Raw genomic sequence first — 60,948 nt, forward strand, 5'->3', positions numbered from 1 at the left:
CCTCATATGAAGACCCACAATGGAATGCAGGTTCCTTCAACAGAAAGGTTTCGGTTCAAACTCCTCCCTTCTGCAAGAGCCATGTCATATACTTGAAGTGAAAGTAAGACTTTCAGACAGACAAAGTGGCTGCAGCAGGAGGACTCTCTCCATCTCAGGCTGAAGAACAGAAAACCATCCAGTTCTCATCCTCAAGTCAAACCCAGGTGAGTCCAGCTGCAAGGACTTTCTCTGTCTCTACATCACTAAGAATACAAATGATGCCACAGGAAGTTCCTGTACTTCTGTCTTGGTTTTGACCTTCGTCAGAGGAACCGAGGTAAACTCTGGTCAACTTAAATATTAGGATTTGCCCAAAGTTTACAAAAGCCAAGATGTGATTGGTAAAAAGGTAATGATTCTTGTGAAACAGTTTGACTACACTGTGGGTAAGTGGAGGTGAAACAGCCACCTGCACTGTTTCCATCCCTGCATCTGCTGTCAAAATGCTGCCATGATCTTCAAATAAACAAATATACTGGAATGTAGAACCCTTCAACAGTAAAGCTTCAGGGCAAACTCCTCCCTTCTGCGGAAGCCACGTCATATACTTAAGCGTGAAAGTGAAAGAATTTTAGGCAGAGAGAGTGGCTGCAGCAGGAGGATTCTCTGACGAAAACCCAACCATCCAGTTCTCATCTGCGCGTCAAACTCAAGTAAGACCACCTGCTAAGACTTTATTTTACTCGATTGTTTCAAAAGACAAGATTTATGTGTTTAATTTAAGTTTTAAACTCGATGTTCTCACTTCAGGCCTCTTTGATAACCCACCTTTCTGCTGTTACTGTCAACAACATTCTCGTCAATGGGTTTCTTTTTAAGCCCAGAAACAAGGAAGTTTTCCATACCAATCTGGTGGTTCTCAGTCATTCAGGTCATTGTGAATTCGACAAGAATATATCATACCAGATTGACACACGGCTGAAGGATTGTATTGGACACAGAGTCAGGAAAACATGTTGCAATAAAAAAAAAAATGCCGCAGTTTCACTTTCAGTCTTCCAGGCAGTGGGTCTGAAGAGTGAGATCTGCAGAGTTCAGCTGCTAACGTCATGTTTAGCACCTCAGCCACTCCAAAGAAAACAAGACATTTTCATGGTGTTACGTTGGAAAAGTTGTCAGACCAAATGGATCAAACCAGGAGGGCTAAAGGATCATTTCATGGGTTGAGAGTCTCAGGAAGCATTTTCCTGTGTTTAGCAGCTGCTTCTCTCCCCGTTTTTATCTGGGGCTCCAATTTTTAAGGACCTAGGTCATGTGACCAACCGCCAACTTGCCATTCCTTTGTTAAGACATAGATCCGTTAGCATTAAGCTTCACCAAACTCTCCTTGGCTTCATTGTTGACTTTTTTATCTTCAGGGTCGAGATATGTCTGCAACCAGTGTCCTGATGCATGAAGATCAGTACATGTGCCCGATCTGTTTGGACGTCTTCACTGATCCAGTCACCACACCATGTGGACACAACTTCTGCAGAACAGGCATCAATCAACTCTGGGATGGAAACAGCCGTCATCGCTGTCCTTTGTGCAACAAGCATTTCTTTATAAAACCTGAGTTGCAGGTCAACACTCTGATCCGTGAGATGGTCGCTGAGTTCAAACTTCAGAAAGCCAGCAGCAGCAGCAGCTCAGAGAAACCAGTTGCCAAAGAAGGAGAAGTTTCTTGTGACGTCTGTTCTGGAACCAAACTGAAGGCCCTGAAGTCCTGCCTGGTGTGTCTGGCTTCTTACTGTGAGACTCACCTGGAGCCTCATCTGACAGCTGCACCCCTGAGAAAACACCAGCTGGTCCACCCTGTGGAGAACCTCGAAGGCAGGATGTGTGAGAAGCACCAAAAACTTCTAGAGCTCTTCTGCCAGTCTGATCAGACTTGTATCTGCGTCCACTGCACCTACTCAGACCACCGGGCTCATCTTGTTGTTCCTCTGAATGAAGAAAGTGAAGCAAAGAAAGCTGAGCTGGTGAAGACCAATGAAGACATCCAGCTGATGATCCGGGGGAGACAACAGAAGGTTCTACAGATGAAACAAACAATCAGCCTTAGTGAGGAAGACGCTGCCAGAAAGAAAGAAGAAGGGATTCAGGTCTTCACTGCTCTGAAACAGTCTGTTAAGAGGAGTCTGAAGGAGTTCCTCCAGACCACTGAAGAAGACCTGAGAAGGAAGAGGAGACACACAGATGACTTGATCCACCAGCTGGAAGATGAAATCTCTCAGCTGATGGACAGAAGCACTGAGGTGAAGCAGCTTTCATGCTCTGAAGACCACCTGCACCTCCTGCAGAGCTTCTTGGAGCTGAAAGAGGCTCCACACACCAGAGACTGGACAGAGGTCAGTGTTCATCCAGCATCTTTTGAAGGGTCTTTGGGGAGAGCAGTGTCTCAGCTGGAGGAAACACTTGGAGAAGACATGAGGATGGTGATTGATGTCTATGTGAAGAGTCTTCAGCAGTTTGAGGTGGATGTGACTCTGGATCCTGATACAGCTCATCCTAAACTCATCCTGTCTGAAGATGGGAAACAAGTCCAATATACTGCTGTGGAGAGGAATCTTCCTGATAACCCAGAGAGGTTTTCCATACATGGTTGTGTCTTGGGAAAGCAGAGTTTCTCCTCAGGCAGATTTTACTTCGAGGTTGATGTAGGAACAAAACCTGAATGGATTATCGGAGTTGCTAGAGATTCCATCAAGAGGAAGGAGATGCTCAAACTCAGACCATACAGCGGTTCCTGGACTTTATGTTTGCGATTCAAATATCATTATTACGCTTGTGATCATCCTCGAGTCCATCTCTCTCTCAGGTCTCGCCCTCGGAAAGTGGGGGTGTTTGTGGATCACGACCAGGGTCTGGTCTCCTTCTATGACGTGGATGATGCAGTTCTCATCTACACCTTCACTGGATGCAACTTCACTGACAAACTCAAACCCTTCTTCTGTCCTGGGTATTGTGGTGGAAGTGGTAACTCTTCCCCTCTGATCATCTGTCCTGTCAGTCAAACTTCTTCATCCTGAATGATCACAAGCTAATGATCAATAGCTCACAGTACACCTGGGAAAATCATCCATTTCAAAAATCACTGAAGGGATATCCTATCATTGATTGCTTAAGTAGGAAATGTTGATACCTTTACCATCTACATTCATACATGGATCTTCACTTGTATTATTGTTCCCCCCTGATATATTTTATCATTGATCAGTGAGGCAAAGTAAAGAATTAGGAAAATGATCCGAGATCACCGCAGAAATACAGGAACATCAGCAGGACTTTTCCTCAAAGACCTGAGGGATATCTGCCAAATATCAGAAACATGACAGAAATCACTTGCGCAACTGAAATATTTGTGTGCTCAGTTAGACCTTACAGAAACTTGGTAAAAAAGCCTTGTTGCTATTTCAGCTCAGCTAACAAAACTATGACGTCTGAGTCCAGTCAGCATCACTAAGATTTTTGTATTTCTCTGCATGTTTCATCTGGTAATGACGTTTTAAGTTGTACTCCTTCAACACTGCAATCTGCTTCCCAAACATTAAACTCAAGGCTTTACATCTGTCCGCAAAACTTTGAAGACAGGTTTTGTTCAAAGTTCTACATTCTGAACCGAACTTTCTTTTAGCATGAACGGAAATCTCTTAGGGCTAATAGTTGCTACATGCCAGACAGCTAGTCTGACCAGACTTGTATCTGCGTCCACTGCACCTACTCAGACCACGGGACTCACCATGTTGTTCCTCTGAATGAAGAAAGTGAAGCAAAGAAAGCTGAGCTGGTGAAGAACAATGCACGGAACCAGCTGATGATCCAGGAGAGACAACAGAAGGTTCTACAGATGAAACAATCAGCCTTAGTGAGGAAGACGCTGCCAGAGTAGTAGTAGTAGTAGTAACTCCACCCCCCTGATCATTTGTCCTGTTAATATTAATGATCATAATAATCAATAGATTACTGTACAGCTGTGATTACTGTCACAATCAAACATCATAAAAGCCATATCTTGTCTTTGATTATTCAAATCAAAAATGCTGATACATTTACTCTCCACATCCAGATGTGGATCTTCACCTGTATGATTGTTTTTCCTTGAATATATTTTAACATTAATCCATGGGGTAAGTTGAAAATGAGATAAAAGATCTAAATTCACTGCAGAAATACAGGGACCTCAGCAGGACTTCCCCTTGAAGATCTGTGAAAAATCACCAAATATCAGAAAAATCACAAAGTGACTGCCGGAGCTCAAATAGCTAAAAAAAATCAGCTTGTGAATACATTCAAATAAAAACAAATACAAATGAGGTAACAACCAGTGAGTGCAGCTGATTTATTTTTGGTGAGGTGTAAATGTGTATGTGTGCGTGTGTGTGTTTGTGACGTTGTTGCTTAGTCCACCAATGCAAGGTTGGCATACCTTATCAAACTCACAGTTTCTCATCCGGAAGGGATTGAGGCCGCCTTCCAGCACAAGAAGACCAAATTTGCCAAGTTGGCTGCCAAGTGTCGGGGAGTGGCTGGAAGACCAACATCTACCCTGTTGAGGTGGGATGCAGGTCCTTTGTGGGGCTCTAAACCATGTGTCTTGAGGGACCTAGAAGTGACTGGGGGAAGCTGAAAAAACGCAATTCAAGAGGTGGCAGAGGAGGTAGAGAAAGGCACCGTTTGGCTCTGGCTCAGGAGGAAAGACGGATGCTGGGGAAAGAGGAACTAACCCCGACAATAGTGGGTAACGCCTGTCAGCTGCAAGGAGTGACGAGGAGACGTCCCTTTCACCGCCCCATCACAAGTAGATATCCAGGATTAAAGGGGCGAAACGGTGATGAACGGTGGCCCCTGGCTGATAACCCTGCAGCTGTTGACCCTGCAGCTCACCCATGGCCACTGGAGGAGATTCAACAGGCTGTAGTTTCATCTACCTATACGTTTACTGAAGTTCTGGTAACACAGTGACTACTGTGTACAGAGCAGTTGGCAACAAGGGAAGACTGGAGTTCAGCCAGGAAAGACTGGATGGCAGCAGGGAGTGGAGGGGTAGTTAACCAAACCACTTGACCCACTAACAAGTGATACCCGAAATTATGATAAAGAGCAAAAAGAGAAAAAAAACCCGCAGGCCATCCAAGAGGTGAGATGAAGATGGACCTAATATAGGACAGCACTGCAGTAAGCACAGCAACAAAAATGGACAATGAGAACACCAAATCTCCCAATTGAACGAGGAGAAGATCCTCCAAAAGTGTGCATGTGGATGGGAAAGACACTTGGAGAAGACATGAGGAAGGTGATCGATGCCTATATGAAGAGTCTTCGGCAGTTTGAGGTGGATGTGACTCTGGATCCTGATGCAACTCATCCTCAACTCATCTTGTCTGAAGATGGGAAACAAGTCCATTATACTGCTTTGAAGAGGAATATTCCTTATAAACCAGAGAGGTTTTCCAGAATCTGTTGTGTCTTGGGAAAGCAGAGTTTCTCCTCAGGCAGATTTTACTTCAAGGTTGATGTTGGAAGAAAACCTGAATGGATTATAGGAGGTGCTGGAGATTCCATCAAGAGGAAGGAGGCGCTCAAACTCAGACCTCAGGAGGGTTCCTGGACTTTACAATTTAAGATTAAAAATCATTTTTACGCTCTTACTGATTTTCCAGTCCGTCACTCTCTCTCAGATCTTGCCCTCAGAAAGTGGGGGTGTTTGTGGATCACGACCAGGGTCTGGTCTCCTTCTATGACGTAGATAATGCAGCTCTCATCTACACCTTCACTGGATGCAACTTCACTGACAAACTCAAACCCTTCTTCTGTCCTGTGTATTATGGTGGAACTCATAACTCCTCCCCTCTGATCATCTGTCCTGTCAATCAAATTGCTTCATCCTGAATGATCACAAGGTAGATCAATAGCTCACGGTACACTTGGGAAAATCATCCATTTCAAATATTACCGAAGGGATATCCTATCAATTCTTCACATAGAAAATTTTGATACCTTTACCATCTACATTCATACATGGATCTTCACTTGTATTATTGTTCTTCCTGTCATATATTTTATCGTTAATCTGTGATGCAAAGTAGAAAATGGGGAAAGTGATCCAAGATCACCGCAGAAATTCAGGAACCTCAACAGGACTTTGCCATGCGTGCTCTGTTAGACATTAGGGAAGTTGGTAAAAAAAAAAAAAAAGCCTTGCCGCTATTTCAGCTCAGCTAGCAAAGTTCTGATATCCGTGTCCAGTCAGGATCACCAAGAGTTTTGTATTTCTCTGTGTGATACATCTGGTAATGATGTTTTAAGTTGCACTCCTTCAACACTGCAATCTGCTCCCAAAAAAACTAAACTCATGGCTTGACATCTGTCTTCAATACTTTGTAGGGGTTTTTGGTTAAAAACTCTACATTCTGAATTGAACTGTCTTTTAGCACAAGTGGACAGAGGGCTAACTGTGGCTATGTTCTCAATGTGCACACGAAATTTGTGGAAAAAAAAGAAGCTTTATTATGTAAGAAAATAAAATCGTTCAAAAAAAGAAACCTTCGAAAAAAGCTTAAAAATAAAAGCAATTCAGTTTCAGTTGCGGTTAATGTCTATGAATGAAAACATTTAGAGCACTACTTTCTCATTTCGGGCATACCTCACACGGGTCGGTCAGAGACAGCCAAAGGACCGGATGTGGTCGAAAAGAAGAAGTCGGCAATGATTCTTATGTCAAAAGAAATCGAGAGGATCAATGGGGAAATTTCTTGTGAAACAGTTTGACTACACTGTGGGTAAGTGGAGGTGAAACAGCCACCTGCACTGTTTCCATCCCTGCATCTGCTGTCAAAATGCTGCCATGATCTTCAAATAAACAAATATACTGGAATGTAGAATCCTTCAAAGGTAAAGCTTCAGGGAAACTCCTCCCTTCTGCTGAAGCCACGTGATACACTTAAGAGTGAAAGTGAAAGTATTTCAGACAGAGAGAGTGGCTGCAGCAGGAGGATTCTCTGACGAAAACCCAACCATCCAGTTCTCATCTGCGCGTCAAACTCAAGTAAGACCACCTGCTAAGACTTTATTTTACTCGATTGTTTCAAAAGACAAGATTTATGTGTTTAATTTAAGTTTTAAACTCGATGTTCTCACTTCAGGCCTCTTTGATAACCCACCTTTCTGCTGTTACTGTCAACAACATTCTCGTCAATGGGTTTCTTTTTAAGCCCAGAGACAAGGAAGTTTTCCATACCAATCTGGTGGTTCTCAGTCATTCAGGTCATTGTGAATTCAACAAGAATATATCATACCAGATTGACACACGGCTGTAGGATTGTATTGGACACAGAGTCAGGAAATCATGTTGCAATAAAAAAAACTGCCGCAGTTTCACTTTCAGTCTTCCAGGCAGTGGGTCTGAAGAGTGAGATCCGCAGAGTTCAGCTGCTAACGTCATGTTTAGCACCTCAGCCACTCCAAAGAAAACAAGACATTTTCATGGTGTTACGTTGGAAAAGTTGTCAGACCAAATGGATCAAACCGGGAGGGCTAAAGGATCATTTCATGGGTTGTGAGTCTCAGGAAGCATTTTCCTGTGTTTAGCAGCTGCTTCTCTCCCCGTTTTTATCTGGGGCTCCAATTTTTTAGGACCTAGATCATGTGACCAACCGCCAACTTACCATTCCTTTGTTAAAACATAGATCAGTTAGCATTAAGCTTCACCAAACTCTCCTTGGCTTCATTGTTGACTTTTTTTATCCTCAGGGTCGGGATATGTCTGCAACCAGTGTCCTGATGCATGAAGATCGGTATATGTGCCCGATCTGTTTGGACGTCTTCACTGATCCAGTCACCACACCATGTGGACACAACTTCTGCAGAACATGCATCGATCAACTCAGGGATGGAAACAGCCGTCATCGCTGTCCTTTGTGCAACAAGCATTTCCACACAAAGCCTGAGTTTCAGGTCAACACTCTGATCCGTGAGATGGTCGCTGAGTTCAAACTACAGAAAGCCAGCAGCAGCAGCAGCTCAGAGAAACCAGTTACCAAAGAAGGAGAAGTTTCTTGTGACGTCTGTTCTGGAACCAAACTGAAGGCCCTGAGGTCCTGCCTGGTGTGTCTGGCTTCTTACTGTGAGACTCACCTGGAGCCTCATATGACAGCTGCACCCCTGAGAAGACACCAGCTGGTCCACCCTGTGGAGAACCTGGAAGGCAGGATGTGTGAGAAGCACCAAAAACCTCTAGAGCTCTTCTGCCAGTCTGATCAGACTTGTATCTGCGTCCACTGCACCTCCTCAGACCACCGGGCTCACCATGTTGTTCCTCTGAATGAAGAAGGTCAAGCAAAGAAAGCTGAGCTGGTGAAGACCAATGCAGACATCCAGCTGATGATCCAGGAGAGACAACAGAAGGTTCTACAGATGAAACAAACAATCAGCCTCAGTGAGGAAGACGCTGCCAGAAAGAAAGAAGAAGGGATTCAGGTCTTCACTGCTCTGAAAGAGTCTGTTGAGAGGAGTCTGAAGGAGTTCCTCCAGACTATTGAAGAAGACTTGAGAAGGAAGAGGAGACAGAGAGAGGATTTGATCCACCAGCTGGAAGATGAAATCTCTCAGCTGATGGACAGAAGCACTGAGGTGAAGCAGCTTTCATGCTCTGAAGACCACCTGCACCTCCTGCAGAGCTTCCTGGAGCTGAAAGAGGCTCCACACACCAGAGACTGGACAGAGGTCAGTGTTTGTCCAGCACCTTTTGAGGGGTCTGTGGGGAGAGCAGTGTCTCAGCTGGAGGAAACACTTGGAGAAGACATGAGGATGGTGATTGAAGTCTATGTGAAGAGTCTTCACCAGTTTGAGGTGGATGTGACTCTGGATCCTGATACAGCTCATCCTAAACTCTTCCTGTCTGAAGATGGGAAACAAGTCCAATATACTGCTGTGAAGAGGAATCTTCCTGATAACCCAGAGAGGTTTTCCAGAAACGGTTGTGTCTTGGGAAAGCAGAGTTTCTCCTCAGGCAGATTTTACTTCACGGTCGATGTAGGAACAAAACCTGAATGGATTATCGGAGTTGCTGGAGATTCCATCAAGAGAAAGGAGAAGCTCACACTCAGACCTCAGGAGGGTTTCTGGACTTTAGGTTTGACATTCAAATATCATTGTCATGCCAATGATGATCCTCCAGTTCTTCTCTCCCTCAGGTCTCGCCCTCAGAAAGTGGGGGTGTTTGTGGATCACGACCAGGGTCTGGTCTCCTTCTATGACATCAATAATGCAGTTCTCATCTACACATTCACTAGATGCAACTTCACTGACAAACTCAAACCCTTCTTCTATCTTGGGTACTATGGTGGAAGTCATAATGCCATCCCTCTGATCGTCTGTCCTGTCAATCAAACTTCTTCATCCTGAATGATCACAAGCTAATGATCAATAGCTCACACTACACTTGGGCAAATCATCCATTTCAAAAATCACTGAAGGGATATCCTATCATTGATTGCTTAAGTAGGAAATGTTGGTACCTTTACCATCAACATCCTAAAAGGATCTTCACTTGCATTATTGTTCCCCCCTAATATATCTTATCATTGATCAGAAATCACTGGCGCAACTGAAATATTTGTGTGCTCAGTTAGACCTTACAGAAGCTTGGTAAAAAAGCCTTGTTGCTATTTCAGCTCAGCTAACAAAACTATGACGTCTGAGTCCAGTCAGCATCACTAAGATTTTTGAATTTCTCTGCATGTTTCATCTGGTAATGACATTTTAAGTTTTACTCCTTCAACACTGCAATCTGCTTCCCAAACACTAAACTCAAGGCTTCACATCTGTCCGCAAAACTTTGAAGGCAGGTTTTGTTCAAAGTTCTACATTCTGAACGGAACTTTCTTTTAGCATGAACGGAAATCTCTTAGGGCTAATAGTTGCTACATACCAGACTGCCAGTCTGACCAGACTTGTATCTGCGTCCACTGCACCTACTCAGACCACGAGACTTACTATGTTGTTCCCCTGAATGAAGAAAGTGAAGCAAAGAAAGCTGAGCTGGTGAAGACCAATGCACGGATCCAGCTGATGATCCAGGAGAGACAGCAGAACGTTCTACAGATGAAACAATCATGCCTGAGTGAGGAAGACACTGCCAGAGTAGTAGTAGTAGTAGTAACTCCACCCCCCTGACCATTTGTCCTGTTAATATTAATGATCATAATAATCAATAGATTACTGCACAGCTGTGATTACTGTCACAATCAAATATCAGAAAAGCCATATCTTGTCTTTGATTATTCAAATCAAAAATGCTGATACATTTACTCTCCACATCCAGATGTGGATCTTCACCCGTATGATTGTTTTTCCTTGAATACATTTTATCATTAATCCTTGGGGTAAGTTGAAAATGAGATAAAAGATCTAAATTCACTGCAGAAATACAGGGACCTCAGCAGGACTTCCCCTTGAAGATCTGTAAAAAATCACGAAATATCAGAAAAATCACAGAGTGACTGCCGGAGCTCAAATAGCTAAAAAAATTCAGCTTGTGAATACATTCAAATAAAAACAAATACAAATGAGGTAACAACCAGTGAGTGCAGCTGATTTATTTTTGGTGATGTGTAAATGTGTACGTGTGCGTGTGTGTGTTTGTGACGTTGTTGCTTAGTCCACCAATGCAAGGTTGGCATACTTTATCAAACTCACAGTTTCTCATCCGGAAGGGATTGAGGCCGCCTTCCAGCACAAGAAGACCAAATTTGCCAAGTTGGCTGCCAAGTGTCGGGGAGTGGCTGGAAGACCAACATCTACCCTGTTGAGGTGGGATGCAGGTCCTTTGTGGGGCTCTAAACCATGTGTCTTGAGGGACCTAGAAGTGACTGGGGGAAGCTGAAAAAACGCAATTCAAGAGGTGGCAGAGGAGGTAGAGAAAGGCACCGTTTGGCTCTGGCTCAGGAGGAAACACGGATGCTGGGGAAAGAGGAACTAACCCCAACAACAGTGGGTAACGCCTGTCAGCTGCAAGGAGTGACAAGGAGACGTCCCTTTCACTGCCCCATCACAAGTAGATGTCCAGGATTAAAGGGGCGAAACGTTGATGAACGGTGGCCCCTGGCTGATAACCCTGCAGCTGTTGACCCTGCAGCTCACCCATGGCCACTGGAGGAGATGCAACAGGCAAAGATGCCCGGCACAAAGTTTCATCTACCTATACGTTTACTGAAGTTCTGGTAACACAGTGACTACTGTGTACAGAGCAGTTGGCAACCAGGGAAGACTGGAGTTCAGCCAGGAAAGACTGGATGGCAGCAGGGAGTGGAGGGGTAGTTAACCAAACCACTTGACCCACTAACAAGTGATACCCGAAATTATTATAAAGAGCAAAAAGAGAAAAAAAAACCCGCAGGCCATCCAAGAGGTGAGATGAAGATGGACCTAATATAGGACAACACTGCAGTAAGCACAGCAACAAAAATGGACAATGAGAACACCAAATCTCCCAATTGAACGAGGAGAAGATCCTCCAAAAGTGTGCATGTGGATGGGAAAGACACTTGGAGAAGACATGAGGAAGGTGATCGATGCCTATATGAAGAGTCTTCGGCAGTTTGAGGTGGATGTGACTCTGGATCCTGATGCAACTCATCCTCAACTCATCTTGTCTTAAGATGGGAAAAAGTCTATTATACTGATGGGAAGAGGAATCTTCCTGATAACCCAAAGAGGTTTTCCAGAATCTGTTGTGTTTTGGGAAAGCAGAGTTTCTCCTCAGGCAGATTTTACTTCAAGGTTGATGTTGGAAGAAAACCTGAATGGATTATAGGAGTTGCTGGAGATTCCATCAAGAGGAAGGAGGGGCTCAAACTCAGACCTCAGGAGGGTTCCTGGACTTTACGTTTGCTATTCAAATATAATTATTATGCTTATGATGATCCGCCAGTCCGTCTCTCTCTCAGATCTTGCCCTCAGAAAGTGGGGGTGTTTGTGGATCACGACCAGGGTCTGGTCTCCTTCTATGACGTAGATAATGCAGTTCTCATCTACACCTTCACGTGATGCAACTTCACTGACAAACTCAAACCCTTCTTCTGTCCTGTGTATTATGGTGGAACTCATAACTCCTCCCCTCTGATCATCTGTCCTGTCAATCAAATTGCTTCATCCTGAATGATCACAAGGTAGATCAATAGCTCACGGTACACTTGGGAAAATCATCCATTTCAAATATTACCGAAGGGATATCCTATCAATTCTTCACATAGAAAATTTTGATACCTTTACCATCTACATCCATACATGGATCTTCACTTGTATTATTGTTTTTCCTGTCATATATTTTATCGTTGATCTGTGATGCAAAGTAGAAAATGGGGAAAATGATCCAAGATCACCGCAGAAATTCAGGAACCTCAACAGGACTTTGCCATGCGTGCTCTGTTAGACATTAGGGAAGTTGGTAAAAAAGAAAAAAGCCTCGCTGCTATTTCAGCTCAGCTAGCAAAGTTCTGATATCCGTGTCCAGTCAGCATCACCAAGAGTTTTTATTTGTCTGTGTGATACATCTGGTCATGATGTTTTAAGTTGCACTCCTTCAACACTGCAATCTGCTCCCAAAAAACTAAACTCATGGCTTGACATCTGTCTTCAATACTTTGTAGGGGGTTTTTGGTTAAAAACTCTACATTCTGAATTGAACTGTCTTTTAGCACAAGTGGACAGAGGGCTAACTGTGGCTATGTTCTCAATGTGCACACTAAATTTGTGGGGAAAAAAAGAAGCTTTATTATGTAAGAAAATAAATTTGTTCAAAAAAAGAAACCTTCAAAAAAGCTTAAAAATAAAAGCAATTCAGTTTTAGTTGCGGTTAATGTCTATGAATGAAAACATTTAGATCGATACTTTCTCATTTCGGGCATACCTCACACGGGTCGGTCAGGGACAGCCAAAGGACCGGATGTGGTCGAAAAGAAGAAGTCGGCAATGATTCTTATGTCAAAAGAAATCGAGAGGATCGATGGGGAAATTTCTTGTGAAACAGTTTGACTACACTGTGGGTAAGTGGAGGTGAAACAGCCACCTGCACTGTTTCCATCCCTGCATCTGCTGTCAAAATGCTGCCATGATCTTCAAATAAACAAATATACTGGAATGTAGAATCCCAAGGCCGAATAAATGCAGAGGGTTGAGTCAGGAAGGGCATCTGGCGTAAAACGTTTGCCAAAACCAAACATGCGAGTCAACCAAAACTATACCATACCGGATCGGTCGCGGACCAGGTTAACAACGACCGCCATTGGTACTGATGACCTACAGGGTACTAATGGAAATTGGGCTACTGTGGGTCGAAGAACAAGAACAAGAAGAGGAGGAGGAGTGGGTGTTCGGAAGCAGAGAGAGAGGAGGAAAGGAAAGAGCCTGGGACTGAGAGTAGGGACTTTGAATATTGGGACTATGACAGGAAAAGGTAGAGAGTTGGTCGACATGATGCAGAGAAGGAAGGTGGATATACTGTGTTTCCAGGAGACCAAGTGGAAAGGTAGTAAGGCTAGAAGCTTAGGAGCAGGCTTTAAGTTGTACTATTATGGTACTGACAAGAGAAATGGAGTAGGAGTTATCTTGAAGGAGGAGTTTGTTAGGAACGTCCTAGAAGTGAAAAGAATGTCAGATAGACTTATGAGTCTGACATTGGAAATTGAAGGTGTGATACTCAGTGTTGTTAGTGGCTATGCCCCGCACGTGGGATGTGAATCTGATGAGAAGGAGAAGTTCTGGAATGAGTTGGATAAAGTGATGCAGAATATTCCCAGAAAAGAGAAAGTGATAATTGGTGCAGACTTCAATGGACATGTTGGTGAAGGCACTAGAGGGGATGAAGAAGTAATGGGCAGATTTGGCATCAAGGATAGGAATGCAGAGGGACAGATGGTGGTAGATTTTGCAAAAAGGATTGAAATTGCTGTAGTGAATACTTTTTTCCAGAAAAAACAGGAACATAGGGTAACTTATAAGAGCGGCGGTAGGAGCACGCAGGTAGACTACATCTTGTATAGACGAGGTAACCTGAAAGAGATCAGTGACTGCAAAGTAGTGGTAGGTGAGAGTGTAGCCAGACAGCATAGGATGGTGGTTTGTAGGATGACTCTGGTGACAAGGAAGATGAAGAGGACAGAGGCAGAGCAGAGGACAAAGTGGTGGAAGCTGAAAAGGGAGGAGTGTTGCATGGTTTTCAGGGAGGAGTTGAGAAAGGGTCTGGGTGGTCAGGGTGAGCTTCCAGATGATTGAACAACAACAGCTAGTGTTATCAGGGAGACACGTAGGAGAGTACTTGGTGTGTCATCTGGAGGAAAAGTAGATAAGGAGACTTGGTGGTGGAATGAGGAAGTGCAGGAGTGTTTACAGAGAAAGTGGTTAGCGAAGAAGAAGTGGGATACTGAGAGGGCTGAAGAGAACAGACAGGAGTTCAGGGAGATAGAGGTAGCAAAGAAAAAACAAAGGGCGTATGATGACTTGTCTGCTCGGTTGGACAGTAAGGAGGGTGAGAATGAGCTATACAGGTTGGCGAAACAGAGAGATAAAGATGAAAAGGATGTACAACAGGTCCGGGTGATTAAGGACAGAGAGGGGAATGTATTGACAGATGCTAGAAGAGTGATGGGAAGATGGAAAGAGTATTTTGAAGAGCTGATGAATGTGGAAAATGAAAGAGAGGCAAGGTAGAAGAGGGGACTATTGTAGACCACAAAGTAGCACAAATTAGTAAAAGTGAAGTAAGGGAGGCATTGAAGGGGATGAAGAGTGGAAAAGCAGTTGGTCCTGATGATATACCTGTGGAGGTGTGGAAGTGTCTAGGAGAGGCAGCGGTAGATTTTCTGACTACATTATTCAACAGGATCTTAGAGAGTGAGAAGATGCCTGAAGAATGGAGACGAACTGTGATGGTGCCTATTTTTAGAATAAAGGGGATGTGCAGAATTGTGGCAACTATAAAGGGATAAAGTTGATGAGCCATACAATGAAGCTATGGGAAAGAGTAGTGGAAACTAGACTGAGAGCAGAAGTCTGCATTTGTGAACAGCAGCATGGCTTCATGCCTAGGAAGAGTACTACAGATGCAGTATTTGCGTTGAGAATGCTAATAGAAAGCCAGAGGGAGTTGCATTGTGTTTTTGTAGACCTAGAAAAGGCATATGACAGGGTGCCAAGAGAGGAGCTCTGGTATTGCTTGAGGAAGTCTGGAGTGGCAGAGAAGTATTTAAGACTGGTGCAGGACATGTATGCTAGCTGAGAGACACTGGTACGGTGTGCTGTAGGGGTAACAGAGAAGTTCAAGGTGGAGGTGGGACTCCATCAGGGATCAGCTCTGAGCCCCTTCTTGTTTGCAATGGTGATGGATAGGCTGACAGATGAGGTTAGACAGGAATCCCCATGGACCATGATGTTTGCGGATGACATTGTGATCTGTAGTGAGAGCAGACAACAGGTAGAGGAAAAGGTGGAGGTATGCTCTGGAAAGGAGAGGAATGAAAGTTAGTCGCAGCAAGACAGAATATATGTGTGTGAACGAGAGGAACTCGGGTGGAACGGTGAGGCTACAGGGAGTGGAGATCAAGAAGTTGGAGGATTTCACGTACTTAGGGTCAACAGTCCAGAGCAACGGAGAGTGTGGAAAAGAGGTGAAGAGACGGATCCAAGCAGGTTGGAATGGGTGGAGAAAAGTTTCAGGAGTACTATGTGATAGAAGACTATCAGCCAGAATAAAAGGAAAGGTGGTAAGAGACAGTGGTGAGACCAGCGATGCTGTATGGACTAGAAACTGTTACAATGACCAAAAAACAGCAGGCAGAACTACAGGTTGCAGAGATGAAGATGTTGAGGTTCTCTTTGGGAGTGACCAGGATGGATGGGATCAGGAAGGAGTCAGGAACAGCACATGTTAGATGTTTTGGAGAGAAGGTCAGAGAAGCCAGACTGAGATGGTTCGGCCATGTACAGAGGAGGGATAGTGAATATATTGGTAGACGGATGCTGGAATTGGAGCTGCCAGGCAAGAGGTCTCCAGGAAGACCAAAGAGAAGATTTATGGATGTAGTGAGAAAGGATATGAAGATAGTTGGTGTGAGAGAGGAGGATGCGGAGAATAGGGTTAGATGAAGAAAGTTGACTCGCTGCGGCGACTCCTGACGGGAAAAGTCGAAAGAAGAAGAAGAATTGGAATGTAGAACCCTTCAACAGTAAAGCTTCAGGGCAAACTCCTCCCTTCTGCGGAAGCCACGTGATACACTTAAAGTGAAAGTGAAAGTATTTTAGGCAGAGAGAGTTGCTGCAGCAGGAGGATTCTCTGACGAAACCCCAACCATCCAGTTCTCATCTGCGAGTCAAACTCAAGTAAGACCACCTGCTAAGACTTTATTTTACTCGATTGTTTCAAAAGACAAGATTTATGTGTTTAATTTAAGTTTTAAACTCAATGTTCTCACTTCAGGCCTCTTTGATAACCCACCTTTCTGCTGTTACTGTCAACAACATTATCGTCAATGTTTTTTTTTAAGCCCAGAGACAAGGAAGTATTCCATACCAATCTGGTGGTTCTCAGTCATTCAGGTCATTGTGAATTCTTGTCGAAATCTTCTTGCTGACAACAAGAAGATTTCGACAAGAATATATCATACCAGATTGACACACGGCTGTAGGATTGAATTGGACACAGAGTCAGGAAATCATGTTGCAATAAAAAAAAAACTGCCGCAGTTTCACTTTCAGTCTTCCAGGAAGTGGGTCTGAAGAGTGAGATCCGCAGAGTTCAGCTGCTAACGTCATGTTTAGCACCTCAGCCACTCCAAAGAAAACAAGACATTTTCATGGTGTTACGTTGGAAAAGTTGTCAGACCAAATGGATCAAACCGGGAGGGCTAAAGGATCATTTCATGGGTTGAGAGTCTCAGGAAGCATTTTCCTGTGTTTAGCAGCTGCTTCTCTCCCCGTTTTTATCTGGGGCTCCAATTTTTGAGGACCTAGGTCATGTGACCAACCGCCAACTTACCATTCCTTTCTTAAGACATAGATCAGTTAGCATTAAGCTTCACCAATCTCTCCTAGACTTCATTGTTGACATTTTTATCCTCAGGGTCGGGATATGTCTGCAACCAGTGTCCTGATGCATGAAGATCAGTATATGTGCCCGATCTGTTTGGACATCTTCACTGATCCAGTCACCACACCATGTGGACACAACTTCTGCAGAACATGCATCAATCAACTCTGGGATGGAAACAGCCCTCATCGCTGTCCTTTGTGCAACAAGCATTTCTTTATAAAACCTGAGTTGCAGGTCAACACTCTGATCCGTGAGATGGTCGCTGAGTTCAAACTACAGAAAGCCAGCAGCAGCTCAGAGAAACCAGTTGCCAAAGAAGGAGAAGTTTCTTGTGACGTCTGTTCTGGAACCAAACTGAAGGCCCTGAAGTCCTGCCTGGTGTGTCTGGCTTCTTACTGTGAGACTCACCTGGAGCCTCATATGACAGTTCCAGCCCTGAGAAGACACCAGCTGATCCACCCTGTGTAGAACCTGGAAGGCAGGATGTGTGAGAAGCACCATAAACCTCTAGAGCTCTTCTGCCAGTCCGACCAGACTTGTGTCTGCGTCCACTGCACCTGCTCAGACCACCGGGCTCACCATGTTGTTCCTCTGAATGAAGAAAGTGAAGCAAAGAAAGCTGAGCTGGTGAAGACCAATGAAGACATCCAGCTGATGATCCAGGAGAGACAACAGAAGGTTCTACAGATGAAACAAACAATCAGCCTCAGTGAGGAAGACGCTGCCAGAAAGAAAGAAGAAGGGATTCAGGTCTTCACTGCTCTGAAAGAGTCTGTTGAGAGGAGTCTGAAGGAGTTCCTCCAGACCATTGAAGAAGACCTGAGAAGGAAGAGGAGACAGAAACAGGACTTGATCCACCAGCTGGAAGATGAAATCTCTCAGCTGATGGACAGAAGCACTGAGGTGAAGCAGCTTTCATGCTCTGAAGACCACCTGCACCTCCTGCAGAGCTTCCTGGAGCTGAAAGAGGCTCCACACACCAGAGACTGGACAGAGGTCAGTGTTCATCCAGCATCTTTTGAGGGGTCTGTGGGGAGAGCAGTGTCTCAGCTGGAGAAGACACTCAGAGAAGACATGAGGAAGGTGATTGATGCTGAGATGAAGCGTCTTCAGCAGTTTGAGGTGGATGTGACTCTGGATCCTGATACAGCTCATCCTCAACTCCTCCTGTCTGAAGATGGGAAACAAGTCCAATATACTGCTGTGAAGAGAAATCTTCCTGATAACCCAGAGAGGTTTTCCAGAAACGGTTGTGTCTTGGGAAAGCAGAGTTTCTCCTCAGGTAGATTTTACTTCAAGGTTGATGTTGGAACAACACCTGAATGGATTATCGGAGTTGCTGGAGATTCCATCAAGAGGAAGGAGGTGCTCAAACTCAGACCTTGGGACAGCTCCTGGACTTTACGTTTCCATGTTAAAAATTATTATTACGCTTGTGCTTGTCCACCAGTCCGTCTCTCCCTCAGGTCTCGCCCTCAGAAAGTGGGGGTGTTTGTGGATCACGACCAGGGTCTGGTCTCCTTCTATGATGTTAATAATGCACTTCTCATCTACACCTTCAATGGATGCAACTTCACTGACAAACTCAAACCCTTCTTCTGTCCTGGGTATTATGGTGGAAGTGGTAACTCCACCCCTCTGATCATCTGTCCTGTCAATCAAACTTCTTCATCCTGAATGATCACAAGCTAATGATCAATAGCTCACAGTACAACTGGGAAAATCAACTATTTCTCAGACTGGACAGAGGTCAGTGTTTTCCAGCATCTTTTGAGGAGTCTGAGGGGAGACCAGACACTCAGAGAAGACATCTTTGACATCTGAAAAATCACAGAATGACTGCCGGAGCTTAAATAGCTAAAAAAAATCAGCTTGTGAATACATTCAAATAAAAGAAAATACAAATGAGCTAACAACCAGTGAGTGCAGTTGATCTATTTTTGGTGATGTGTAAATGTCTATGTGTTTGTGTGTGTTTGTGACGTTGTTGCTTAGTCCACCAATGCAAGGTTGGCATACCTTATCAAACTCTGTTTCTCATGCGGAAGGGATTGAGGCCGCCTTCCAGCTCAAGAAGACCAAATTTGCCAAGTTGGCTGCCAAGTGTCGGGGAGTGGCTGGAAGACCAACATCTACCCTGTTGAGGTGGGATGCAGGTCCTTTGTGGGGCTCTAAACCATGTGCCTTTTGAGGGACCTCGAAGTGACTGGGGGAAGCTGAAAGAACGCAATTAAAGAGGTGGCAGAGGAGGTAGAGAAAGGCACCGTTTGGCTCTGGCTCAGGAGGAAAGACGGATGCTGGGGAAAGAGGAACTAACCCCAACAACAGTGGGTAACGCCTGTCAGCTGCAAAGAGTGACAAGGAGACGTCCCTTTCACTGCCCCATCACAAGTAGATATCCAGGATTAAAGGGGCGAAACGTTGATGAACGGTGGCCCCTGGCTGATAACCCTGCAGCTGTTGACCCTGCAGCTCACCCATGGCCACTGGAGGAGATGCAACAGGCAAAGATGCCCGGCACAAAGTTTCATCTACCTATACGTTTACTGAAGTTCTGGTAACACAGTGACTACTGTGTACAGAGCAGTTGGCAACCAGGGAAGACTGGAGTTCAGCCAGGAAAGACTGGATGGCAGCAGGGAGTGGAGGGGTAGTTAACCAAACCACTTGACCCACTAACAAGTGATACCCGAAATTATTATAAAGAGCAAAAAGAGAAAAAAAAACCCGCAGGCCATCCAAGAGGTGAGATGAAGATGGACCTAATATAGGACAACACCGGAGTAAGCACAGCAACAAAAATGGACAATGAGAACACCAAATCTCCCAATTGAACGAGGAGAAGAGCCTCCAAAAGTGTGCATGTGGATGGGAAAAAGGGAGCACATTAATGAGGTTGTGAAGACAACAGGGGAAATCAAGGTGCGGTCAGAAAGGCCAGCAGTAAACTTCCACAGCTCCAATGGGTATGACACGAGGAACCAAAAGCCTGATTGTAAACCACATCGCTGATGGACTCAATGTTGCAGAAGGTTTGAAGGGCACAGAAGAAGGAAGCCCCCGGGCGGAGGGTGTGATCAACAAAACCCAGTCCCCACCACCGCACACAGAGGAGAGCCATGTGCAGAGACCAAGAGGCCAATGAGAAAAAGGACTACTGGCCAAAATCAAACATTGCAGAGGCAAGGCATACGTTTGATTCACACCTTACAAAGACACTGGAGGAAGCGTTGCCTGGAGGTGATGAAGCCCAGCTTAACCTTTTGGGTACATAATATACCGGACCTGTAAGGACAGGTTCGGTGAACATATCCTCAAACGGAGAACTCCCGCAATCAAAGAAGGAAGGAGGGAAAAGGACATCACCCAGCTTGTGCAAAGGCACCAACAACAAAGACTAGCCAGGCTTCGCAGAGTTGAAAGAAGTAAAAAGAGCAAACCAGCTTCTACAAAGACCATTTTATGCATTTCAGACAGCTGCTGGAGGAGAAGAGTGGGAAGCTTGAAACAAGAAGGGAGTAGATGGAACAGCATACCAGAAGGCAATACAGTGACCCATTAAGAAACATCCCCTTAGCAACACCAGGGTATGTGCCTTGGTCCTTTTCACTAACAGCTGAATTCAACACCATTCCTCCCAAGGTCAGTGATTTAAACCAGTCATTAAGAAAGCAAGCTCCCCTTCCACCCCTGGCCCCTAAAACTCTACAAGAACTGCCCCAAAGTGCTAGAGCTGTTGTGGCACCTAAAGAGAACTACCTGGAAGAAATTGCTTATTCCATCAGAATAGCAAAGGGGGGTAAGGGTCCCTTGCATAAAGAACCTGATTACATCCACCTCTAACAACCCACAGATGTGCTTTGCCCTCCAAGACTTAACACCAGGGTGGTAGCTAGTACAGGTGGGGATTGCAATGGGATGTGCCATTTTTCCAGTCTTGTTCGTGGTAACATTTGAGGTCATTCCCGGTGAGCAAGACAAATGGTTGAGGGGATCCAACTACCACCTGATCAGAGGCTATCCTCATTGAGGAGCGCCATGGACGACATCACTAGCTTCCTCCAGACAGCACCATGTACAACCCAATTGCTGAAAAGGAAGAATGAGTTGATGGCTTGGGCAAGAATGAAGATCAAGCTCTCCAAGTCATGTAGCCTGTCACTCAGAAGGAGCATCAGAAACAACTCCACCACCTTTGTCGTTGGGGAAGAGAAAACCCCCCTTCAGTCGGAACAACCCATCAAATTACCTCCCATTTGCGTGTGTGTGTGTGTGTGTGAGAGAGAGAGAGAGAAACCCCTGAGAGAATGAATTGCTATGTATTGTTATTTTGGAGGTAACCTCAAAGATGGTCTTGGTCGCTGCCTCCTTGGATGCTTGAAGCTTGGTTGAAAAGCTTTACTGCTCTTGCAGCCAAGCAAGCAAAGCTTCTGATCTCACTGACCAGTCAACATCACAAAGGTTTTTGTTTTCCTCTCTATGTTTCATCTGGTAATGAAAATTTAACTTGTGTTCCCTGCATCTGCTGTCAAAAGGCTACCGGTATCTGCATATGAAGACACATATTGGAATGGAGATTACTTCAACAGAAATACTTCAGGGCATTTCCTCCCATCTACAGGAGCCATGTCATATACTTGAAGTGAAAGTGAAAGTTTTTCTGGTAGAGGGAGTGGCTGAAAAAATGGATGTCTGGATGTCACTGCTCTGCTCCCCATCTCTCAGGATAAGCCACTCCCTCTCCACAAATCAGGTTAGATATCCAGTGCGTTATTTGGAGAGTCCTGACTGTTTCAAGCTGGTACATCTCCATCACTAGCTCCCTCCCCAACAGAGGTGACATTCAATCTACATAAAGTCTTTTCACAATGCTGAGAGCAAGTAGTCTCCACCTTTGTCTGCTGTCTGAAATATATTGCACCCAAGCCTGATGTCTAATGTCTATCCCTACCCATGTTGAACCTTCACACTGTGAGCTCCACAGTGTCTTCTAGGGCTGTGCCCACCCAAGCACCATAGGCCAAGGCCTGGCAAACAGGAATTTCCCATCAATCACCATCTGCTGGATGGGAACAAGTCTCTATCATCCAGACAAGGGTTCCTTTTTGCCTGCTGTCATCATCCATCATCAGGCTTCTACAAATTATTCTCATTTTGGACCTTCACCGATAACCACTTTTACATGAGAAACCCTTCAAGAGGTTGATCCTCCTGACAATGTTGATCTGTATATCATGCGGACAATGGGGTCAATGATCTGATGCTAAAAAATCCAAGCGATAAACAGATGACTTCTTTTGTATCAGTGTACTTACAGAAACATTGGACTGTTGAATTCTTCACCGGTCAACCTTCAGTGCAAACTCCTCCCTTCTGCAGGAGTCAAGTAAAAGCCCAAAAGTGAAAGGAAGACTGCCAGACAGACAAAGTGGCTGCAGCAGGACGGTTCTCTCCATCTCAGGCTGAACAACAAAGAGCTAAAACCAGGTGAGTCCAACCGCAAAGACTTTCTCCGTCTCTACGTGAGCAAGAATACAAATGATGCCATAGGAATTTCCCGTCCTTCCGTCTTGGTTTTGATCCACAGCATAGGAACTGAGGTAAACTCCGGTCAAATTAAATTATTAGGATTTGCTCAAAGTTTACAAAAGCTAAGATGTAATGAGTAACAATGTAATTACAGTACATTCTTTTATAATTTTGAGTGGCTCTCACTTCAAGTGTAAGGGTTGAAGTTCTGTTCTAAACTGTATCTTTTACATCAGGCTTGTTGGACAACCTGTTTTCCTGCTGTTGCCATAAACAACATTCCTGAAAGAGCTGGCACCTTTTTTTTTAGCCCAGAGACAAGGAAGTACTTTATACCGGTTTACACTCAGATGTAGAATACAACTGGACACAGAGTAGGGGAAATGTCATACAATTTAAACGGCTGAATTTTACATTTTTAGTTTTCTAGACAGTGGATCCACTCAGTGATATCGAGTTCAGCTGCTAAAAAAATAAAAGAATGATTAGCACCTCAGCCACTCCAAAGGTGAGATGGTGTTTGCATGGTGTAACTCTCGAATAGTTATTGGATCAAATTGATCAAACCGGGAAGGCTATGAGAATTATTTCATGGGTTGAGATTCTCAGAGAGTATATCCACTGTTAATAGATGCTCCTTTCTCAGTTTAGCTCTGAGGCTCAAAGTCTTTTAAGACCTCTCTACAGTCTACGTGACCAATGGACAACTGGCCGTTCCTCCTTTAGTCATTGAACAATTAGCATTAAGCTTCACCAATCCCTCCTCAGCTTCATCTTTGACATTCTTATCCTCAGGGTCGGAATATGTCTACATCCAGGGTGCTGACGCATGAAGATCAGTACATGTGCCCAATCTGTTTGGACGTCTTCACTGATCCAGTCACCACACCATGTGGACACAACTTCTGCAGAACATGCATCAATCAACTCTGGGATGGAAACAGCCGTCATCGCTGTCCTTTGTGCAACAAGCATTTCCACACAAAGCCTGAGTTGCAGGTCAACACTCTGATTCGTGAGATGGTCGCTGAGTTCAAACTACAGAAAGCCAGCAGCAGCTCAGAGAAACCAGTTGCCAAAGCAGGAGAAGTTTCTTGTGACGTCTGTTCTGGAACCAAACTGAAGGCCCTGAAGTCCTGCCTGGTGTGTCTGGCTTCTTACTGTGAGACTCACCTGGAGCCTCATCTGACAGCTGCACCCCTGAGAAGACACCAGCTGGTCCACCCTGTGGAGAACCTGGAAGGCAGGATGTGTGAGAAGCACCACAAACCTCTAGAGCTCTTCTGCCAGTCTGATCAGACTTGTATCTGCGTCCACTGCACCTACTCAGACCACCGGGCTCACCATGTTGTTCCTCTGAATGAAGAAAGTGAAGCAAAGAAAGCTGAGCTGGTGAAGACCAATGCAGACATCCAGCTGATGATCCAGGAGAGACAACAGAAGGTTCTACAGATGAAACAAACAATCAGCCTCAGTGAGGAAGACGCTGCCAGAAAGAAAGAAGAAGGAATTCAGGTCTTCACTGCTCTGAAAGAGTCTGTTGAGAGGAGTCTGAAGGAGTTCCTCCAGACCATTGAAGAAGACCTGAGAAGGAAGAGGAGACAGACAGATGACTTGATCCACCAGCTGGAAGATGAAATCTCTCAGCTGATGGACAGAAGCACTGAGGTGAAGCAGCTTTCATGCTCTGAAGACCACCTGCACCTCCTGCAGAGCTTCCTGGAGCTGAAAGAGGCTCCATACACCAGAGACTGGACAGAGGTCAGTGTTCATCCAGCATCTGTTGAGGGGTCTGTGGGGAGAGCAGTGTCTCAGCTGGAGAAGACACTTGGAGAAGACATGAGGAAGGTGATTGATGCTGAGATGAAGAGTCCTCAGCAGTTTGAGGTGGATGTGACTCTGGATCCTGATACAGCTCATCCTCAACTCCTCCTGTCTGAAGATGGGAAACAAGTCCAATATACTGCTGTGGAGAGGAATCTTCCCGATAACCCAGAGAGGTTTTCCATATATGGTTGTGTCTTGGGAAAGCAGAGTTTCTCCTCAGGCAGATTTTACTTCAAGGTTGATGTAGGAACAAAACCTGAATGGATGATAGGAGTTGCTAGAGATTCCATCAAGAGGAAGGAGGGGCTCAAACTCAGACCTCAGGAGGGTTCCTGGACTTTATATTTGACATTCAAATATCAATGTCAAGCCAATGATGATCCTCCAGTTCTTCTCTCCCTCAGGTCTCGCCCTCAGAAAGTGGGGGTGTTTGTGGATCACGACCAGGGTCTGGTCTCCTTCTATGACGTAGATAATGCAGCTCTCATCTATACTTTCACTGGATGCAACTTCACTGACAAACTCAAACCCTTCTTCTCTCTTGGGTATTATGATGGACAGAACAACACCACCCCTCTGATCATCTGTCCTGTCAATCAAACTTCTTCATCATGAATGATCACAAGGTAGATCAATAGCTCACAGTACACCTGGGAAAATCATCCATTTCAAAAATCACTGAAGGGATATCCTATCATTGATTGCTTAAGTAGGAAATGTTGATCCCTTTACCATCTACATCCTAAAAGGATCTTCACTTGTATTATTGTTCCCCCCTAATATATCTTATCATTGATCAGTGAGGCAAAGTAAAAAATTAGAAAAATGATCCGAGATCACCGCAGAAATACAGGAACATCAGCAGGACTTTTCCTCAAAGACCTGAGGGATATCTGCCAAATATCAGAAACATGACAGAAATCACTTGCGCAACTGAAATATTTGTGTGCTCAGTTAGACCTTACAGAAGCTTGGTAAAAAAGCCTTGTTGCTATTTCAGCTCAGCAAACAAAACTATGACGTCTGAGTCCAGTCAGCATCACTAAGATTTTTGAATTTCTCTGCATGTTTCATCTGGTAATGACGTTTTAAGTTGTACTCCTTCAACACTGCAATCTGCTTCCCAAACACTAAACTCAAGGCTTTACATCTGTCCGCAAAACTTTGAAGGCAGGTTTTGTTCAAAGATCTACGTTCTGAACCGAACTTTCTTAAAGCATGAACGGAAATCTCTTAGGGCTAATAGTTGCTACGTGCAAACCTGCAAATGTAACCTGTGGATAGAAGAGACCTTCGTAATAAAAGCAATGCCGCTTTAAATGATGTTTATGTGTATGTGTGACATCATTTTGTTTACCTTTATTTTCTAATTTCCAATACACTGTACGCAGAACGATCAGGGACAGCCAAAGTACCAGATGTGGGTGGAAAAAAAAAAAAAAAAAACAAGACGGGGAAATAGCTCTTTTGCAAAAAAAAAAAAAAAAAAAAAAAAAAAAATCAGTGGGATCAATTACTCTTTTTCTTGTGAAACTGTGGCTACACTGTTGGTGACTGGAGGTGAGAAGGCTTCCATCCCTGCATCTGGTGTCAAAACTATACCAATATCCTCATATGAAGACACATAATGGAATGTAGGTTCCTTCAACAGAAAGGTTTCGGTTCAAACTCCTCCCTTCTGCAGGAGCCACCTCAAAACTCTGAAGTGAAAGTAAGACTCTCAGACAGACAAAGTGGCTGCAGCAGGAGGACTCTCTCCATCTCAGGCTGAAGAACAGAAAACCATCCAGTTCTCATCCTCAAGTCAAACCCAGGTGAGTCCAGCTGCAAGGATTTTCTCTGTCTCTACATGACAAAGAATACAAATGATGCCACAGGAAGTTCCTGTACTTCTGTCTTGGTTTTGACCTTCGTCAGAGGAACTGAGGTAAACTCTGGTCAAATTAAATATTAAGATTTGCTTAAAGGTTACAAAAGCCAAGATGTAATGAATAACAATGTAATCATGGCAGGTTATTTTGTTATTATAACGGGCTCTCACTTCAAGTGTAAGGATTTCAGTCCTGTTCTGAACTGCACCTTCTCACTTCAGGCTTGTTAGACAACCTGTTATCCTGCTGTTGCCGTAACAAGATTCCTGTCCCCTTTTTTTAGCCCAGAGACAAGGAAGTACTTTATACCGGTTTTATACTCAGATGTAGAATACAACAGAAAACAAACTCGGGGAAACATCATGCAATTGAAACGGCTGATATTTCTCTTTCAGTTTTATAGACAGTCGATCTACAAAGTGATATCCATAGAGTGCAGCTTCTAAAATCCTGATTAGCACCTCAGCTAACCCAAAGGTGAGAAGAGGTTTGCATAGGCTCAAAGCCTTTTAGGACCTTTTTAGATTCTACGTGACCAATGGACAACTTCCTTTGGCCATCGAACAGTTGGCATCATGGTTCACCATCTCTCCTGAGCTTTATCTTTGATATTTCTATTCCTAGAGTAAAGACATGTCTATATCCAGTGTCCTGATGCATGAAGATCAGTATAAGTGCCCGATCTGTTTGGACGTCTTCACTGATCCAGTCACCACACCATGTGGACACAACTTCTGCAGAACATGCATCGATCAACTCAGGGATGGAAACAGCCGTCATCGCTGTCCTTTGTGCAACAAGCGTTTCCACACAAAGCCTGAGTTTCAGGTCAACACTCTGATCCGTGAGATGGTCACTGAGTTCGAACTACAGAAAGCCAGCAGCAGCAGCAGCTCAGAGAAACCAGTTACCAAAGAAGGAGAAGTTTCTTGTGACGTCTGTTCTGGAACCAAACGGAAGGCCCTGAAGTCCTGCCTGGTGTGTCTGGCTTCTTACTGTGAGACTCACCTGGAGCCTCATCTGACAGCTGCACCCCTGAGAAGACACCAGCTGGTCCACCCTGTGGAGAACCTGGAAGGCAGGATGTGTGAGAAGCACCAAAAACCTCTAGAGCTCTTCTGCCAGTCTGATCAGACTTGTATCTGCGTCCACTGCACCTCCTCAGACCACCGGGCTCACCATGTTCTTCCTCTGAATGAAGAAGGTCAAGCAAAGAAAGCTGAGCTGGTGAAGACCAATGCAGACATCCAGCTGATGATCCAGGAGAGACAACAGAAGGTTCTACAGATGAAACAAACAATCAGCCTCAGTGAGGAAGACGCTGCCAGAAAGAAAGAAGAAGGGATTCAGGTCTTCACTGCTCTGAAAGAGTCTGTTGAGAGGAGTCTGAAGGAGTTCCTCCAGACTATTGAAGAAGACTTGAGAAGGAAGAGGAGACAGACAGAGGATTTGATCCACCAGCTGGAAGATGAAATCTCTCAGCTGATGGACAGAAGCACTGAGGTGAAGCAGCTTTCATGCTCTGAAGACCACCTGCACCTCCTGCAGAGCTTCCTGGAGCTGAAAGAGGCTCCACACACCAGAGACTGGACAGAGGTCAGTGTTTGTCCAGCACCTTTTGAGGGGTCTGTGGGGAGAGCAGTGTCTCAGCTGGAGGAAACACTTGGAGAAGACATGAGGAAGGTGATTGATGTCTATGTGAAGAGTCTTCACCAGTTTGAGGTGGATGTGACTCTGGATCCTGATACAGCTCATCCTAAACTCTTCCTGTCTGAAGATGGGAAACAAGTCCAATATACTGCTGTGAAGAGGAATCTTCCTGATAACCCAGAGAGGTTTTCCAGAAACGGTTGTGTCTTGGGAAAGCAGAGTTTCTCCTCAGGCAGATTTTACTTCAAGGTTGATGTTGGAACAAAACCTGAATGGATGATAGGAGTTGCTGAAGATTCCATCAAGAGAAAGGAGAAGCTCACACTCAGACCTCAGGAGGGTTTCTGGACTTTAGGTTTGACATTCAAATATCATTGTCATGCCAATGATGATCCTCCAGTTCTTCTCTCCCTCAGGTCTCGCCCTCAGAAAGTGGGGGTGTTTGTGGATCACGACCAGGGTCTGGTCTCCTTCTATGACATCAATAATGCAGTTCTCATCTACACATTCACTGGATGCAACTTCACTGACAAACTCAAACCCTTCTTCTATCTTGGGTACTATGGTGGAAGTCATAATGCCATCCCTCTGATCATCTGTCCTCTCAATCAAACTTCTTCATCCTGAATGATCACAAGCTAATGATCAATAGCTCACACTACACTTGGGCAAATCATCCATTTCAAAAATCACTGAAGGGATATCCTATCATTGATTGCTTAAGTAGGAAATGTTGGTACCTTTACCATCAACATCCTAAAAGGATCTTCACTTGCATTATTGTTCCCCCCTAATATATCTTATCATTGATCAGAAATCACTGGCGCAACTGAAATATTTGTGTGCTCAGTTAGACCTTACAGAAGCTTGGTAAAAAAGCCTTGTTGTTATTTCAGCTCAGCGAACAAAACTATGACGTCTGAGTCCAGTCAGCATCACTAAGATTTTTGAATTTCTCTGCATGTTTCATCTGGTAATGACATTTTAAGTTTTACTCCTTCAACACTGCAATCTGCTTCCCAAACACTAAACTCAAGGCTTCACATCTGTCCGCAAAACTTTGAAGGCAGGTTTTGTTCAAAGTTCTACATTCTGAACGGAACTTTCTTTTAGCATGAACGGAAATCTCTTAGGGCTAACAGTTGCTACATGCCAGACTGCCAGTCCGACTAGACTTGTATCTGCGTCCACTGCACCTACTCAGACCACGAGACTTACCATGTTGTTCCCCTGAATGAAGAAAGTGAAGCAAAGAAAGCTGAGCTGGTGAAGACCAATGCACGGATCCAGCTGATGATCCAGGAGAGACAACAGAACGTTCTACAGATGAAACAATCATGCCTGAGTGAGGAAGACACTGCCAGAGTAGTAGTAGTAGTAGTAACTCCACCCCCCTGACCATTTGTCCTGTTAATATTAATGATCATAATAATCAATAGATTACTGCACAGCTGTGATTACTGTCACAATCAAATATCAGAAAAGCCATATCTTGTCTTTGATTATTCAAATCAAAAATGCTGATACATTTACTCTCCACATCCAGATGTGGATCTTCACCCGTATGATTGTTTTTCCTTGAATACATTTTATCATTAATCCTTGGGGTAAGTTGAAAATGAGATAAAAGATCTAAATTCACTGCAGAAATACAGGGACCTCAGCAGGACTTCCCCTTGAAGATCTGTAAAAAATCACCAAATATCAGAAAAATCACAAAGTGACTGCCGGAGCTCAAATACCTAAAAAAAAATCAGCTTGTGAATACATTCAAATAAAAGAAAATACAAATGAGGTAACAACCAGTGAGTGCAGTTGATCTATTTTTGGTGATGTGTAAATGTGTATGTGTGCGTGTGTGTGTTTGTGACGTTGTTGCTTAGTCCACCAATGCAAGGTTGGCATACCTTATCAAACTCACAGTTTCTCATGCGGAAGGGATTGAGGCTGCCTTCCAGCACAAGAAGACCAAATTTGCCAAGTTGGCTGCCAAGTGTCGGGGAGTGGCTGGAAGACCAACATCTACCCTGTTGAGGTGGGATGCAGGTCCTTTGTGGGGCTCTAAACCATGTGTCTTTTGAGGGACCTAGAAGTGACTGGGGGAAGCTGAAAAAACGCAATTCAAGAGGTGGAAGAGGAGGTAGAGAAAGGCACCGTTTGGCTCTGGCTCAGGAGGAAAGACGGATGCTGGGGAAAGAGGAACTAACCCCAACAACAGTGGGTAACGCCTGTCAGCTGCAAGGAGTGACAAGGAGACGTCCCTTTCACCGCCCCATCACAAGTAGATGTCCAGGATTAAAGGGGCGAAACGTTGATGAACGGTGGCCCCTGGCTGATAACCCTGCAGCTGTTGACCCTGCAGCTCACCCATGGCCACTGGAGGAGATTCCACAGGCTGTAGTTTCATCTACCTATACGTTTACTGAAGTTCTGGTAACACAGTGACTACTGTGTACAGAGCAGTTGGCAACAAGGGAAGACTGGAGTTCAGCCAGGAAAGACTGGATGGCAGCAGGGAGTGGAGGGGTAGTTAATCAAACCACTTGACTCACTAACAAGTGATACCCGAAATTATTATAAAGAGCAAAAAGAGAAAAAAAAACCCGCAGGCCATCCAAGAGGTGAGATGAAGATGGACCTAATATAGGACAACACTGCAGTAAGAGAACACCAAATCTCCCAATTGAACGAGGAGAAGATCCTCCAAAAGTGTGCATGTGGATGGGAAAGACACTTGGAGAAGACATGAGGAAGGTGATCGATGCCTATATGAAGAGTCTTCGGCAGTTTGAGGTGGATGTGACTCTGGATCCTGATGCAACTCATCCTCAACTCATCTTGTCTGAAGATGGGAAACAAGTCTATTATACTGCTGTGAAGAGGAATATTCCTGATAAACCAGAGAGGTTTTCCAGAATCTGTTGTGTCTTGGGAAAGCAGAGTTTCTCCTCAGGCAGATTTTACTTCAAGGTTGATGTTGGAAGAAAACCTGAATGGATTATAGGAGGTGCTGGAGATTCCATCAAGAGGAAGAAGGCGCTCAAACTCAGACCTCAGGAGGGTTCCTGGACTTTACGTTTGCTATTCAAATATAATTATTATGCTTATGATGATCCGCCAGTCCGTCTCTCTCTCAGGTCTCGCCCTCAGAAAGTGGGGGTGTTTGTGGATCACGACCAGGGTCTGGTCTCCTTCTATGACGTAGATAATGCAGCTCTCATCTACACCTTCACTTGATGCAACTTCACTGACAAACTCAAACCCTTCTTCGATCTTGGGTATTATGGTGGAAGTGGTAACTCCTGCCCTCTGATCATCTGTCCTGTCAATCAAACTTCTTCATCCTGAATGATCACAAGGTAGATCAATAGCTCACGGTACACTTGGGAAAATCATCCATTTCAAATATTACGGAAGGGATATCCTATCAATTCTTCACATAGAAAATTTTGATACCTTTACCATCTACATTCATACATGGATCTTCACTTGTATTATTGTTCTTCCTGTCATATATTTTATCGTTAATCTGTGATGCAAAGTAGAAAATGGGGAAAGTGATCCAAGATCACCGCAGAAATTCAGGAACCTCAACAGGACTTTGCCATGCGTGCTCTGTTAGACATTAGGGAAGTTGGTAAAAAAAAAAAAAAAGCCTTGCCGCTATTTCAGCTCAGCTAGCAAAGTTCTGATATCCGTGTCCAGTCAGGATCACCAAGAGTTTTGTATTTCTCTGTGTGATACATCTGGTAATGATGTTTTAAGTTGCACTCCTTCAACACTGCAATCTGCTCCCAAAAAAACTAAACTCATGGCTTGACATCTGTCTTCAATACTTTGTAGGGGGTTTTTGGTTAAAAACTCTACATTCTGAATTGAACTGTCTTTTAGCACAAGTGGACAGAGGGCTAACTGTGGCTATGTTCTCAATGTGCACACAAAATTTGTGGGGAAAAAAAGAAGCTTTATTATGTAAGAAAATAAATTTGTTCAAAAAAAGAAACCTTCAAAAAAGCTTAAAAATAAAAGCAATTCAGTTTTAGTTGCGGTTAATGTCTATGAATGAAAACATTTAGAGCACTACTTTCTCATTTCGGGCATACCTCACACGGGTCGGTCAGAGACAGCCAAAGGACCGGATGTGGTCGAAAAGAAGAAGTCGGCAATGATTCTTATGTCAAAAGAAATCGAGAGGATCAATGGGGAAATTTCTTGTGAAACAGTTTGACTACACTGTGGGTAAGTGGAGGTGAAACAGCCACCTGCACTGTTTCCATCCCTGCATCTGCTGTCAAAATGCTGCCATGATCTTCAAATAAACAAATATACTGGAATGTAGAATCCCAAGCCCGAATAAATGCAGAGGGTTGAGTCAGGAAGGGCATCTGGCGTAAAACGTTTGCCAAAACCAAACATGCGAGTCATCCAAAACTATACCATACCGGATCGGTCGCGGACCAGGTTAACAACGACCGCCATTGGTACTGATGACCTACAGGGTACTAATGGAAATTGGGCTACTGTGGGTCGAAGAACAAGAACAAGAAGAGGAGGAGGAGTGGGTGTTCGGAAGCAGAGAGAGAGGAGGAAAGGAAAGAGCCTGGGACTGAGAGTAGGGACTTTGAATATTGGGACTATGACAGGAAAAGGTAGAGAGTTGGTCGACATGATGCAGAGAAGGAAGGTGGATATACTGTGTTTCCAGGAGACCAAGTGGAAAGGTAGTAAGGCTAGAAGCTTAGGAGCAGGCTTTAAGTTGTATTATTATGGTACTGACAAGAGAAATGGAGTAGGAGTTATCTTGAAGGAGGAGTTTGTTAGGAACGTCCTAGAGGTGAAAAGAATGTCAGATAGACTTATGAGTCTGACATTGGAAATTGAAAGTGTGATGCTCAATGTTGTTAGTGGCTATGCCCCGCACGTGGGATGTGAATCTGAAGAGAAGGAGAAGTTCTGGAATGAGTCAGATGAAGTCATGCAGAATATTCCCAGAAATGAGAGAGTGGTCATTGGTGCAGACTTCAATGGACATGTTGGTGAAGGCAATAGAGGGGATGAAGAAGTGATGGGCAGATTTGGTATCCAGGATAGGAATGCAGAGGGACATATGGTGGTAGATTTTGCAAAAAGGATGGAAATGGCTGTAGTGAATACTTTTTTCCAGAAAAAACAGGAACATAGGGTAACTTATAAGAGCGGCGGTAGGAGCACGCAGGTAGACTACATCTTGTATAGACGAGGTAACCTGAAAGAGATCAGTGACTGCAAAGTAGTTGTAGGTGAGAGTGTAGCCAGGCAGCATAGGATGGTGGTTTGTAGGATGACTCTGGTGACAAGGAAGATGAAGAGGACAAAGGCAGAGCAGAGGACAAAGTGGTGGAAGCTGAAAAGGGAGGAGTGTTGCATGGTTTTCAGGGAGGAGTTGAGAAAGGGTCTGGGTGGTCAGGGTGAGCTTCCAGATGATTGAACAACAACAGCTAGTGTTATCAGGGAGACAGGTAGAAGAGTACTTGGTGTGTCATCTGGAAGAAAAGTAGATAAGGAGACTTGGTGGTGGAATGAGGAAGTGCAGGAGTGTATACAGAGAAAGTGGTTAGCGAAGAAGAAGTGAGATACTGAGAGGACTGAAGAGAACAGACAGGAGTTCAGGGAGATAGAGGTAGCAAAGAAAAAACAAAGGGCGTATGATGACTTGTGTGCTCGGTTGGACAGTAAGGAGGGTGAGAATGATCTATACAGGTTGGCGAAACAGAGAGATAAAGATGGAAAGGATGTACAATAGGTCCGGGTGATTAAGGACAGAGAGGGAAACGTATTGACACATGCTAGAAGAGTGATGGGAAGATGGAAAGAGTATTTTGAAGAGCTGATGAATGTGGAAAATGAAAGAGAGGCAAGGGTAGAAGAGGTGACTATTGTAGGCCACAAAGTAGCACAAATTAGTAAAAGTGAAGTAAGGAAGGCATTGAAGAGGATGAAGAGTGGAAAAGCAGTTGGTCCTGATGATATACCTGTGGAGGTGTGGAAGCGTCTAGGAGAGACAGCGGTAGATTTTTTCGCTAGATTAATCAACAGGATCTTAGAGAGTGAGAAGATGCCTGAAGAATGGAGACAAACTGTGATGGTGCCTATTTTTAAGAATAAAGGGGATGTGCAGAATTGCGGCAACTATAAAGGGATAAAGTTGATGAGCCATACAATGAAGTTATGGGAAAGAGTAGTGGAAACTAGACTGAGAGCAGAAGTCTGCATTTGTGAACAGCAGTATGGCTTCATGCCTAGGAAGAGTACTACAGATGCAGTATTTGCGTAGAGAATGCTAATAGAAAGCCAGTGGGAGTTGCATTGTGTTTTTGTAGACCTAGAAAAGGCATATGACAGGATGCCAAGAGAGGAGCTCTAGTATTGTATGAGGAAGTCTGGAGTGGCAGAGAAGTATTTTAGACTGGTGCAGGACATGTATACTAGCTGTGAGACACTGGTACGGTGTGCTGTAGGGGTAACAGAGAAGTTCAAGGTGGAGGTGGGACTCCATCAGGGATCAGCTCTGAGCCCCTTCTTGTTCGCAATGGTGATGGATAGGCTGACAGATGATGTTAGACAGGAATCCCCATGGACCATGATGTTTGCGGATGACATTGTGATCTGTAGTGAGAGCAGACAACAGCTAGAGGAAAATCTAGAGAGGTGGAGGTATGCTCTGGAAAGGAGAGGAATGAAAGTTAGTCACAGCAAGACAGAATATATGTGTGTGAATGAGAGGAACTTAGGTGGAACGGTGAGGCTACAGGGAGTGGAGATCAAGAAGTTGGAGGATTTCAGGTACTTAGGGTCAACAGTCCAGAGCAACGGAGAGTGTGGAAAAGAGGTGAAGAGACGGGTCCAAGCAGGTTGGAATGGGTGGAGAAAAGTTTCAGGAGTACTATGTGATAGAAGACTATCAGCCAGAATAAAAGGAAAGGTGGTAAGAGACAGTGGTGAGACCAGCGATGCTGTATGGACTAGAAACTGTTACAATGACCAAAAAACAACAGGCAGAACTACAGGTTGCAGAGATGAAGATGTTGAGGTTCTCTTTGGGAGTGACCAGGATGGATAGGATCAGGAATGAGTCAGGAACAGCACATGTTAGATGTTTTGGAGAGAAGGTCAGAGAAGCCAGACTGAGATGGTTCGGCCATGTATAGAGGAGGGATAGTGACTATATTGGTAGACGGATGCTGGAATTGGAGCTGCCAGGCAAGACGTCTAGAGGAAGACCAAAGAGAAGATTTATGGATGTAGTGAGAGAGGATATGAAGGTAGTTGATGTGAGAGAGGAGGATGCGGAGAATAGGGTTAGATGAAGAAAGTTGACTCGCTGTGGCGACTCCTGACGGGAAAAGTCGAAAGAAGAAGAAGAATTGGAATGTAGAACCCTTCAACAGTAAAGCTTCAGGGAAACTCCTCCCTTCTGCGGAAGCCACGTCATACACTTAAGCGTGAAAGTGAAAGTATTTTAGGCAGACAGAGTTGCTGCAGCCGGAGGATTCTCTGACGAAAACCCAACCATCCAGTTCTCATCTGCGAGTTAAACTCAAGTAAGACCACCTGCTAAGACTTTATTTTACTCGATTGTTTCAAAAGACAAGATTTATGTGTTTAATTTAAGTTTTAAACTCAACGTTCTCACTTCAGGCCTCTTTGATAACCCACCTTTTTTTTTAGCCCAGAGACAAGGAAGTTTTCCATACCAATCTGGTGGTTCTCAGTCATTCAGGTTATTGTGTATTCTTGTCGAAATCTTCTTGCTGACGACAAGAAGAGTTCGACAAGAATATATCATACCAGATTGACACGCGGCTGTAGGATTGAATTGGACACAGAGTCAGGAAATCATGTTGCAATAAAAAAAAAACTGCCGCAGTTTCACTTTCAGTCTTCCAGGAAGTGGGTCTGAAGAGTGAGATCCGCAGAGTTCAGCTACTAACGTCATGTTTAGCACCTCAGCCACTCCAAAGAAAACAAGACATTTTCATGGTGTTACGTTGGAAAAGTTGTCAGACCAAATGGATCAAACCGGGAGGGCTAAAGGATCATTTCATGGGTTGTGAGTCTCAGGAAGCATTTTCCTGTGTTTAGCAGCTGCTTCTCTCCCCGTTTTTATCTGGGGCTCAAATTTTTTAGGACCTAGATCATGTGACCCACCGCCAACTTACCATTCCTTTGTTTGGCCATAGATCAGTTAGCATTAAGCTTCACCAATCTCTCCTAGACTTCATTGTTGACTTTTTTATCCTCAGGGTCTGGATATGTCTGCAACCAGTGTCCTGATGCATGAAGATCAGTATATGTGCCCGATCTGTTTGGACGTCTTCACTGATCCAGTCACCACACCATGTGGACACAACTTCTGCAGAACATGCATCAATCAACTCTGGGATGGAAACAGCCCTCATCGCTGTCCTTTGTGCAACAAGCATTTCTTTATAAAACCTGAGTTGCATGTCAACACTCTGATCCGTGAGATGGTCGCTGAGTTCAAACTGCAGAAAGCCAGCAGCAGCAGCAGCTCAGAGAAACCAGTTGCCAAAGCAGGAGAAGTTTCTTGTGACGTCTGTTCTGGAACCAAACTGAAGGCCCTGAGGTCCTGCCTGGTGTGTCTGGCGTCTTACTGTGAGACTCACCTGGAGCCTCATCTGACAGTTCCAGCCCTGAGAAGACACCAGCTGATCCACCCTGTGGAGAACCTGGAAGGCAGGATGTGTGAGAAGCACCAAAAACCTCTAGAGGTATTCTGCAAGACTGACCAGACGTGTATCTGCATCCACTGCACCTGCTCAGACCACCGGGCTCACCATGTTGTTCCTCTGAATGAAGAAAGTGAAGCAAAGAAAGCTGAGCTGGTGAAGACCAATGAAGACATCCAGCTGATGATCCAGGAGAGACAACAGAAGGTTCTACAGATGAAACAAACAATCAGCCTCAGTGAGGAAGACGCTGCCAGAAAGAAAGAAGAAGGGATTCAGGTCTTCACTGCTCTGAAAGAGTCTGTTGAGAGGAGTCTGAAGGAGTTCCTCCAGACCATTGAAGAAGACCTGACAAGGAAGAGGAGACAGAAACAGGACTTGATCCACCAGCTGGAAGATGAAATCTCTCAGCTGATGGACAGAAGCACTGAGGTGAAGCAGCTTTCATGCTCTGAAGACCACCTGCACCTCCTGCAGAGCTTCCTGGAGCTGAAAGAGGCTCCACACACCAGAGACTGGACAGAGGTCAGTGTTCATCCAGCATCTTTTGAGGGGTCTGTGGGGAGAGCAGTGTCTCAGCTGGAGGAAACACTCAGAGAAGACATGAGGAAGGTGATTGATGCTGAGATGAAGCGTCTTCAGCAGTTTGAGGTGGATGTGACTCTGGATCCTGATACAGCTCATCCTCAACTCCTCCTGTCTGAAGATGGGAAACAAGTCCAATATACTGCTGTGAAGAGGAATCTTCCTGATAACCCAGAGAGGTTTTCCAGAAACGGTTGTGTCTTGGGAAAGCAGAGTTTCTCCTCAGGTAGATTTTACTTCAAGGTTGATGTTGGAACAACACCTGAATGGATTATCGGAGTTGCTGGAGATTCCATCAAGAGGAAGGAGGTGCTCAAACTCAGACCTCGGGACAGGTCATGGACTTTACGTTTCCATGTTAAAAATTATTATTACGCTTGTGCTTGTCCACCAGTCCTTTTCTCCCTCAGGTCTCGCCCTCAGAAAGTGGGGGTGTTTGTGGATCACGACCAGGGTCTGGTCTCCTTCTATGACGTTAATAATGCAGTTCTCATCTACACCTTCACTGGATGCAACTTCACTGACAAACTCAAACCCTTCTTCTGTCCTGGGTATTGTGGTGGAAGTGGTAACTCCACCCCTCTGATCATCTGTCCTGTCAATCAAACTTCTTGATCCTTTGAGGAGTCTGAGGGGAGACCAGACACTCAGAGAAGACATCTCTGACATCTGAAAAATCACAGAATGACTGCCGGAGCTTAAATAGCTAAAAAAAATTAGCTTGTGAATACATTCAAATAAAAGAAAATACAAATGAGGTAACAACCAGTGAGTGCAGTTGATCTATTTTTGGTGATGTGTAAATGTCTATGTGTGCGTGTGTGTTTGTGACGTTGTTGCTTAGTCCACCAATGCAAGGTTGGCATACCTTATCAAACTCAGTTTCTCATGCGGAAGGGATTGAGGCCGCCTTCCAGCACAAGAAGACCAAATTTGCCAAGTTGGCTGCCAAGTGTCGGGGAGTGGCTGGAAGACCAACATCTACCCTGTTGAGGTGGGATGCAGGTCCTTTGTGGGGCTCTAAACCATGTGCCTTTTGAGTTACCTAGAAGTGACTGGGGAAGCTGAAAGAACGCAATTAAGGAGGTGGCAGAGGAGGTAGAGAAAGGCACCGTTTGGCTCTGGCTCAGGAGGAAAGACGGATGCTGGGGAAAGAGGAACTAACCCCAGCAACAGTGGGTAACGCCTGTCAGCTGCAAGGAGTGACAAGGAGACGTCCCTTTCACTGCCCCATCACAAGTAGATGTCCAGGATTAAAGGGGCGAAACGTTGATGAACGGTGGCCCCTGGCTGATAACCCTGCAGCTGTTGACCCTGCAGCTCACCCATGGCCACTGGAGGAGATGCAACAGGCAAAGATGCCCGGCACAAAGTTTCATCTACCTATACGTTTACTGAAGTTCTGGTTTTACTGGACTACTGTGTACAGAGCAGTTGGCAACCAGGGAAGACTGGAGTTCAGCCAGGAAAGACTGGATGGCAGCAGGGAGTGGAGGGGTAGTTAACCAAACCACTTGACCCACTAACAAGTGATACCCGAAATTATTATAAAGAGCAAAAAGAGAAAAAAAACCCGCAGGCCATCCAAGAGGTGAGATGAAGATGGACCTAATATAGGACAAACACCGCAGTAAGCACAGCAACAAAAATGGACAATGAGAACACCAAATCTCACAAAAGAACGAGGAAAAGATCCTCCAAAAGTGTGCTTGTGGATGGGAAAAAGGGAGCACATTAATGAGGTCGTGAAGACAACAGGGGAAATCAAGGTGCGGTCAGAAAGGCCAGCAGCAACCTTCCACAGCTCCAATGGGTATGACACGAGGAACCAAAAGCCTGATCGTAAACCACATCGCTGATGGACTCAATGTTGCCGAAGGTTTGAAGGGCACAGAAGAAAGAAGCCCCCGGGCGGAGGGTGTGATCAACAAAACCCAGTCCCCACCACCGCACACAGAGGAGAGCCATGTGCAGAGACCAAGAGGCCAATGAGAAAAAGGACCACTGGCCAAAATCAAACATTGCAGAGGCAAGGCATACGTTTGATTCACACCTTACAAAGACACTGGAGGAAGCGTTGCCTGGAGGCGATGAAGCCCAGCTTAACCTTTTGGGTACATAATATACCGGACCTGTAAGGACAGGTTCGGTGAACATATCCTCAAACGGAGAACTCCCGCAATCAAAGAAGGAAGGAGGGAAAAGGACATCACCCAGCTTGTGCAAAGGCACCAACAGCAAAGACTAGCCAGGCTTCGCAGAGTTGAAAGAAGTAAAAAGAGCAAACCAGCTTCTACAAAGACCGTTTTATGCATTTCAGACAGCTGCTGGAGGAGAAGAGTGGGAAGCTTGAAACAAGAAGGGAGTAGATGGAACAGCATACCAGAAGGCAATACAGTGACCCATTAAGAAACATCCCCTTAGCAACACAAGGGTATGTGCCTTGGCCCTTTTCACTAACAGCTGAATTCAACACCGTTCCTCCCAAGGTCAGTGATTTAAACCAGTCATTAAGAAAGCAAGCTCCCCTTCCACCCCTGGCCCCTAAAACTCTACAAGAACTGCCCCAAAGTGCTAGAGCTGTTGTGGCACCTAAAGAGAACTACCTGGAAGAAATTGCTTATTCCATCAGAATAGCAAAGGGGGGTAAGGGTCCCTTGCATAAAGAACCTGATTACGTCCACTTTTAACAACCCACAGATGTGCTTTGCCCTCCAAGACTTAACACCAGGGTGGTAGCTGCTACACGTGGGGATTGCAATGGGATGTGCCATTTTTCCAGTCTTGTTCATGGTAGCATTTGAGGCCATCCCCATTGAGCAAGACAAATGGTTGAGGGGATCCAACTACCACCTGATCGGAGGCTATCCTCATTGAGGAGTGCCATGGACGACATCACTAGCTTCCTCCGGACAACACCATGTACAACCCCATTGCTGAAAAGGAAGAATGAGTTGATGGCTTGGGCAAGAATGAAGATCAAACTCGCCAAGTCATGTAGCCTGTCACTCAGAAGGAGCATCAGAAACAACTCCACCACCTATGTCGTTGGGGAAGAGAAAACCCCCCTTCAGTCGGAACAACCCATCAAATTACCTCCCATTTGTGTGTGTGTGTGTGTGTGTGTGTGTGTGTGTGTGTGTGTGAGTGAGAGAGAGAGAGAGAAACCCCTGAGAGAATGAATTGCTATGTATTTTTATTTTGGAGGTAACCTCAAAGATGGTCTTGGTCGTTGCATCCTTGGATGGTTGAAGCTTGGTTGAAAAGCTTTACTGCTCTTGCAGCCAAACAAGCAAAGCTTCTGATCTCACTGACCAGTCAACATCACAAAGGTTTTTGTTTTCCTCTCTATGTTTCATCTGGTAATGAAAATTTAACTTGTGTTCCCTGCATCTGCTGTCAAAAGGCTACCGGTATCTGCATATGAAGACATATATTGGAATGGAGATTACTTCAACAGAAATACTTCAGGGCATTTCCTCCCATCTGCAGGAGCCATGTCATATACTTGAAGTGAAAGTGAAAGTTTTTCTGGTAGAAGGAGTGGCTGAAAAAATGGATGTCTGGATGTCACTGCTCTGCTCCCCATCTCTCAGGATAAGCCACTCCCCCCTCCACAAATCAGGTTAGATATCCAGTGCATTGTTTGGAGAGTCCTGACTGTTTCAAGCTGGTACATCTCCATCACTGGCTCCCTCCCCAACAGAGGTGACATTCAATCTACATAAAGTCTTTTCACAATGCTGAGGGCAAGTAGTCTCCACCTTTGTCTGCTGTCTGAAATATATTGCAACCAAGCCTGATGTCTAATGTCTATCCCTACCCATGTTGAACCTTCACACTGTGAGCTCCACAGTGTCTTCTAGGGCTGTGCCCACCCAAGCACCATAGGCCAAGGCCTGGCAAACAGGAATTTCCCATCAATCACCATCTGACAGACCTTACTGCTGGATGGGAACAAGTCTCTATCATCCAGACAAGGGTTCCTTTTTGCCTTCTGTCATCATCCATCATCAGGCTTCTACAAATTATTCTCATTTTGGACCTTCACCTATGACCACTTTTACATCAGAAACCTACAAGAGGTTGATCCTCCTGACAACGTAGATCTGTAGGTCATGCGGACAATGGGGTCAATCATCTGATGCTAAAAACTTCAAGTGATAAACAGATGACTTCTTTTGTATCAGTGTACTTACAGAAACATTGGACTGTAGAATTCTTCAACGGTCAACCTTCAGTGCAAACTCCTCCCTTCTGCAGGAGTCAAGTAAAAGCCCAAAAGTGAAAGGAAGACTGCCAGACAGACAAAGTGGCTGCAGCAGGACGGTTCTCTCCATCTCAGGCTGAACAACAAAGAGCTAAAACCAGGTGAGTCCAACCGCAAAGACTTTCTCCGTCTCTACGTGAGCAAGAATACAAATGATGCCATAGGAATTTCCCGTCCTTCCGTCTTGGTTTTGATCCACAGCATAGGAACTGAGGTAAACTCCGGTCAAATTAAATTATTAGGATTTGCTCAAAGTTTACAAAAGCTAAGATGTAATGAGTAACAATGTAATTACAGTACATTCTTTTATCATTTTGAGTGGCTCTCACTTCAAGTGTAAGGGTTGAAGTCCTGTTCTAAACTGTATCTTTTACATCAGGCTTGTTGGACAACCAGTTTTCCTGCTGTTGCCATAAACAACATTCCTGAAAGAGCTGGCACCTTTTTTTTTAGCCCAGCGACAAGGAAGTACTTTATACCGGTTTACACTCAGATGTAGAATACAACTGGACACAGAGTAGGGGAAATGTCATACAATTTAAACGGCTGAATTTTACATTTTTAGTTTTCTAGACAGTGGATCCACTCAGTGATATCGAGTTCAGCTGCTAAAAAAATAAAAGAATGATTAGCACCTCAGCCACTCCAAAGCAGAGAAGGTGTTTGCATGGTGTAACTCTCGAATAGTTATTGGATCAAACTGATCAAACTGGGAAGGCTATGAGAATTATTTCATGGATTGACATTCTCAGAGAGTATATCCACAGTTAATAGATGCTCCTTTCTCAGTTTAGCTCTGAGGCTCAAAGCCTTTTAGGACCTCTCTACAGTCTACTTGACCAATGGACAACTGGCCCTTCCTCCTTTAGTCATTGAACAATTGACATTAAGCTTCACCAATCCCTCCTCAGCTTCATCTTTGACATTCTTATCCTCAGGGTCGGAATATGTCTACATCCAGGGTGCTGATGCATGAAGATCAGTATAAGTGCCCAATCTGTTTGGACGTCTTCACTGATCCAGTCACCACACCATGTGGACACAATTTCTGCAGAACATGCATCAATCAACTCTGGGACGGAAACAGCCCTCTACGCTGTCCTTTGTGCTACAAGCATTTCCACACAAAGCCTGAGTTTCAGGTCAACACTCTGATCCGTGAGATGGTCGCCGAGTTCAAACTACAGAAAGCCAGCAGCAGCAGCAGCTCAGAGAAACCAGTTGCCAAAGCAGGAGAAGTTTCTTGTGACGTCTGTTCTGGAACCAAACTGAAGGCCCTGAAGTCCTGCCTGGTGTGTCTGGCTTCTTACTGTGAGACTCACCTGGAGCCTCATCTGACAGCTGCACCTCTGAAAAGACACCAGCTGGTCCACCCTGTGGAGAACCTGGAAGGCAGGATGTGTGAGAAGCACCATAAACCTCTAGAGCTCTTCTGCAAGACTGACCAAAAGTGCATCTGCGTCCACTGCACCTACCCAGACCACCGGGCTCATCTTGTTGTTCCACTGAATGAAGAAAATGAAGCAAAGAAAGCTGAGCTGGTGAAGACCAATGCACGGATCCAGCTGATGATCCAGGAGAGACAACAGAAGGTTCTACAGATGAAACAAACAATCAGCCTCAGTGAGGAAGACGCTGCCAGAAGAAGGGATTCAGGTCTTCACTACTCTGAAAGAGTCTGTTGAGAGGAGTCTGAAGGAGTTCCTCCAGACCATTGAAGAAGACCTGAGAAGGAAGAGGAGACAGACAGATGACTTGATCCACCAGCTGGAAGATGAAATCTCTCAGCTGATGGACAGAAGCACTGAGGTGAAGCAGCTTTCATGCTCTGAAGACCACCTGCACCTCCTGCAGAGCTTCCTGGAGCTGAAAGAGGCTCCACACACCAGAGACTGGACAGAGGTCAGTGTTCATCCAGCATCTTTTGAGGGGTCTGTGGGGAGAGCAGTGTCTCAGCTGGAGGAAACACTCGGAGAAGACATGAGGAAGGTGATTGATGCTGAGATGAAGAGTCTTCAGCAGTTTGAGGTGGATGTGACTCTGGATCCTGATACAGCTCATCCTCAACTCATCCTGTCTGAAGATGGGAAACAAGTCCAATATACTGCTGTGAAGAGGAATCTTCCTGATAACCCAGAGAGGTTTTCCAGAATCTGTTGTGTTTTGGGAGTGCAAAGTTTCTCCTCAGGCAGATTTTACTTCAAGGTTGATGTAGGAACAAAACCTGGATGGATTATAGGAGTTGCTGGAGAGTCCATCAAGAGGAAGGAGGGGCTCGAATTAAGACCTCAGGAGGGTTCGTGGACTTTACGTTAGAGATTCAAATATCATTATTACGCTCATGATGATCCGCCACTCTGTCTCTCCCTCAGGTCTCGCCCTCAGAAAGTGGGGGTGTTTGTGGATCACAACCAGGGTCTGGTCTCCTTCTATGACATTAATAATGCAGTTCTCATCTATACTTTCAATGGATGCAACTTTACTGACAAACTCAAACCCTTCTTCTGTCCTGGGTATTGTGGTGGAAGTCGTAACTCTTCCCTTCTGATCATCTGTCCTGTCAATCAAACTTCTTGATCCTGAATGATCACAAGCTAATGATCAATAGCTCACAGTACACCTGGGAAAATCATCCATTTCAAAAATCCCTGAAGGGATATCTTATCATTGATTGCTCAAATAAGAAATGTTGATACCTTTACCATCAACATCCTAATTTCCAATACACTGTAAGCAGGACCGTCAGGGACAGCCAAAGTACCAGATGTGGGTGACAAAAAAGGGAAAAAGCCCTTTTCCAAAAACCAAAATAAAATCAGTGGCATCCATTACTCTTTTTTTAGTGCAACTGTGACTACACTTTGGGCGACTTGAGGTGAGAAGACTTCCATTCCAGCATCTGGTGTCAAAACAATACCATTATCCTCATATGAAGACACATAATGGAATGTAGGTTCCTTCAACAGAAAGGTTTCAGTGCAAACTCCTCCCTTCTGCAGGAACCATGTCATATACTTGAAGTGAAAGTGAAAGTTTCTCTGGTAGAGGGAGTGGCTGAAAAATGACCAGTCTGTCTTAGCAGGACAGGAGTATTGATATTTGCATCTGAATATCACTGCTCTTCTCCCCATCCCTCAGGATAAGCCACAGCCCCGTCTGTGAATTTGGTTCAGACACGAAACCTTAGAGTGCCTATTTACATTCAACGTGACCAACAGCCATCTTATCCTCGGGACATCTCTTAGGGCTAACAGTTGCTACATGCATATCTGCAAATGTAAATTATAGACCAGGGGTGTCAAACATACGTCCTTGCGGGCCGGAACTGTCTCGCAAGGGAGTTCGATCGGGCCCGCAGGATAATTAGAAAGTTAAAAAATGCATACTAGACAAGGATTTAATTTTTTTAGTTAAATGCAATTCAAGAATTTTCCACTAGGGGAACGCACTATTTTGGTCAGAGTAAAAGACAAGCCGCATCACTGAGACGGACCAATCAGCAGACATTATAAATGCGTCATCTGCTGCTTGTTACAACGTTGTTTCTACACCGTTCTCTACCTCCCCGCTAGTCCCTCATCAGCCAAAATGTCGTTATCAAAGCAGAGAAAAGTAGATAAAGAGTGTAGAATTTTCAATGAAAAATGGACTACGTCCTATTTATTTACAGAAACGCACGGGAAACCTTTGTGCTCGGTGTGTTTGCAACAAGTTTCAGTATTTAAGGAATATAATATTCAGCGCCACTACGAGACTCATCACAGCGAAAGGACAATTTGCAATACCTTGCAAGGAAATCTGAGAAGAGATAAGATCAAGAAATTGCTGCAGGGTCTGAGGAAACAGCGTCCCACTTTCACCGATAGCCAAGAAATCAGTGAAGCCAGCTAACTAATTGCTAGCGAAAATGTGCAATTCAATGTTAGTCACCAGCTTCACTACAAAACAGGTTGACGGAATTCTACTGTTCACGCAACTCCATACATTTTCAGTATGTGTTGTATGTGTATGCATGTTTCATGTATGAAGTTTACACATTTACAGGACAGGTGAATACTTCCTTCCTTACACATTTAATAGAACTCTCTTTAGTTTGTAAGGTTTAGGCAGAGATTCAATTTAGATTTTATATGCACATGTATAAATGTTTTAAAAATCCCTTTCTTTATAAGTCTCATTTAATCTTCCTAGGCATCTACCCAGGCCGTATGTGGTCCGCCATGAGAAATTAGTTTGACACCCCTGCTGTAGACAGAAGAGAACTTCAAAATAAAAGCAATGCGGCTTTAAATGATGTTTATGTGTATGTGTGACATCATTTTGTTTACCTTTATTTTCTAATTTCCATTACACTGCACACAGTACCCATCATGGAAAGCCATAGCACCAGATGTGGGTGAAAAATAACGAAAAACAAGAGGGGGGCAAGGAATATTTTGTCAAAAAAATTCAAAATGATCAATTACTCTTTTTCTTGTGATACAGTGTGGCTACACTGTTGGTGACTGGAGGTGGGAAGGCTTCCATCCCTGCATCTGCTTTCAAAACAATACCAATATCCTCATATGAAGACCCACAATGGAATGTAGGTTCCTTCAACAGAAAGGTTTCGGTTCAAACTCCTCCCTCCTGCAAGAGCCATGTCATATACTTGAGGTGAAAGTAAAACTTTCAGACAGACAAAGTGGCTGCAGCAGGAGGACTCTCTCCATCTCAGGCTGAAGAACAGAAAACCATCCAGTTCTCATCCTCAAGTCAAACCCAGGTGAGTCCAGCTGCAAGGACTTTCTCTGTCTCTACATGACAAAGAATACAAATGATGCCACAGGAAGTTCCTGTACTTCTGTCTTGGTTTTGACCTTCGTCAGAGGAACTGAGGTAAACTCTGGTCAACTTGAATATTAAGATTTGCTTAAAGGTTACAAAAGCCAAGATGTGATTGGTAAAACAGTAATGATTCTTTTGAAACAGTTTGACTACACTGTGGGTAAGTGGAGGTGAAACAGCCACCTGCACTGTTTCCATCCCTGCATCTGCTGTCAAAATGCTGCCATGATCTTCAAATAAACAAATATACTGGAATGTAGAACCCTCCAACAGTAAAGCTTCAGGGAAACTCCTCCTTTCTGCAGAAGCCACGTCATACACTTAAGCGTGAAAGTGAAAGAATTTTAGGCAGAGAGAGTGGCTGCAGCAGGAGGATTCTCTGACGAAAACCCAACCATCCAGTTCTCATCTGCGCGTCAAACTCAAGTAAGACCACCTGCTAAGACTTTATTTTACTCGATTGTTTCAAAAGACAAGATTTATGTGTTTAATTTAAGTTTTAAACTCAATGTTCTCACTTCAGGCCTCTTTGATAACCCACCTTTCTGCTGTTACTGTCAACAACATTCTCGTCAATGTTTTTTTTTTAGCCCAGAGACAAGGAAGTATTCCATACCAATCTGGTGGTTCTCAGTCATTCAGGTCATTGTGAATTTGACAAGAATATATCATACCAGATTGATACACGGCTGTAGGATTGTATTGCACACAGAGTCAGGAAAACATGTTGCAATAAAAAAAAAAACCTGCCGCAGTTTCACCTTCAGTCTTCCAGGCAGTGGGTCTGAAGAGTGAGATCCGCAGTGTTTACCTACTTACGTCATGTTTAGCACCTCAGCCACTCCAAAGAAAACAAGAAAATTTCATGGTGTTACGTTGGAAAAGTTGTCAGACCAAATGGATCAAACCGGGAGGGCTAAAGGATCATTTCATGGGTTGTGAGTCTCAGGAAGCATTTTCCTGTGTTTAGCAGCTGCTTCTCTCCCCGTTTTTATCTGGGGCTCCAATTTTTTAGGACCTAGATCACGTGACCAACCGCCAACTTGCCATTCCTTTGTTTGGCCATAGATCAGTTAGCATTAAGCTTCACCAAACTCTCCTTGGCTTCATTGTTGACTTTTTTATCCTCAGGGTCGGAATATGTCTGCAACCAGTGTCCTGATGCATGAAGATCGGTATATGTGCCCGATCTGTTTGGACGTCTTCACTGATCCAGTCACCACACCATGTGGACACAACTTCTGCAGAACATGCATCGATCAACTCTGGGATGGAAACAGCCGTCATCGCTGTCCTTTGTGCAACAAGCGTTTCAACACAAAACCTGAGTTTCAGGTCAACACTCTGATCCGTGAGATGGTCGCTGAGTTCAAACTACAGAAAGCCAGCAGCAGCAGCAGCTCAGAGAAACCAGTTGCCAAAGAAGGAGAAGTTTCTTGTGACGTCTGTTCTGGAACCAAACTGAAGGCCCTGAAGTCCTGCCTGGTGTGTCTGGCTTCTTACTGTGAGACTCACCTGGAGCCTCATATGACAGTTCCACCCCTGAGAAGACACCAGCTGGTCCACCCTGTGGAGAACCTGGAAGGTAGAATGTGTGAGAAGCACCACAAACCTCTAGAGCTCTTCTGCAAGACTGACCAAAAGTGCATCTGCGTCCACTGCACCTACCCAGACCACCGGGCTCATCTTGTTGTTCCACTGAATGAAGAAAGTGAAGCAAAGAAAGCTGAGCTGGTGAAGACCAATGCAGACATCCAACTGATGATCCAGGAGAGACGACAGAAGGTTCGACAGATGAAACAAACAATCAGGCGCAGTGAGGAAGACGCTGCCAGAAAGAAAGAAGAAGGGATTCTGGTCTTCACTGCTCTGAAAGAGTCTGTTGAGAGGAGTCTGAAGGAGTTCCTCCAGACCATTGAAGAAGACCTGAGAAGGAAGAGGAGACAGACAGATGACTTGATCCACCAGCTGGAAGACGAAATCGCTCAGCTGATGGACAGAAGCACTGAGGTGAAGCAGCTTTCATGCTCTGAAGACCACCTGCACCTCCTGCAGAGCTTCTTGGAGCTGAAAGAGGCTCCACACACCAGAGACTGGGCAGAGGTCAGTGTTCGTCCAGCATCTTTTGAGGGGTCTGTGGGGAGAGCAGTGTCTCAGCTGGAGGAAACACTTGGAGAAGACATGAGGAAGGTGATTGATGTCTATGTGAAGAGTCTTCAGCAGTTTGAGGTGGATGTGACTCTGGATCCTGATACAGCTCATCCTCAACTCTTCCTGTCTGAAGATGGGAAACAAGTCCAATATACTGCTGTGAAGACGAAACATCCTGATAACCCAGAGAGGTTTTCCATAAACGGTTGTGTCTTGGGAAAGCAGAGTTTCTCCTCAGGCAGATTTTACTTCAAGGTTGACGTTGGAAGACAACCTGAATGGATTATAGGAGTTGCCAGAGAGTCCATCAAGAGGAAGGAGGTGCTCAACCTCAGACCTCAGGAGGGTTCCTGGACTTTACGTTTGACATTAAAATATCATTATTACGCTCATGATGATCCGCCAGTTCCTCTCTCCCTCAGGTCTCGCCCTCAGAAAGTGGGGGTGTTTGTGGATCACGACCAGGGTCTGGTCTCCTTCTATGACGTTAATAATGCACTTCTCATCTACACCTTCACTGGATGCAACTTCACTGACAAACTCAAACCCTTCTTCTGTCCTGTGTATTGTGGTGGAAGTGGTAACTCCACCCGTCTGATCATCTGTCCTGTCAATCAAATTGCTTCATCCTGAATGATCACAAGCTAATAATCAATACCTCACAGTACACCTGGGAAAATCATCCATTTCAAAAATCACTGAAGGGATATCCTATCATTGATTGCTTAAGTAGGAAATGTTGATACCTTTACCATCTAAATCCATACATGGATCTTCACTTGTATTAATGTTTTTCCTGTCATATATTTTATCGTTGATCTGTAGGGCAATGTAGAAAATGAGAAAAATGATCCAAGATCACCACAGAAATTCAGGAACCTAAACAGGACTTTGCCATGCGTGCTCTGTTAGACATTTGGGAAGTTGGTAAAAAAAAAGCCTTGTTGCTATTTCAGCTCAGCTAGCACAGTTCTGATATCCGAGTCCAGTCAGCATCACCAAGATTTTTGTATTTCTTTGTGTGTTTCACCTGTTATTGATTTTTTAAGTTGTACTCCTTCAACACTGCAATCTGCTCCCAAAAAAACTAAACTCATGGCTTGACATCTGTCTTCAATACTTTGTAGGGGGTTTTTTGGTTAAAAACTCTACATTCTGAATTGAACTGTCTTTTAGCACAAGTGGACAGAGGGCTAACTGTCGCTATGTTCTCAATGTGCACACTAAATTTGTGGAAAAAAAGAAGCTTTATTATGTAAGAAAATAAAATCGTTCAAAAAAAGAAACCTTCGAAAAAAGCTTAAAAATAAAAGCAATTCAGTTTCAGTTGCGGTTAATGTCTATGAATGAAAACATTTAGATCCCTACTTTGTCATTTCGGGCATACCTCACACGGGTCGGTCAGGGACAGCCAAAGGACCGGATGTGGTCGAAAAGAAGAAGACGGCAATGATTCTTATGTCAAAAGAAATCGAGAGGATCAATGGGGAAATTTCTTGTGAAACAGTTTGACTACACTGTGGGTAAGTGGAGGTGAAACAGCCACCTGCACTGTTTCCATCCCTGCATCTACTGTCAAAATGCTGCCATGATCTTCAAATAAACAAATATACTGGAATGTAGAATCCTTCAACAGTAAAGCTTCAGGGAAACTCCTCCCTTCTGCGGAAGCCACGTGATACACTTAAGAGTGAAAGTGAAAGTATCTCAGACAGAGAGAGTGGCTGCAGCAGGAGGATTCTCTGACGAAAACCCAACCATCCAGTTCTCATCTGCGCGTCAAACTCAAGTAAGACCACCTGCTAAGACTTTATTTTACTCGATTGTTTCAAAAGACAAGATTTATGTGTTTAATTTAAGTTTAAAACTCAACGTTCTCACTTCAGGCCTCTTTGATAACCCACCTTTCTGCTGTTACTGTCAACAACATTCTCGTCAATGGTTTTTTTAGCCCAGAGACGAGGAAGTATTCCATACCAATCTGGTGGTTCTCAGTCATTCAGGTTATTGTGTATTCTTGTCGAAATCTTCTTGCTGACGACAAGAAGAGTTCGACAAGAATATATCATACCAGATTGACACACGGCTGTAGGATTGAATTGGACACAGAGTCAGGAAAACATGAAAAAAAAAACTGCCGCAGTTTCACTTTCAGTCTTCCAGGCAGTGGGTCTGAAGAGTGAGATCCGCAGAGTTCAGCTGCTAACGTCATGTTTAGCACCTCAGCCACTCCAAAGAAAACAAAGACATTTTCATGGTGTTACGTTGGAAAAGTTGTCAGACCAAATGGATCAAACCGGGAGGGCTAAAGGATCATTTCATGGGTTGAGAGTCTCAGGAAGCATTTTCCTGTGTTTAGCAGCTGCTTCTCTCCCCGTTTTTATCTGGGGCTCCAATTTTTAAGGACCTAGGTCATGTGACCAACCGCCAACTTACCATTCCTTTGTTAAGACATAGATCAGTTAGCATTAAGCTTCACCAACCTGTCCTTGGCTTCATTGTTGACATTTTTATCCTCAGGGTCGGAATATGTCTGCAACCAGTGTCCTGATGCATGAAGATCGGTATAAGTGCCATATCTGTTTGGACGTCTTCACTGATCCAGTCACCACACCATGTGGACACAACTTCTGCAGAACATGCATCAATCAACTCTGGGATGGAAACAGCCGTCATCGCTGTCCTTTGTGCAACAAGCATTTCCACACAAAGCCTGAGTTGCAGGTCAACACTCTGATCCGTGAGATGGTCGCTGACTTCAAACTACAGAAAGCCAGCAGCAGCAGCAGCTCAGAGAAACCAGTTGCCAAAGCACGAGAAGTTTCTTGTGACGTCTGTTCTGGAGCCAAACTGAAGGCCCTGAAGTCCTGCCTGGTGTGTCTGGTTTCTTACTGTGAGACTCACCTGGAGCCTCATATGACAGTTCCACCCCTGAGAAGACACCAGCTGGTCCACCCTGTGGAGAACCTGGAAGGCAGGATGTGTGAGAAGCACCACAAACCTCTAGAGCTCTTCTGCCAGTCCGACCAGACTTGTATCTGCGTCCACTGCACTTACCCAGACCACCGGGCTCATCTTGTTGTTCCTCTGAATGAAGAATGAAGAAAGTGAAGCAAAGAAAGCTGAGCTGGTGAAGACCAATGCAGACATCCAGCTGATGATCCAGGAGAGACAACAGAAGGTTCTACAGATGAAACAAACAATCAGCCTCAGTGAGGAAGACGCTGCCAGAAAGAAAGAAGAAGGGATTCAGGTCTTCACTGCTCTGAAAGAGTCTGTTGAGAGGAGTCTGAAGGAGTTCCTCCAGACCATTGAAGAAGACCTGACAAGGAATAAAAGACAGACACAGGATTTGATCCACCAGCTGGAAGATGAAATCTCTCAGCTGATGGACAGAAGCACTGAGGTGAAGCAGCTTTCATGCTCTGAAGACCACCTGCACCTCCTGCAGAGCTTCCTGGAGCTGAAAGAGGCTCCACACACCAGAGACTGGACAGAGGTCAGTGTTCATCCAGCATCGTACGAGGAGTCTTTGGGGAGAGCAGTGTCTCAGCTGGAGAAGACGCTCGGAGAAGACATGAGGAAGGTGATCGATGTCTATGTGAAGAGTCTTCAGCAGTTTGAGGTGGATGTGACTCTGGATCCTGATACAGCTCATCCTCAACTCCTCCTGTCTGAAGATGGGAAACAAGTCCAATATAGTGATGTGAGGAGGGATATTCCTGATAAACCAGAGAGGTTTACAATAAAAGGTTGTGTCTTGGGAAAGCAGAGTTTTTCCTCAGGCAGATTTTACTTCAAGGTTGATGTAGGAACAAATCCTGAATGGATTATAGGAGTTGCTGGAGATTCCATCAAGAGGAAGAAGATGCTCAAACTCAGACCTCAGGAGGGTTTCTGGACTTTAAGTTTGATAAATGAACATCATTATTTTGCTTATGATGATCCACCACTTCTTCTCTCTCTCAGGTCTCGCCCTCAGAAAGTGGGGGTGTTTGTGGATCACGACCAGGGTCTGGTCTCCTTCTATGACGTAGATAATGCACTTCTCATCTACACCTTCAATGGATGCAACTTCACTGACAAACTCAAACCCTTCTTCTATCTTGGGTATTATGGTGGAAGTCGAAACCTCACCCGTCTGATCAATTGTCCTGTCAATCAAACTTCTTCGTCCTGAATGATCACAAGCTAATGATCAATAGCTCACAGTACACATGGGAGAATCATCCATTTCAAAAATCACTGAAGGGATATCCTATCATTGATTGCTTAAGTAGGAAATGTTGATACCTTTACCATCTACATTCATACATGGATCTTCACTTGTATTATTGCTCCCCCCTAATATATCTTATCATTGATCAGTGAGGCAAAGTAAAGAATTAGAAAAATGATCCGAGATCACCGCAGAAATACAGGAACATCAGCAGGACTTTTCCTCAAAGACCTGAGGGATATCTGCCAAATATCAGAAACATGACAGAAATCACTTGCGCAACTGAAATATTTGTGTGCTCAGTTAGACCTTACAGAAGCTTGGTAAAAAAGCCTTGTTGCTATTTCAGCTCAGCAAACAAAACTATGATGTCCGAGTCCAGTCAGCATCACTAAGATTTTTGAATTTCTCTGCATGTTTCATCTGGTAATGACGTTATAAGTTTTACTCCTTCAACACTGCAATCTGCTTCCCAAACACTAAACTCAAGGCTTCACATCTGTCCGCAAAACTTTGAAGGCAGGTTTTGTTCAAAGATCTACATTCTGAACCGAACTTTCTTTTAGCATGAAAGGAAATCTCTTAGGGCTAACAGTTGCTACATGCCAGACTGCCAGTCTGACCAGACTTGTATCTGCGTCCACTGCACCTACTCAGACCACGAGACTCACCATGTTGTTCCTCTGAATGAAGAAAGTGAAGCAAAGAAAGCTGAGCTGGTGAAGACCAATGCACGGATCCAGCTGATGATCCAGGAGAGACAACAGAAGGTTCTACAGATGAAACAATCAGCCTGAGTGAGGAAGACACTGCCAGAGTAGTAGTAGTAGTAGTAACTCCACCCCCCTGACCATTTGTCCTGTTAATATTAATGATCATAATAATCAATAGATTACTGTACAGCTGTGATTACTGTCACAATCAAACATCATAAAAGCCATATCTTGTCTTTGATTATTCAAATCAAAAATGCTGATACATTTACTCTCCACATCCAGATGTGGATCTTCACCCGTATGATTGTTTTTCCTTGAATATATTTTATCATTAATCCTTGGGGTAAGTTGAAAATGAGATAAAAGATCTAAATTCACTGCAGAAATACAGGGACCTCAGCAGGACTTCCCCTTGAAGATCTGTAAAAAATCACCAAATATCAGAAAAATCACAGAATGACTGCCGGAGCTCAAATAGCTAAAAAAAAAAAATCAGCTTGTGAATACATTCAAATAAAAGAAAATACAAATGAGGTAACAACCAGTGAGTGCAGTTGATTTATTTTTGGTGATGTGTAAATGTGTATGTGTGCGTGTGTGTGTTTGTGACGTTGTTGCTTAGTCCACCAATGCAAGGTTGGCATACCTTATCAAACTCTGTTTCTCATGCGGAAGGGATTGAGGCCGCCTTCCAGCTCAAGAAGACCAAATTTGCCAAGTTGGCTGCCAAGTGTCGGGGAGTGGCTGGAAGACCAACATCTACCCTGTTGAGGTGGGATGCAGGTCCTTTGTGGGGCTCTAAACCATGTGCCTTTTGAGGGACCTCGAAGTGACTGGGGGAAGCTGAAAGAACGCAATTAAAGAGGTGGCAGAGGAGGTAGAGAAAGGCACCGTTTGGCTCTGGCTCAGGAGGAAAGACGGATGCTGGGGAAAGAGGAACTAACCCCAACAACAGTGGGTAACGCCTGTCAGCTGCAAAGAGTGACAAGGAGACATCCCTTTCACTGCCCCATCACAAGTAGATATCCAGGATTAAAGGGGCGAAACGTTGATGAACGGTGGCCCCTGGCTGATAACCCTGCAGCTGTTGACCCTGCAGCTCACCCATGGCCACTGGAGGAGATGCAACAGGCAAAGATGCCCGGCACAAAGTTTCATCTACCTATACGTTTACTGAAGTTCTGGTAACACAGTGACTACTGTGTACAGAGCAGTTGGCAACCAGGGAAGACTGGAGTTCAGCCAGGAAAGACTGGATGGCAGCAGGGAGTGGAGGGGTAGTTAACCAAACCACTTCACCCACTAACAAGTGATACCCGAAATTATTATAAAGAGCAAAAAGAGAAAAAAAAACCCGCAGGCCATCCAAGAGGTGAGATGAAGATGGACCTAATATAGGGCAACACCGGAGTAAGCACAGCAACAAAAATGGACAATGAGAACACCAAATCTCCCAATTGAACGAGGAGAAGATCCTCCAAAAGTGTGCATGTGGATGGGAAAAAGGGAGCACATTAATGAGGTTGTGAAGACAACAGGGGAAATCAAGGTGCGGTCAGAAAGGCCAGCAGTAAACTTCCACTGCTCCAATGGGTATGACACGAGGAACCAAAAGCCTGATTGTAAACCACATCGCTGATGGACTCAATGTTCCAGAAGGTTTGAAGGGCACAGAAGAAGGAAGCCCCCGGGCGGAGGGTGTGATCAACAAAACCCAGTCCCCACCACCGCACACAGAGGAGAGCCATGTGCAGAGACCAAGAGGCCAATGAGAAAAAGGACTACTGGCCAAAATCAAACATTGCAGAGGCAAGGCATACGTTTGATTCACACCTTACAAAGACACTGGAGGAAGCGTTGCCTGGAGGTGATGAAGCCCAGCTTAACCTTTTGGGTACATAATATACCGGACCTGTAAGGACAGGTTCGGTGAACATATCCTCAAACAGAGAACTCCCGCAATCAAAGAAGGAAGGAGGGAAAAGGAGATCACCCAGCTTGTGCAAAGGCACCAACAACAAAGACTAGCCAGGTTTCGCAGAGTTGAAAGAAGTAAAAAGAGCAAACCAGCTTCTACAAAGACCATTTTATGCATTTCAGACAGCTGCTGGAGGAGAAGAGTGGGAAGCTTGAAACAAGAAGGGAGTAGATGGAACAGCATACCAGAAGGCAATACAGTGACCCATTAAGAAACATCCCCTTAGCAACACCAGGGTATGTGCCTTGGTCCTTTTCACTAACAGCTGAATTCAACACCATTCCTCCCAAGGTCAGTGATTTAAACCAGTCATTAAGAAAGCAAGCTCCCCTTCCACCCCTGGCCCCTAAAACTCTACAAGAACTGCCCCAAAGTGCTAGAGCTGTTGTGGCACCTAAAGAGAACTACCTGGAAGAAATTGCTTATTCCATCAGAATAGCAAAGGGGGGTAAGGGTTCCTTGCATAAAGAACCTGATTACGTCCACTTTTAACAACCCACAGATGTGCTTTGCCCTCCAAGACTTAACACCAGGGTGGTAGCTGCTACACGTGGGGATTGCAATGGGATGTGCCATTTTTCCAGTCTTGTTCATGGTAGCATTTGAGGTCATCCCCATTGAGCAAGACAAATGGTTGAGGGGATCCAACTACCACCTGATCAGAGGCTACCCTCATTGAGGAGTGCCATGGACGACATCACTAGCTTCCTCCGGACAGCACCATGTACCGCCCCATTGCTGAAAAGGAAGAATGAGTTGATGGCTTGGCCAAGAATGAAGATCAAACTCGCCAAGTCATGTAGCCTGTCACTCAGAAGGAGCATCAGAAACAACTCCACCACCTATGTCATTGGGGAAGAGAAAACCCCCCTTCAGTCGGAACAACCCATCAAATTACCTCCCATTGTGTGTGTGTGTGTGTGTGTGTGTGTGTGTGTGTGTGTGTGTGTGTGTGTGTGTGTGTGTGTGAGTGAGAGAGAGAGAGAGAAACCCCTGAGAGAATGAATTGCTATGTATTGTTATTTTGGAGGTAACCTCAAAGATGGTCTTGGTCGTTGCCTCCTTGGATGGTTGAAGCTTGGTTGAAAAGCTTTACTGCTCTTGCAGCCAAGCAAGCAAAGCTTCTGATCTCACTGACCAGTCAACATCACAAAGGTTTTTGTTTTCCTCTCTATGTTTCATCTGGTAATGAAAATTTAACTTGCGTTCCCTGCATCTGCTGTCAAAAGGCTACCGGTATCTGCATATGAAGACACATATTGGAATGGAGATTCCTTCAACAGAAATACTTCAGGGCAAATTCCTCCCATCTACAGGAGCCATGTCATATACTTGAAGTGAAAGTGAAAGTTTTTCTGGTAGAAGGAGTGGCTGAAAAAATGGATGTCTGGATGTCACTGCTCTGCTCCCCATCTCTCAGGATAAGCCACACCCCCCTCCACAAATCAGGTTAGATATCCAGTGCTTTGTTTGGAGAGTCCTGACTGTTTCAAGCTGGTACATCTCCATCACTGGCTCCCTCCCCAACAGAGGTGACATTCAATCTACATAAAGTCTTTTCACAATGCTGAGGGCAAGTAGTCTCCACATTTGTCTGCTGTCTGAAATATATTGCACCCAAGCCTGACGTCTAATGTCTATCCCTACCCATGTTGAACCTTCACACTGTGAGCTCCACAGTGTCTTCTAGGGCTGTGCCCACCCAAGCACCATAGGCCAAGGCCTGGCAAACAGGAATTTCCCATCAATCACCATCTGCTGGATGGGAACAAGTCTCTATCATCCAGACAAGGGTTCCTTTTTGCCTTCTGTCGTCATCCATCATCAGGCTTCTACAAATTATTCTCATTTTGGACCTTCACCTATAACCACTTTTACATGAGAAACCCTACAAGAGGTTGATCCTCCTGACAATGTTGATCTGTAGATCATGCGGACAATGGGGTCAATCATCTGATGCTAAAAACTTCAAGTGATAAACAGATGACTTCTTTTGTATCAGTGTACTTACAGAAACATTGGACTGTAGAATTCTTCAACGGTCAACCTTCAGTGCAAACTCCTCCCTTCTGCAGGAGTCAAGTAAAAGCCCAAAAGTGAAAGGAAGACTGCCAGAAAGACAAAGTGGCTGCAGCAGGACGGTTCTCTCCATCTCAGGCTGAACAACAAAGAGCTAAAACCAGGTGAGTCCAACCGCAAAGACTTTCTCCGTCTCTACATGAGCAAGAATACAAATGATGCCATAGGAATTTCCCGTACTTCCGTCTTGGTTTTGATCCACAGCATAGGAACTGAGGTAAACTCCGGTCAAATTAAATTATTAGGATTTGCTCAAAGTTTACAAAAGCTAAGATGTAATGAGTAACAATGTAGTTACAGTACATTCTTTTATCATTTTGAGTGGCTCTCACTTCAAGTGTAAGGGTTGAAGTTCTGTTCTAAATTGTATCTTTTACATCAGGCTTGTTGGACAACCTGTTTTCCTGCTGTTGCCATAAACAACATTCCTGAAAGAGCTGGCACTTTTTTTTTTAGCCCAGAGACAAGGAAGTACTTTATACCGGTTTACACTCAGATGTAGAATACAACTGGACACAGAGTAGGGGAAATGTCATACAATTTAAACGGCTGAATTTTACATTTTTCGTTTTCTCGACAGTGGATCCACACAGTGATATCGAGTCCAGCTGCTAAAAAAATAAAAGAATGATTAGCTCCTCAGCCACTCCAAAGCAGAGAAGGTGTTTGCATGGTGTAACTCTTGAATAGTTATTGGATCAAATTGATCAAACTGGGAAGGCTATGAAAATTATTTCATGGATTGAAATTCTCAGAGAGTATATCCACAGTTAATAGATGCTCCTTTCTCAGTTTAGCTCTGAGGCTCAAAGTCTTTTAAGACCTCTCTACAGTCTACTTGACCAATGGACAACTGGCCGTTCCTCCTTTAGTCATTGAACAATTAGCATTAAGCTTCACCAATCCCTCCTCAGCTTCATCTTTGACATTCTTATCCTCAGGGTCGGAATATGTCTACATCCAGGGTGCTGACGCATGAAGATCAGTATATGTGCCCAATCTGTCTGGACGTCTTCACTGATCCAGTCACCACACCATGTGGACACAACTTCTGCAGAACATGCATCAATCAACTCTGGGATGGAAACAGCCCTCTACGCTGTCCTTTGTGCTACAAGGATTTCCACACAAAGCCTGAGTTGCAGGTCAACACTCTGATCCGTGAGATGGTCGCTGAGTTCAAACTACAGAAAGCCAGCAGCAGCAGCAGCTCAGAGAAACCAGTTGCCAAAGCAGGAGAAGTTTCTTGTGACGTCTGTTCTGGAACCAAACTGAAGGCCCTGAAGTCCTGCCTGGTGTGTCTGGCGTCTTACTGTGAGACTCACTTGGAGCCTCATCTGACAGTTCCACCCCTGAGAAGACACCAGCTGGTCCACCCTGTGGAGAACCTGGAAGGCAGGATGTGTGAGAAGCACCATAAACCTCTAGAGGTGTTCTGCAAGACTGACCAGACTTGTATCTGCATCCACTGCACCTGCTCAGACCACCGGGCTCACCATGTTGTTCCTCTGAATGAAGAAAGTGAAGTAAAGAAAGCAGAGCTGGTGAAGACCAATGCAGACATCCAGCTGATGATCCAGGAGAGACAACAGAAGGTTCTACAGATGAAACAAACAATCAGCCTCAGTGAGGAAGACGCTGCCAGAAAGAAAGAAGAAGGGATTCAGGTCCTCACTGCTCTGAAAGAGTCCGTTGAGAGGAGTCTGAAGGAGTTCCTCCAGACTATTGAAGAAGACTTGAGAAGGAAGAGGACACAGACAGAGGATTTGATCCACCAGCTGGAAGATGAAATCTCTCAGCTGATGGACAGAAGCACTGAGGTGAAGCAGCTTTCATGCTCTGAAGACCACCTGCACCTCCTGCAGAGCTTCCTGGAGCTGAAAGAGGCTCCACACACCAGAGACTGGACAGAGGTCAGTGTTCATCCAGCATCTTTTGAGGGGTCTGTGGGGAGAGCAGTGTTTCAGCTGGAGAAGACACTTGGAGAAGACATGAGGAAGGTGATCGATGTCTATATGAAGAGTCTTCAGCAGTTTGTGGTGGATGTGACTCTGGATCCTGATACAGCTCATCCTCAACTCCTCCTGTCTGAAGATGGGAAACAAGTCCAATATAGTGATTCGAGGAGGAATCTTCCTGATAACCCAGAGAGGTTTTCCATACATGGTTGTGTCTTGGGAAAGCAGAGTTTCTCCTCAGGCAGATTTTACTTCAAGGCTGATGTAGGAACAAATCCTGATTGGATTATAGGAGTTGCTGGAGATTCCATCAAGAGGAAGGAGGTGCTCAAACTCAGACCTCAGGAGGGTTTCTGGACTTTACAATTTAAGATTAAAAATCATTGGAACGCTCTTGCTGATTTTCCAGTCCGTCTCTCTCTCAGGTCTCGCCCTCGGAAAGTGGGGGTGTTTGTGGATCACGACCAGGGTCTGGTCTCCTTCTATGACGTTAATAATGCAGTTCTCATCTACACCTTCACTGGATGCAACTTCCCCGACAAACTCAAACCCTTCTTCTATCTTGGGTACTATGGTGGAAGTCATAATGCCATCCCTCTGATCATCTGTCCTGTCGATCAAACGTCTTCATCCTGAATGATCACAAGCTAATGATCAATAGGTCACAGTACACCTGGGAAAATCATCCATTTCAAAAATCACTGAAGGGATATCCTATCATTGATTGCTCAAATAGGAAATTTTGATACCTTTACCATCAACATCCTAATTGCCAATACACTGTAAGCAGGACCATGAGGGACAGCCAAAGTACCAGATATGGGTGAAAAAAAAAAAAAGTTTGTGGAGGATCATGACCAGGGATCATGACAAACATCCATATATGGATCTTCACTTGTATATATATATTTTTTTTCTTCTAATATCTTTAATCATTGATCTGCGGGGCAAAGAAGAAAAGTAGAAAAATTATCCAAGGTCACCGCAGAAATACAGGAACCTCAACGGGATATCAGCCAAATATCAGAAACATGATAGAAATCACTGGCGGAACTGAAATATTAGCTCAGGAATACATTATAATAAAAAATATTCAAGAAACAGCCCGTCCTTCTGATTTATTATTGGTGCTCACATGTGTGTTTGTGTTGAAAAGTCTGCAGAGTCCTGATGAGCAGCCAAGGAATCCAGCTTGTTCACCCTGTCATTTGGACGAGGAAGTGAATGGCTGAATTTCTCTCCATAATGTGTCATGAGAGAGTGAATGGTTGTTTGTCTAAATCAGGGGTGTCAAACATACGGCCCGCGGGCCGGAATCAGCCCACAAAGGGATTCAACCAGGCCTGCAGCATAATTTGAAAGTGAAAAAATGCAAAAAAGACAACATTTAATTTTTTAAATGAAATGCAATTCAAGAATTTTCCGCTAGGGGCGCATTATTTTGGTCAGAGT

At 44.5% G+C, this 60,948-nt stretch overlaps 6 protein-coding genes and 4 pseudogenes across 7 annotated transcripts; all 10 read left to right on the top strand.

The window, feature by feature from the left end:
- The first annotated feature begins 1,409 nt into the window (after positions 1-1,409).
- On the top strand, positions 1,410-4,267 carry LOC147215644 (E3 ubiquitin-protein ligase TRIM21-like). Its single transcript, XM_086178802.1, has one exon. The coding sequence runs from the start codon at positions 1,410-1,412 to the stop codon at positions 3,051-3,053; it is 1,644 nt and encodes a 547-aa protein (XP_086034928.1). The 3' UTR covers positions 3,054-4,267.
- Positions 4,268-7,782: 3,515 nt separating this feature from the next.
- On the top strand, positions 7,783-12,379 carry LOC147215645 (E3 ubiquitin-protein ligase TRIM21-like; annotated as a pseudogene).
- Positions 12,380-17,138: 4,759 nt separating this feature from the next.
- On the top strand, positions 17,139-18,942 carry LOC147215646 (E3 ubiquitin-protein ligase TRIM21-like; annotated as a pseudogene).
- Positions 18,943-22,548: 3,606 nt separating this feature from the next.
- On the top strand, positions 22,549-25,784 carry LOC147215647 (E3 ubiquitin-protein ligase TRIM21-like). The gene is made up of 2 exons (XM_086178704.1): positions 22,549-22,594; positions 23,432-25,784. Exon 2 carries the CDS (start codon positions 23,441-23,443, stop codon positions 25,076-25,078), a length of 1,638 nt encoding a protein of 545 aa, XP_086034830.1. The 5' UTR covers positions 22,549-22,594; positions 23,432-23,440; the 3' UTR covers positions 25,079-25,784.
- A 160-nt stretch (positions 25,785-25,944) lies between these two features.
- LOC147215648 (E3 ubiquitin-protein ligase TRIM21-like) lies at positions 25,945-28,611 on the top strand. Its single transcript, XM_086178600.1, has 2 exons — positions 25,945-26,277; positions 26,959-28,611. The coding sequence occupies exon 2, from the start codon at positions 26,968-26,970 to the stop codon at positions 28,609-28,611; it is 1,644 nt and encodes a 547-aa protein (XP_086034726.1). The 5' UTR covers positions 25,945-26,277; positions 26,959-26,967.
- A 6,904-nt stretch (positions 28,612-35,515) lies between these two features.
- On the top strand, positions 35,516-37,913 carry LOC147215649 (E3 ubiquitin-protein ligase TRIM11-like). The gene is made up of 2 exons (XM_086178819.1): positions 35,516-35,564; positions 36,267-37,913. The coding sequence occupies exon 2, from the start codon at positions 36,276-36,278 to the stop codon at positions 37,911-37,913; it is 1,638 nt and encodes a 545-aa protein (XP_086034945.1). The 5' UTR covers positions 35,516-35,564; positions 36,267-36,275.
- Positions 37,914-41,584: 3,671 nt separating this feature from the next.
- LOC147215650 (E3 ubiquitin-protein ligase TRIM21-like) lies at positions 41,585-45,971 on the top strand (annotated as a pseudogene). The gene is made up of 2 exons (XR_015109234.1): positions 41,585-41,669; positions 42,507-45,971. The product of XR_015109234.1 is annotated as an E3 ubiquitin-protein ligase TRIM21-like (transcript).
- A 1,564-nt stretch (positions 45,972-47,535) lies between these two features.
- LOC147215651 (E3 ubiquitin-protein ligase TRIM21-like) lies at positions 47,536-49,415 on the top strand. Its single transcript, XM_086178911.1, has one exon. The coding sequence runs from the start codon at positions 47,536-47,538 to the stop codon at positions 49,177-49,179; it is 1,644 nt and encodes a 547-aa protein (XP_086035037.1). The 3' UTR covers positions 49,180-49,415.
- Positions 49,416-51,075: 1,660 nt separating this feature from the next.
- On the top strand, positions 51,076-54,010 carry LOC147215652 (E3 ubiquitin-protein ligase TRIM21-like; annotated as a pseudogene).
- A 4,478-nt stretch (positions 54,011-58,488) lies between these two features.
- LOC147215653 (E3 ubiquitin-protein ligase TRIM11-like) lies at positions 58,489-60,497 on the top strand. Its single transcript, XM_086178741.1, has one exon. The coding sequence runs from the start codon at positions 58,489-58,491 to the stop codon at positions 60,130-60,132; it is 1,644 nt and encodes a 547-aa protein (XP_086034867.1). The 3' UTR covers positions 60,133-60,497.
- The last annotated feature ends 451 nt before the right edge of the window (positions 60,498-60,948 follow it).

The sequence above is a fragment of the Fistularia commersonii genome, chromosome 31 (assembly GCF_037954325.1).
Source record: "Fistularia commersonii isolate RoL2024-O1a breed Wild chromosome 31, RoL_Fcom_v1.0, whole genome shotgun sequence".
In the NCBI taxonomy this organism is placed as follows: domain Eukaryota; kingdom Metazoa; phylum Chordata; class Actinopteri; order Syngnathiformes; family Fistulariidae; genus Fistularia; species Fistularia commersonii.

Excerpts from the sequence above, each read along its gene's own strand:
- LOC147215644 (XM_086178802.1), top strand. The coding sequence starts at position 1,410 with ATGTCTGCAACCAGTGTCCTGATGCATGAAGATCAGTACATGTGCCCG.
- LOC147215647 (XM_086178704.1), top strand. The coding sequence starts at position 23,441 with ATGTCTACATCCAGGGTGCTGACGCATGAAGATCAGTACATGTGCCCA.
- LOC147215648 (XM_086178600.1), top strand. The coding sequence starts at position 26,968 with ATGTCTATATCCAGTGTCCTGATGCATGAAGATCAGTATAAGTGCCCG.
- LOC147215649 (XM_086178819.1), top strand. The coding sequence starts at position 36,276 with ATGTCTGCAACCAGTGTCCTGATGCATGAAGATCAGTATATGTGCCCG.
- LOC147215651 (XM_086178911.1), top strand. The coding sequence starts at position 47,536 with ATGTCTGCAACCAGTGTCCTGATGCATGAAGATCGGTATATGTGCCCG.
- LOC147215653 (XM_086178741.1), top strand. The coding sequence starts at position 58,489 with ATGTCTACATCCAGGGTGCTGACGCATGAAGATCAGTATATGTGCCCA.